The following is a 72,089-nucleotide window of genomic DNA, read 5'->3' on the forward strand; positions in this document are numbered from 1 at the left end:
GGAGCTCATGGGAAATGCAGTCTTCATTCCGGCAAAACACTACCGCTTTCGTCCAGCGGGGCCGCCAAAATCAACACTAAATGAAAAGTCTGTACAGGGGCTTTAAGAAATGTCCCATATAGCATTTCTGATCTGACGCTGCCTTTAGGTAAATGATATAGTTTGTCTGTTTCATTTTTGAAATGTATATGACCTTAAAAAAATGTTTATATGATTGATTTTCATCTCCCCCTGTGGTTAAAGTGCAATCTTGGAGCCAAACAGCTGTCATCTGACTACAGTGATTTAGCCTCCGGTGCTAACTCCCAATGTTTCAAACACAAGACCCAAAAAACAGGAATAAACTAAATGAAAAAATATGACACATCCCGCCACCCTGCCTAGAAGGCCAGCATCCTTGATTGTCGAGTGTTGATGTTGTTGAGTTTTGTAGGTTCGTTTTTTACGACGCTTTCCGGCTGCGAATGTGTGAGACTTCTGTTTCCTGAAATCAAGACTCTGATGTGCTTGTCCTCTCGCTCACTTGTGCACCGGGTTCTCACACTTCTCTTTAAATTATAGTTTGAGCTGTTCTCCGAAGGTAAGAGTACGCACCATTCTATGAGATCTTCAGGTTCTTGGCAATTTCTCAAAGCGTGAAAAGACACAAGAGCAACAGTTTTCAGCTGTGCTAACAGAATTGCAAAGAGGTTTTTGACTCAATTTGCCTTTTAAAATGACAAAAGTTGGAGTAGTAAACACAAAGTGCCACTGGACAACAGGAGCGATGGTTGCTAGATGTAGATGTTCGATTCAAAATTAGCCATTGCCAGCTAAACCACAACCACGGATCAATTTAGTGTTAGTTTAATTGAATCAAATTCTACTTTTTTTCAGAAATAATGACATTTCTAAGTGACCACGAACTTTTGAGGGATACGATAGAAAAAATAAGCTGATAAAAAGAGCTAAATCAATGTCAGACCACTGCATTCTGCCTCTTGAGAAATGTCAGGGGATCAACAGCATTGATCAACAAAGACATATTAAATGATTTGAGCCTTGACATCATATCTGGGGGATAATGTCAGTATATTTTAGTATAACACAGATTTGACTTATCCCTTACAAAGACACTGAACGAATCACAGGTTAAAAAGGGTAGGCATGTATGTGTTGTCTATGTGTCGGTGGAGAAAAAAATCACCATAAAGCGGTACTTTGACCTAAAAAAAAGGCTGGGAATCACTGGTCCCAATATCACAGTATGATTTAACACAAATGTATGTGCACAGGTTAGTAGGTATGTAATTAAATTCCAGCATGGCTCTGCCCACCTTCAACTCTGCGGTCTAATCAGTAAGAAGAGAAAACATCTGTGCAGTTATGAAGTGCTTTTTTTAAATGTGCAGCTTCCATGCTGCACGGTTATGTTGCCTTTCATTTTGCCTTGTTTACTCTTTCTGCCAATTCCAGAACGAGGACTCATCGGCGTGCGTGTTCAGTTATCAGTGAGTCAGACACTCTGTCAACAACTCAACAGAACAACAGATCAAACTGGTCAATTTGAGTGCTCAGCTCAGCCAAAAACAAATGAGCAAATGAAGAGCTCCCACTGCAGCACTTATTACACTCACTGCGCACGCTCTCACATTTATTAGCGACTTTTACTCGGTGATAGAAGGTCACACTAATACAAACTAGATTCTTATGCTGTAAAATTCACTAGCCTATGTCATAATACTTTGCAGGGATCCATTTGACATTTGAAAGAAATCTGATCCAAGCTTTGATCTAATTATTATTGGTGTGCATTTTATCAAATTTAACCCAATAATCTGCATATTTTATATCACATAATGAATAACCTGCAGTAAAACACAGTTTGATGCTGTGCAGAGGAGAGATTTAACTTGTTAAGTGTTGTGTTTGTCTGTGTTGTTGCTTTATTAAAGAACATGCTGTCTCTAATAGTATTAATATTCAGCATACTAATATCAGCTTTCTCAGCTCTATTGGCATGTGCCCGTGGGTGCTGCTGGCAGGTCTCATTCACTACTGGGTGGCCTGGTTGGTAGCTACTCAACGCTCCACTCTTGCCAAGCAGAGAAAGCTATTGGACTCTCCGAGCAAAGCAATAAGGCGGGGTCAGAGAGTGTGTGTCTGTGTGTGTGTGTGTGTGTGTGTGTGTGTGTGTGTGTGTGTGTGTGTGTGTGTGTGTGTGTATGCGTGTGCCCACGTGTATGTTTGTGACTCAAGCTCAATTATCACACCCTCATACTATTATCTGATACTGTCACACTATTGTTTTGAATTGTAAATACTACCTTTTGTTGGACACCAGACTAATTGTCGCATGAGGATAAAAGAAACGCTGAATTTAAAAGGACTGAATAGATGCAGTGGATTGGCTGCAGCGAGTTTGTTGAACCTGAGTTTGGGATCTGTTGCGCTGGGCTCTTTGTCTTGCATTTCCCCTAGCTTCTTTTCTCTTCACTTTCCCTTGCAGTCTCTTTTTGTTGTTGGTGAAAATTGTGCATCAATGCGGTCTAAAGCTTTCTCAGTGAAGTGACCCATGTTTAAATGTTCTAGGGGTGTCTTGTTGAATTGCTCAAACAAATTGCTGTTGATATGAAGATGTGGGGTGGTGTCTCCACTGATCCGCAGGTTTATACACTTGGCAAAGCGTTTGCATGGCAAGGCCTTGAATGGCAGATTTGGCCAAAGTTATGACTTTGTCTTTTGTCAGTCAATTTGGGGTCTTCCTGTGCGTGGGCATGGTTCCAACATGTCAACCACATCAAATGCAGATTTATTCCATTACTCAATGCTCAATGCAAACAGCAGATTGTGGATGTTCCTTTGCCAACCATCTTGCAGCTGTCAACAATTTAAATCTGTTCCCATTTTTGCTGCTGTCAGCTACTATTTTATTATGCGGTTGAAACAACCCACCATCACCCACCCTCATCCATTTTCAACAGGGTGATCTGTCCATTAATTCAACAGATATCAGAAATATTTCTGTGTTGTTACTGGTGTGATCACTCCCATAAAAATGAAGACATACAATAAAATATATATATATAAATGAGTCTCCAGATAAATCCATGCTCATATCAATAAAATTATGATTTTACTTTGGTTACAGTCTTTGCTTTGGTTGCATTATTTCTCACTTCAAAATGTACTTTTATTGTATGCTGATGATACACCATACTATATATATATGTGGTAATGCTGTACAATGGTCAAGTTTGGTCTGGTTTAGGCACCAGAACTACTAGGTGTAGGAAAAGATCAGATCAGATTTGGGTTAAAAAAAAAAAAAAAAAAAAGTACTTTATATTATGTATGTGATCATAGGGTATGTAAGGATATGTAATGTAACCTGGTTGACTTTGTTTAGGTTACTTTAGTTAACTTTCATGCTCAAGACAGAGCAGAGTGTGCCATGTTCAAAGCCTCCATTGTAATAGTTCATTTGTAGTGGTCTATTGTACACCAGTTGCTGAAGCAAAAATCCAGGTATGGGAGTAGTTTGGGGAGGCTGTGGAGAAGGATTTTTTGGCGGCTTCAAGGAAGTTCAGGCAAATTTTCCAGCAACTCAGTCTGAGCAGTGACTGTTGAGGGACTGTGAGAGTATGGGCTACTGGGGACGTATCTACAATGTCCGCATTCTCAGCCAGGGTTGTTTCTTGTCCCCGATCCTGTCTGTGATTTTCATGGACAGGATCTTAGGGTGCAGCCGAGTGACCTCGTGACTGCATCACTGCTTTTTTTCTCCTGCCCGTAGCCAAGGAATTTAAGTATCTCAGGGTCTTGTTCATGTGTGAGGGGAAGAAGGTGCTCAGACATTTAGAAGGAGCATGGCGTGGAGGCCGTTACTCCTTGGGTAGAAAGGAGCCAGCTGAGGTAGTTCAGGCATCTGATCAAACACTTAAATGTCTGAAGTTGTCACCTTTGAACAACAGCAACAGCCACAAATAAATGTACACTTACACCACTTACACTGTTCATACACAATTTAATTACAGCCGCTCTCAGTTCTTACACTTCAGCCAACACTGAAACTGTCTTTCAGTTTATGCACTTGAACTGGCACTAATTCCTTTCATGAGTGCCACCTCAACTGACACTTTTAGCTTAATTTAACACTTACATTTGAACTGACATTTCGAGTCCTTTCAGTGTCTTCATTTAAACGGAAACTGATGAACTGATAATTAAATCAACACTTCACTGCATCACGCTGCCAAGGTTGTTGTTACAGTTTGTTGTAAAATGAATGAGAAACAGAACTTTCCTGTGAAAGGAGCGAGTGCATAAACCTATTCGAGGCACTTTTCAGCCCTGAGTGAAAAGATATTTGCTGAAGAGAGATTTAGAGACAAATTGAGCAGAATTCACAAAACTATGGAAAAAAAACTTCCACTGTTACATAACATCATGTGAGAAGAGGGCGAGAGAGACGCCGACAAACAGCTTTATTCACTCTCCTCTCACTGGCCTTCATTTTAAATTCTGATTCTCTCCTTTCCATATTTCTGCATGTTTTCACCACTTATCGCTTTGTGTTTCTTCCACCTCTGTCTCTACCATACTACAGTTCTTTCAATCCACCTATCTACTCTCTTTGCTTATTTTCTCTTATTCACTGCATCTTGTAAAAGACTGATGACTAGTATCCTAGCAACAAGTTTTTTTTTTCCAGTGTCCTAGCTGGACAGCAAAGAGACTGTGTTCCTCCTGACTCAAACAACCAATGGAACAAGAAGTTTGTAGTCCCCCAGGAGCGAGACACCCAATCACTTTGAAGCATCTTGCTTGTTCTGGAGTCAGAAGGCCAGAAGGATAATAAGCTGAAGAGAATGACCTGCAGCCATCTTGTCAACAGACCATCCAGTGCTAAAGTGAAAGGTTTTCTGTTTCTAACTCGAGTCTTTTGGAGGTAATCTCTCTCACATTGACCTTCTTAAAGTTTGAGAGGGCAATCTGTCTCTGCATCAGACGAGGTCAAAAGTTATTTTTGTGCACTGCAGCTACAGGCAGCACTTTTTAGGGGAGTAAATCTGGTAGTTCGTACCAAGCATGCAAAGAGCAAAGCAGCATGCAATCAGGAGCTATGATGCAGCTCGATAACTGCAGAAAAAATCAAAGTTTTATCCTCATCAAGCAGTCCCCCTCTGATAATGTCATTCAGGGCAACATAAATAAAAGACTTGACTCTGCCTGAAAAGCACAGTGAATGTTTGCCAGCCGCTTTGGGTGGCCATACTTTTTATGCAGGGCACTTTCTTTAAGCTTCTAATGACGAGTGACCCTTGCGTGAAGGGATCCTTAGAGACTAGGTCAGGCTTTTAGAGTCAGGGGAGTTCCAAGTGCACTGAGTCTATCACGCCTGGAAACCAGGCAATCAACTTGTGTATGAACCAACTCGACAAACTCCTTTTTTTTTACAAAGCCCATAAGGAATAATTGTTCTTCAAGCAGCATGGGTTATTAAGACTTTATGACAGACTGATCATTCATCATTAGTGAGTGACACCAACGCAATGTTTTAAAAAGGAGGAAATCCATTCATGTTGCATGCTCGGGTGCAGAGTGACTTTAAGAGAGGACAAAGAGGTGTGAGTTGGTATGCTGTGAGCAAAGCTCCAGGAGCAACTGCTTTGACAAAGGGGACCAGACTGTTGACATTGATTCATAAACTAAACGGGGTCACTGCCTCTTTGAAGATCGAGACTTGACTTCCCGAATGTCGTCACCCGACAAACACATCAGGTGAACAATAAGAGTATTTAGCCTCTAGATTGTATCTAGAGCATTTTTAACTTCATTGCTCTGTTCATCCAAATTGACAACGTAGGGATAGTAGTCACTATGTAGTCAAACTGATAATCATATGTATTTATTCAGCACGAACAGGCATAAAAACTAAAACTTATTTAAAAACTGCAGCTTTTAAAGAATTTGGACCAAATATGTACCAACCAAAACTTTCTCAAGTTGAAAAACAAACTTGTCAGTGCTCACTGCTGGAAAAAATAAACCTCAAAGTTATTCGACTTTTGGCATTTTTGTACTGCAGTTTCTTGCAGCCCGATCACGAGAATAAAATGTTGGCATTGTACGTTTCTGCAAACCACAGACGCATAAAATTGTTATGTTTCCTGTGCCTCAAATCAGTACTTCTACAATGTATTTCATGTCACATTCAGATTGCATGTGTACATGTAGACTTTCATGTTTGAAGGAGGAGGGGATATTGGTGGTGTTACAGCTCAGTGCTGCTGAGTGAGAGATTTCTGTTAGATGCCATTTCAAGATTTGTAAGTGTGTCACGATGTTGGGACAGGAACATGCCAAAACATGATATTTTCTGAACCCCTGTTTTTTGTGACTAAACCTAATCACACCATGAGCAGAGTGTTGTTGGTGTTAAGTTGCAACTTATCCGTGGTTTATACACTGCCAGCATGCATTCTGCTTTAATTACCTTGGTTGCTTGATATGTATCAGCTGATCCATGCGTATATATCTGTGCTGATGCAGACTTTTGATATATTATGATAAAGATTACGCTGGGGACTTTTCGCTCCAATATCCTGTTGGTATTTTTTTCAATTTAATGTAAACCCACTAGGTGTACATTAATGCTGAGTTGAAGAGAAATTAAAACAGCAAAGGTTTCCCTTTACTGGTTCAGAATTTAATCTGATATATCAGCTGGCCATATTATTGGCTAATATTGGCCTGATATGTGCCAGCCTGAAAACTTTTTGGTGATGGGGAGGCATGAACACCAACCCTTTAGTCCATATATAAACAGTCTGTTCTCAGACAGAGTCCCCCACTGTCAACTCAATCATTCAAAAAAAATAATTTATGCCTCCGTCTATCAAACATTTAAACAAAGCTACTTGCGGCTGAAGGGATTGTGCAGTAGATTCATGGGGTTCTTTCTTATGGGACGTGTGCAATTCATGTTATGTGCTATGGACACAGCTGGTGCCGTTTTTGTTAATGTAGTTTACTTAACTTTGACATTGAGGCATTTATGTGAGCAGCATTTGAGTCCAAGACAATTTCCCCTATGGGCACTTTAAAGTGTATCGTATCGTATCGTATCGTATCGTATCGTATCATGTCATAAGTACTCTACTTGCCCACTAGCTAACCAAACCTGCCTATTTATCTGCAGACATGAGTTTTTTTTACATATGAGGCTGCACATCTCTGTTGATTCAGTGGACACAATAAGAATAACAGCCAGTGCTAAATGTCACTGATTTGTCAGTGATCCATCAGGTAAGTAATGTAGGCATGATATAATTTGGTCAAACGTGTCATTAAAGATTCAAGGGTTGATATATTGGAGAATAAGTATGAAAAAATATTTCCAGACATGTCACGTCATTCAGTCCTTTCTCAGAAGTGCAAACCAGATTTAAAGGGGCTCTATGTACAGCTACAGCTTGTTACAGTTGCAGGTATTAATAACTTTATCATTGGCCACATGTTGGCAGATTGTATCGTGTCCCCGCCTGTGTCGGCTGTCTATATAAGCCCGCAGAAATATTGTTTAAGTTGTTTAAGGCTATCAGACTGTGGATTTCATTGCGAAAGGACTCAGGTCGGATTTTATGTTCTCGAGCAGCTTCACAGAAGTTCCACAGAGACCCTTTAAACAAAAAAATGGCAAATAATTCTTAAATGTGATGATATGGAAATGAATCAGAAGGAAATTATAGATTTAAAATGGTGGGGGAATAATTAAAATGAGCCTCATTTGACACATAGCGTTGGTGCGTTAAGACCTGATTTAAAAAGGTTTATTTTTCATTCTCTATAATCTACAGGTGTCCTTGAAAGTGGACTGCATATGCAACTTTTCCACACATTGATTTGGAGATATATAAACCTAGTGTGCCATCTGTGTTAAGCCTGAAATAAAGCATGCCATGTATTTATTTTATTTTTTTTAAATATATAGATTAGCTCCCGATCTAAAGCTTTAACCAACACCTGCCTAACTTCCCCTTCGTGTTTTACCCGAGTCCCCCTGCTCTCCCTGCGCCGTGGTAACGCTGGTGTGAGAGCTAGATTGGTTACCACATGGCTTTTATCCAAGTCGAGGCGCTTGAGAGTGGACCGCTTGGAGAGTGGGAGCGCAGTCGCAGGTTCTCCATCGCCTGGTGCAAAGAGCCACCGTCACCGCGCATCGTCTGGGATCTTCCTTTATATAGACGAGAGACTTCACAAAACCACTTCACTCAACGCGGATCCAGATTGTTCTCCCCCTTTTTTTCTCTCCTTCTTTTGCCCCCCGCTCTCCTGGTTGTTTTCTGCTTCTTTTTTCATGCCACCCCCCTGATCAGGCTTAAACCATCCCTGTGTTTTTTTTTCTTTTTGTAAAGGCGATTGTTAGTGCGCATCATCGCGGGAGCCAAAAGGAGGTTTGCCATTGTTCATTAGGAGACTGGTGAGTCTGACTTACATGTCTGTTGCTTTTCATTTGCATGATCGTTTTGTTCTTTGCTCCTCGGTTGACTGTGTTTCCGCTGTTTTGACTTTGAGTGAGTGATTCTAACTCCCTAACAAGCTGCAAACTTCCTCTAGGTGAGTAGATAACGATGGTTTTAACACATTTGAAGTTCTTTTTAGATGCAAAATGCTGTATTACAGTGAAGGCAAGCAAGTAGTTAGAAGGGAGGTTAGTGGCTCAGTTACATGCACAACAGAAATGCACAATGTTGTTGTCCTTCATCTGAATGAACAGTTCATTAGGAAGCATCTCCATCCATGCTGCTCCTTCTTTATTCACATTTGCAGTTGCACAATAAGTTGAAATTAATTGGGCTGCCTCACTCCATCCGAACCCTCACATACATATTCGATGGGCGTGGTTTTGCATTCATGGGACAGTCCCATTCACATTCAGATGTGCCAGGAAAATACAAGTTGAGACCATTTAAAGTTTTTTGATTATGAGGTCACCTTTCTAAAAAAAACAAAATCCTTTCTTTTTGTCTTTCTTTTCTCAGCGGGCTGCTGGAGCGTCATGACAGCTGAGAAGAGCGGGCCCGTTATAAACGGTAAACCAGAGGAAGGCAGAGACCCGGAAGGGTCCAGCTCCAGCCTAGACAACGGGGAGTACAATGAGAGGGGCCACTGGAACAACAAGATCGAGTTCGTCCTGTCTGTGGCCGGAGAGATCATCGGGCTGGGCAACGTCTGGAGGTTTCCTTACCTCTGCTACAAGAATGGAGGAGGTGAGGATGTTTATGGAGAGCATTGAGTCAAGGTGGCAGGAGAGGGTTTCGTGTTAGATAGCCGCCAGATAAGAGATATAAATAAGCAAATGTTATCTTTAATTTTCCGAGCAAAGACGTGAGACAAGTCCTCTTATCTTCTGCCACACTAAAGGAGGAGGTATCATCATTTGATGTCCTTCATTATTTCATTCATTATGCACAATCATATCAATAAGAGAGGGGGGTTCCCCTCATTAGACAGCAGCGCAGTGTGAAAAGGTCATCTTGCATCATGAGTCAAGCATCATAGTGACTTCCATCTGGATACATGCTGAACTTTTATGCTGCCTTACTCTAGTATGAATCAAGTGGTAATCATGCTCTGTATGTGTTTTTCCTTTGTGGCCGTAAAGGTGCATTCTTCGTCCCATATGTCATCTTCTTCATTTGCTGCGGCATTCCCGTGTTTTTCCTGGAGACTGCCCTGGGTCAGTTCACCAGTGAGGGAGGCATCACCTGCTGGAGGAAAGTGTGCCCGCTGTTTGAGGGTGAGAAAACACTCAGGATTTTAATAATTGAGTAGAAAATGAGAAATGAGAAATGAGAAATGAGGCGAAGCGGCCAAGCTGAGGAAACTCGATTCTTGTAACAGCATTTGATTTTCTTTATCGATGACCGTTTTCAGGTATCGGCTATGCGACGCAGGTGATTGAAGCTCATCTAAACGTGTACTATGTAGTGATCCTTGCCTGGGCCATCTTCTACCTCTTCAACTGCTTCACCACGGAGCTGCCGTGGGCTGCCTGTGGGCACTACTGGAATACAGGTAGGAGGAGGGAGCACAGTGGAATAATCCTGTGCATCATTTTTTGTTTCCAGAGAAAAGAAAAGAAAAAAATATGTACACCTAAAACTGCATCAAGCACTCAAAAAATAATGTCATGTTCATCGTGTTTTCACAGAGAACTGTGTCGACTTCTACGGAGAAAATGCCACCAACATCACAAACCCCAATGCAACCTCTCCAGTGATCGAGTTCTGGGAGTGAGTACATTTTTTAGTCCTTCTCCCCCTTTTTAATGTCATGTTCTGTCATGTTCATTAGACTTAAATCGAGACTTCGCACTCCGTTTGTGTGTACAAAGTCCCATCGGAGAGCAGCGATGGCTTTCATCTCTGTGCGTATAAAGTATTAACGCTCTGATCCCACGAGGAGATGGTTTGTCAGTTCAGGCATGTGTCATTGTCTATTGTAATGGTGGAAATCGGAGCTTCTGACAGCTTCAGCCGGTTTAACTGACCCCCCTCTAACCTTTCCCCCCAATAATTAGTCAGCTCTTTTCATATTTGTGTGTCAACAGGCCCTGGTAGGCCAGCTGTCTCCCAGCTAGAGCCATGTGTGTGGCAGCAGATCAGACCTCGTCAGTGTGTAATGCTGACCACACTTCCTGTCTCGCTGCCAGTGGCTGTCTAAACACTACTGGGTCTAATCTCATTTTGTTTCAACTAAATTATTCCGGCCAAATGGTTCAATTTAAATTCCGGTGTTTGCTTTCTCCTCTACATCAAAATTAAGTGACATGGTTTGTGTGAAACATCAGATCTGAGCCGGCAGCATATAACCCCGGAGAGAGACGTGCCCAAAGGAAACGGCCAAAGAGCCAAAACACCATGCTGCTGGCAAAAAATAGCAACCAACCAGGGTTTGTTTGACTCACGCCAAGAAACACTGTCATGTTTTTTTTGTACTGTACATACAGCAAAAACAGACATCAGAGCAGTTAGTTTAGAAAGCTGCATTTCGGCCATCGGTGGATCTTTATGTCGGTGCTCCAAAACAATGTTGCATGATTTAATCGTCTTATTTTTACACTTCAATAACACAGAGCTTATATATCTTTAAACAAGAGTTCGATAAAAGACGCACAAACAAACACATCTTTTGCTATATTTGTGATTGAGTTTTTCCACATCTGCAACATTATTAACAGTATATCACTAAAGAACTGATGTGTCCGGACGAGGTCTTTCTCAGGAACTAGAAAAACTAAATATTGGATAAAAGATGACATATTTTAGGAGGGAATAGAGTCCTTATTCCAGGAGTCTCTTTTATCATGAAGACACAATAACATCTTAATTTTTAGACTTAAAAAAATCCCACATGAGTATAGGAAAGGTAGACGTGTAGAAGATATCTAACTACTGCTTGGTTAACTCTAGTTTGAACAAATGCTGCTAAATATGACTTTTTATTCCGCTTAGAAACCTGAACACCTGCACTATAAACAGCATGCACGCGAGTTATAACCAAAAAGAATATGCAGCACCCATTTTAAAACTAATTTACATACTGTTGAGAACACACCTACGTGTATTTACACACATTAGCGTTCACATCTTGCCCTCTCGGCTGACCGGGAAGGAGGCACAGGGGGGCTGTGTTGGACCTAGCGTGTGGCCGGCCACCAAGAACATGTCACCATGATCAATGGCTGCTGGTCAGGAGCTCCGGGGGTGAAACCGGTGGCAAAGATTTGGCAGCAACATGTGGCCCTCGCTTCTCATCCTCCGTCAATGCTTTTGCCTGGCCACGCTTCAACAAACAGGAAACACACTGTTGATTCACCTCCGCTGCCGGCAAGCTGTGATGTCATAATCGGTGTTAGTGCGCCGACATGTTGCACCTACACTGCTATACCTGTAGGCGTTTTAAGTTGTAGATCTGTTAGAGGACTCAACTATAACAATCCCTTGATTAGATTTTCTTGGCTTGATGATGCTCTACTGCTGGTCTTCAAAATCAAGATCAAGGTATTCTTTATTAGTCCCAGAAGGTCACAGACAAACCTCTTTTTTACAGCAGCTGTATATATGGCCGCCAACCCCCTGCCGAGCTCCACAAACTCATCAACACGAAAGGAAGGGTGGCTTCTCTAATGTGGGAATAGTGCTAGCTCACATCTGTGGACCACAGCTGGTCGACACAGACTTTAACCAAACAAGGAGGTGAGATGGAATAAAAAAGCCCCTGAAGAATGATCTGCATGTTAATTCCAGGGGAACGAGTGGTCATTGAGTGTTCTGCTCAACTATGAGCCCAGATTGGGCTCATGGTGTTGTGGTGGATTTGTCAGGTAGCAGTCCAACTGAATGACCTGCTTTGAGTGATTTATGGCCATTGGGATGAAAAAATGGAAAGCGTAGCAAACTTCTTCCTGCCTTTTGATGTCAGCCTCCACCACCAAATTTCCAAGATGGCGACCATGCCTCTATTATCGAGGTCCGTCTTCTTCCCAGCTTTAAAACGAGGGGAAGTATAGGAAGCCTCGTGGTCAGAGGAGCCCTTCTCTCCTCACTTGCAGTTATCAGAAGATAGTTGAGGGGGCAGTGGAGCCACGAGTGGGAAGATTGTTGCCATGCCATCGTCATGTCGTTCAAGAGTGCTTTGTTCTACACAGAAGTACTTCCACAGTTACTGTCTACAAATTCACAGCCTTACGTTGCAGTAGCATCCTCATATTCAAGTGTCCAGGCTACATACCCGCCAATTCTTCAGACATCAAAAGTAGTTAGGATTTTGAAACCACAGTGGCAATCTCGTGTCCTCCCCCTGAAAAGATTTCCATGAAAACTTTCCATAAGAAACTGAATTCTTCTTTCCAGGACATCCAAAATGATTTCTTAAGTATTTCCTTATAAATTCTGCCATAAATCAGTAGAAACACAGGAGAATTGTGACCCTGGGAGGAAGTCAAGTCTGTTCAAGTCTGTGTTTGAGCTTCATCACAGGGACAGATAAATTAAAAATGTGAGTCTCTCAGGGAAAATTGGGAAGGTTAGCTAGTATGCTAGTTAGCAGCAGGATGGGGATCAGACATTATGCACAGAGGGAAGTTGATGTCACAATGCTCTGTCAGTCGCTGACAGAATTGGATGTATGCTTTGGTCAGGATGGCACTGTTTGATAGGATACACATCCTGAGAGTACAAGTTTAGCACGGAAGCTGTCTGAATGTACTCTCAGTATAAGAGGTATGCCAGCTAGCATGGCAGTCTTTTAAAAATGAGGACTCAAAGTGCTGTGTGGAGCTGGAGACCACATTAATTGGTATTCCTGAGGGACTTTGGTTAGCCAGCAAAAATGACATGAATATTTATAACGAGCAACCAAGCAAATATTTATTTTTCATCATCCTCCCTCTAAGTTCTAACTTATTTAGCACAGATTGCACTTAATCACTTTGAGCAAGAGCAACAGCTAAATGCCCGAAGACTGATCTCGGGGAGACTGTAGAGGCTCTACGTCTCGTGTTCAACACTGCTCACTAAGGTTTCCACATATGTCGCACAAGAGTACAGAACTAAACCATGTTGTAAATTGGTAATCGTCTCTGTTCTCTGCCTGTGCCCAATCAGGCGCAGAGTGCTGAAGATATCAGATGGTATTGAGCACATGGGGGGAATGCGCTGGGAGCTGGCCATGTGTCTCGCCCTGGCCTGGTTCATCTGCTACTTCTGCATCTGGAAGGGACCCAAGTCCACTGGCAAGGTGAGACGGACTAACGCGCGTTCACTGTTGTGTGTGTTCATGTGTGTTTGTGTGTGTGTGTGTGTGTGTGTGTGTTATGCATAAAGCTGTTACCACACCATCCAACTAACGATGGAACAAACTGTGTCTGAACATCTGAAACTTCGGCAACTGCCAGTTTTTATTCACTGAAGCGTTTTCAATTTCCGTCTTAAACGCTGAAACATCCACAAGACAAAGCACTTTTCCCCTTCTTGTCCTCAAAACAGCTCTCCCACAGGAAGCCTCACACATTCCCCCCTGCAAATAGACGACAAAAGGGGGGTGTCTGTACAACAAAACTCCAACTTTCCTCCCATCACCCTTACCATTCCTTCCTCCTCGAGGCTCCTCCAGCGGCTTGAGGAGGACAGTAAGGGCTCTGCATCTTTCGGCGCTCGGCCGCTCTTTAAGAAACTCCCCCCCTCAGATTCAATGAGCCAGAAGTAGAGTGGAGGGATAGAGATATAGTGAGAAAAGAGGGTGAGGAGAAAAGAAGGAAAGGAGTGTGTGTGTGCGTACGTGCGTGCGTGTGTGTGTGTGTGTGTGTATGTGTGTAAAAATTAATGGGCTCACATTCTACATGACGGAGGAAAAAAAAAAAAAACAACAACTAGGAGGCAATGCCTATATCTCCCTGAAGTGTCTTTTGTCTGGCTGTGAAGTAAGAGGGGAGACGGCTTCTTCTCGGCTGAGCTTTAGCAGCCGGTCCAAGATTGATTCCTGTATTCACTGGAGGAAAGGAGAGCGTTCATGAGGAGCATGCAGAGTGTATCCTCAGCCTCCGCCTCTGCTGCCTCTCTCTCTCTCACCGCTATGAGAAATTAACCACAGCTCACTTGTTGTGAGAGAGAGAGAGAGAGAGAGAGAGGGAGAGAGGGAGAGAGGCGCTTTCTTCTCCACAGACCCTACAGCCCATTCAGTTCCGACTCTGCTAAGCTGTTTGCTTTTGTTGTCCCTGTTTGCCGGCCATTCTCACATTTAAGCCCTCCTGTTAGATTTACGACGAGGCAGGGGCAAGTTTGACCAGTAAATTTGTGGCGGCTTAGATGTTTACCCGTGGTGAGCTGGAGGGAGCATGTGGAGCATCAAAAGTTCATGGAGAGATTGGATATTGTCCCTTTCATCTCCAGAGAGATGGAGAGAAAGAGCGAGAGAAGTTTTAGGATGTGCAGCCGTTTTATTTGACAAATTGAAGGAGGGATCTGCGGGGCAGGAGACCACTTTTTCCCACACTTTTCCCTGTAGGCCACGTTAGGATTAGTAGAGCTTAGAGTGGACAGTCTCATTATGTCTCCTTGCTGCTCCAACTTTTAGTGCAGATTTGATTTATTTTTTAACTTTTGATTCAGGTTTTGCAGGTAAAGGATGATCGAGCTTTAACTAGCATTTAAAACCAGTCCCCACTTGTCCCCATATCGTAACAACCAACTTCTCTGAACTTCTTCCCCTTAAAAACAAGTTTACATTCATGAAGCAGTTGTACAGTAATGCGACCAGGGTGTAATTGAAGTGTGATAATGCCTTTATGAGTGTGTGCTTCGGCCGGCATGTGTGAATGATCCACTTTATCTGTATTTGTAGTATGTGCACACCCATTTTAATGTTGTGAATGAACTGTGTGTGTGTGTGTGTGTGTGTGTGTATACTCCTGTTTGTGCTTCAAAGAACAGCACATTTTCCCACACTGCCAGCATCACTCCTCCGGGCTTCTCCTGTTTAAGAGACGGGGCCAGAGGAGCCTTCTTTTCTTTTCAGGCTCCTGGCCCAGCTCTGTTCTGTCCTGTTCTGTCCTCAATTGGACTTTGACTGGATGCCAGCGAGCCTGGGGATGTATGTTGCCCGCCTCTGCCTTCCAAGAGGCCAGGGTCTTTGTTCAAGCGGTTTCTAAGAGTCTTGAGATGTCGAGCACAGTTCTGCAGAACCTGAATGGTTCAATGAAAGATGGAGTGTTGGTTTGATAGTTAGCAAGCGCTAGCTACTGTACTGAAGGCATGTGCGATGTTCCCTATTGTGGAGCTGACTCAAGCACTGTGCATGATGCCCTACTAGGTGTATATATACTGTGTGACATAACATGAGTCCCACTGCAGGTTCCAACTTGATACTGCTGTAAGCTACGATGCAATATTCCATATGTCTGATGTTAAATGTAGCCTAATATAGTTGACATTTGGGCCTTCATTTCACAATTAGCATGACCAAAAACAAATTCACGGTCACAACATTATTGCAGCACCTGTAGAAAATTTGAAAAGATAAATCACCACCATCTTTAACTCTGTTCACTTTGTCTTTTGTTTAGTTTTTGGCAAATAAATTACACTTAAATTACAGGAGGAGGTTGGCAGAAAGATGGTCCATAATCATGACTAAACAAAAGTGCAAAAAGAAATCTATGGATAAATGCAACCAAATAAACTGAGAAATAAAAGATACACAAAGCCCAGCATCTGTGCTGTGTTGTGAAAATGTGCACAATAATATCATATATGTATTATTAACACTATATAAACACATAATTCTTTGAGATCGCGGTTATTATCAATATTGGTTTATCACAACACACCTAACTGATGAGAACATAAAATAGTCTTTATTCTTTAGTAAATCTTTAGTTTCCATTAGCTATGTTATTCCTTCAGAATGTGTATTCTGACATTATGAATTGTATTAATTTACAGATATACTTATGTTTCATGAAAGTCCGCCCTTTTATATGTTAACTGGACTGCTGGTGGATCTTTGTATCATTTGATTTTGAAACAGTATATCATTAGATATTAAACTGTGTCATCAGCTGATTGTCAATAGGTACCTCTGCTCAAATTGTGACCATACTGTAGACTGTCAACAACTTTAAGCCCATTACAACACAGCACAATTAGGTTAGAGTTCAATTTAAATGTAATCAACTCAGTTGGTTAGAAGGGATTATATAGATATGCAATGAGACTCATGATAAAAAATCTACTAATTCTGTTAAGAAACTCTGTAATCTGCTTAGATAAATGTCAAGAGATATCTAACCTACAGCAAGTTTGTTGATTTGTGTTTGATAAACACAATACAATACGCTAAGGATAAGATAAAAAGCGTTCATCTGACCTGACATGTGCAACCCTTTTGTCTTGTGACCCTCTATTATTCTTTTGAACCCCTTGTTGCAAGATGCGGTCGTACTTTGTGCAGAACTTGTGAGCAGTTGCACCAGAGAGTGATTTTCCACTCAAAGCAGTTCAAGGAGAGATGAACAGAGGAATCTATCCATTATAATTAATGATTTTGTGTAATAGCCACACTGTTGTAAGTAAAGCCTTACCGAAATCTGTGAAGCCCTGCTGGTTCATGCAGTTTGCAGAGGTGGCAAAGATCTCCACGTCAGCCCTGCAAGGTGTTTGTCAAAAATGTATCTTGAATATTACTGTTGTGTGTGTGCAAAAGCAAGACTGTAGTTCTGTCCTCAGTCTTCATCTTCCTCACTTATCCTCCCACTCTTCTTTCTCCTCCTTTCTGGACATGTGTTATTCAGATCCCTGTCATGTCCTCACACCTGTACATCTGATCAGTGGTTTGTTAATATAGAGCAGTAAGGATGGCACTGAAACAACAAGCCTTTTCCTCCTCGGTATTCTTTCAGTCCAGTTTATCTGATGTCTGTCCCATAGTCATGACGCCTTTTTTTTTTTAAAAGAGGGGCAGATGAGGAGGTGGCCATGTTGGTTACAGTCCAACACTGCGCTGTGTTATTGGCAGTTTGGCAGTATATCAGCTTATCTAAGTAACTACCCGTGAAAGTTCTGACAGTGACTCAGTGTTTCTCCTGTTATCCGTGCAGAAATTGATACTTCAAATCTGTGTGCGTTCTTACCTGCAGGTTGTGTACGTCACAGCTACGTTCCCTTACGTCATGCTGTTGGTCCTGCTGGTCAGAGGAGTGACACTGCCAGGAGCATACGACGGCATCAAGTTCTACCTCTACCCGGACATTTCTCGTCTCTCTGACCCTCAGGTAGGCTCGGACTCGCTGTATCCCCCCTCACCTGGTTCAGGGGTATGAAAGGATGTGCCTCCTTCAAAAATACCTGAAAATTAAGAGTGACATTGTGAGCTACACGTAAGTAAAGTCACAGGTGTTGCTACTTTAATTATCATGGCACCTGCAGGGAATTTCGATAGTGAGGCCGCCTTTTATTTGAGGGCGATGCTCTGACCGCTTTGAAAGTAACCAGAGGGGCAGTCATACGGGACAGAGGGGACACATGGTGTCACTCCCTCCTCTCCTTCACCTGTAAAACCTCAAACATCCAGACGTGTCATGCAGGTACTCTCCACATGCACAGTGTTGTCTGATGTACATCCGCTTTACTCACTGCAAGTCCTTTTGCCTCTGGTGCCAACTCGTATACAAGTATACGTCTGTAGTTATCTCAGTGCTTTTTCATCCCTGACTTAGTTAAGATATTTTACTTTCACAGTTCACTTTGCAAATATCATTAATACTGTATCGTTCATTTTTGTATGTATTGTTTTTAACATTTTTGATTCTTACAAATGTAGATAGACAACCGGTAGCATCGCTGGCTAGCCATACACTAGAATTAAGCTGCTATGGCTCTTAATTTACACTCTATGCTTGGGAGAGCTATCAAAAATGAAAGTACCGTGCAATAAAGCTCTGACCTCATTGCTGGATAAGGGATTTAAATCACAAACTAGAGAGAAGGGTGACTGTTTCTAGCTGACAGGCTAACCCCTAGGTGATTATATTTATGCTCAAAAATGCTAAAAACATGTTATACAAAAAAAAATTACAAACTATTAATAAAATATACAAAGCCAACTGTAAAATGTGAAGTATTTGAATTGAGTTAGTAAGAAAAAGTCCTAAGGTAGCCTTAGAAGTTGACTTTAGAGGTGGCAGCTGAAGCAAAAGGACATGCGGCTTGTAACTGTGTAAGTGGAGAATAAAAAAGTAAAAAAAAAATGTTGTATCACACATCGGCTGCAGGTGGCACGTATCAAGGTTGCAGAAGCTCTCACTGTCCTTGCTGCCGAGGGAGGACATCACGTCTGCAAATACAGCTCTACACTGTGGCGGCTACCTTTTTTTGCTGCTGGTGCCACATGTCACATCAAGGACACCCTAACCTTATATTAGATATTTTAAATGCTCAACATAATACATAGCTCGTTGTACCCGAACTACAAAATACTGTCTCTCATTGTGTTGACTCCCTTGTTTGTTTTGTTACTTATGATTTAGGCATTTCCAAATGGCAGTATGATGCTTATTTGATCAATTGCCTGGTCGCGCTGTCTTAAAACTGTGACTGTTTTGTCAGTTTATCTGAAAGAGAAGCAAGATACTAAAGTGAAGAAGGAGGGGTAAAAGACATGAGACTCATGGGGATGAATTTATACCCCTGCTTCATGCCCATGTCTGGAGCTGAGTAGCTGCCAGGGGGACAGGTGGTGTTTTTTTATTACTGTAATGCGATGGGGGATTTTTTTTTACACCTTATTTTGGCACATTATGCACCACAAAACCTTTCACATAAAACACACAGACAAAACAACTGCTTGTTTGGCCTTTTTTTATGCAAAAAGAAGCTGTTTACCACAAGCGTATTGTGGCAAATGTCTTAAAATAGAAATTCTTTCATTCATTTTAAACATTTGGCTGCATTTATACGTCCCACTGTAGCGGTGGGGATGCTACTACAGCTTAATATGGATTCACGATCCTCATAGCAGAGCTGGCACTTCAGTGCCAGTGATGGGATGGTCAGGGGTCAGGTATAGTGAGCTTTCAATACCCAGAGGGGTTGAAAGATCAGGATTTGAGGCTAATAGAGGTGGCGCATTAATATATGACTCACATAGATGGACAGACACACACACTCACACACACAGAGCAGACTGCTTGACCTCGTCTGGAAAAGGCAGACAGCTCGGGTCGCTAGGCAACAGTGTGGTAGAAAATGTCAGTAGATGGGGTGTCATGAAAATGTGAGTAGAGATAGATGAGTTGGAGTGAGACAGACAGACAGACAGACAGACAGACAGGTAGATCAATAGATTGATAGATAGATGGACTTTTTTGTATTATGACTTGATTGTGTTTATGTTGGGCATATAAAACATTTATTACATTTTAGTAACATTTGTTTACCCAGTTAATCATTAAAACAAATATAAAAAAGGCATACGTGCATTCATCTTTCACAATTGACCGTTCATTCAACCCTCTCCCCGAACAGCCATTGTCCAATAAAATTTTGGCAAATTTAACGTGGCCCGACAGAACTGTCACAATTTGGGTTTCTCTCCATGTTGAAGTGATGTTCACGGGACTGTAGTAAGAGCTCTGCAGTTAAACTACCTTTCTTTGTTTTAGCTTTGCCGAAAGCAAAAACACAAGAGCGAAACTGTAAGAAAGAGATTACACAGTGTGTTTGTCTTCTAGCAGACCAAGCTAGCAAAGGGCAAGGAATACCCTAAAAGTCCTGTGTGTAGGATTCAGGGGGATCTATTGGCAGAAATGGAAATATGTTACTCATAATTAGGTTTTCATTGTTGTATAATCACCTGAAGATAAGAATCACTGTGTTTTTGTTACCTCAGAATGAGACTTTTGTATGTACAGAGGGACTTTAAGAGAGGCAATAATGGGGCGGGTTGATGGTGAGGTGAGGGGTATTCAGTTGGTTGCTATCTGCAACCTCACCAAAGGATGTCACCACATCCTACACACTGGTCCTTTAAGATAACATTTAAAAGATTCTTGTTTTAAAAAGAGTAAGCTGCAATTAAACAATAGAGAACCAGAAACAGTGTTATCTACTGACTCATGAAGCTAACATCATTTTTTGGTTAGTTAGCTTCAGCTGATAAAAGCTACTGACAGCTGTTGTTTGACTGGCCAAAGTGGCAGTTGTAAGGTTAAAATGAGGGACTGCTTTTGTCTAAAATCAAGGACCACGTTGTTTTAAAAGTAACCACAATAAATTTGTCATGGATGTAAACAACAGCTGCAATCACCAACTGTAGTATAAGCTTATAATATAATATGTAATATGAGCTGGTAACAGGTGAGAATCTGAGATGGTAATTTGTGAGAATAGGAGCTGGTAGCAGATAGAAATGTAACGTCCTGTCAGACACTGGTTCTCCACACTTAGTACCAGTAAATATGTATTCTGGTAGGACATGTTAACAAACGCTTGCTCGGGTTTTTGTTGTCCTGCAAAAGTGACGATTGCAAAGCAGAAATCAGAACCTGCTTTTGTCTAAAATCAAGAACACTCCTCCAATGCTTGTTTTTTTTCTGATTACAGTTTGCATTATCCATTTGAAAATCAATGAAGATGCAATCATCCGCTGACATTTAAGGTGTGCTGATTGATTCACGATGTCAACTCGTGCTTTGGATAACATGCAAAGCTTAAAGCTAGGTCATAGGAGCACTGTGGTACTTAAACAAATGGCCCTACAGCGCTGGTTTGGACACGATGTAAGAATCAAAGCTGCTAACTGGTAAAAATAGGAGCTGGTAGTCGGTGTCACCAGTGCTAGCTCGTAGCTAGCCTACCAGCTGTCAAAATCTTTTCCAGTTGGAATGTGCTGTTCAAGAGCATAAATGTAATATTAGGACCAGTGATATCAACATATCACAGCATTTAAGGAAATGAAAAGCTCCAAATTGATCACTTTCATCTGTTTGGACTCACATCCTGTCCAAACATCTTTTTACACTTGGCCCATGGGGTAATAACATTAGTTTCCTAGAGATTTAGTCAGTCTATAGCAGCACAGACAGACATGCCAGTCTGTTTCACCCAACTTGGTGGCAGAAGGAGTTCCTCCTGGTGGGAAAAGGTGAGAACATATAATATCTCGCTATAATCCGAGCTTGGATCAAAAACTGCAGTTATAAGGACTTTATGAAACCTTAAATAAATTCTTGATAAAACTGTCTGTCACCAATTACTTTTCACTTCGATGACTGTGCATTTCAATACAAAAATTACTATGGAAGAGGCCGTCCAGCTGCGGCTCAGTGAGACGATTGTTGCATCTGTGACTCCAAAGTTAAGAGAAAGAGAAATACTGATACGGACAGACGGTGAACGAGACGAAAAAAGGGAGTACAAACAAAGACACAAACAGAGGCACAGCGAGTGAAGGAGGGTGATAAAGAAACGCTGCTGTTTGGCAGTGGAAGACATTACTTCTGACACCGATGTTAAATTAGCTTCCTCGGGGACAATCAGGCCTCTGTGCTGTTCACCAAGCGGCGTTCAGTGTGTGTGTGGCTGTCAGCCGCTCTTTTTACACCCCTGAACTTCATCATGCCTCCCCTATTCTCCTCCTTCCTATACCTTTCTCCTTCTGGCTGTCTCCCCCATTCTCCCCCTCCACCCTGCGCTGTGCATTACCCCTCCTCTCCACACTTCTCACACTCTCACACTCCCTGTCCTGCCTTTTTATCTTTCCGTGCACCACAGTGTAACTGAAAATGTGTTGCTATTTGTGTCTTTTCCCCGGCCTCCTCGGTGCCAAAGCTATCGTCTCACCAGTCGCACGTATTGTCTAACTTTCACTTGCCTTCTGATTTCCAGCATCTATGTTCTTCCATTAATGTCCAAAACAGTAAGGACCAGGAGACTGTTGTCTAGAACCATCTGTTGCCCGCACAACAGATTTATTCTAAGCTTATATGTTCAATTGCCGGTTGTCCCTCCAGCGTTTCATGTTGAGTTAAAAATCGAAATAATTTATGTTTTTCCAGTCAGGAGAAGTCTGATATGAGCCCTCCTTTTAACTCTGTTTTCAGTTTCTACCAATATCTGACCCTTTAGCTGTTCACCTACTAGTTGCTTACTTTGTCTGTCTGTCGTTTTCACCAAAATCAGTTCAAAAAGTAAAGTTGTGGACTGTTAATCCACATTATGAAGCTCTTTACGGTTCAGTGTAATACAGAGTGATAATTCTCTGTGGATTTGTCAGTAGAAGCAACTCTTTTCACCTTGAGGTAGTCATGTGATGCATTGTTGAAATGAAAATATTGGTTAAAGCTGCTCTGATAAAACCTTCATCTTATTGTAGAAAGGCTGACGTTAATGTCCGAGTTTGAATCTATTATTTGCAGAAAAACTCTGGTGTGTGTCGTCCAATCATCTTAATATAACTTTTCATGCCGACATTCAGTTCATAATGGAGAAAGTTGCATTAGAGCCGGTTAAGGTAAAGGTGTAATGATTACTCATCACATAAATACATTCTGTACAGTAAAATCAATATTGTGCATACTGTCCAAAACTACATTTCCAGTGAAATGAAGAAAATTGTAGAGTTATCGAAGTGCGATTCACACCAGTGCGGGCTGCGGCTCCCCAGTGGGCTGTAATGGTACTGCAGGTGGGCAGTGAGAGGTTATTTCCAATAAACAGATAAATACTAAGCTCTTAATGCTCAATCTTATTGTTTAAAGTTAAAGTTACATTTTGTATTTTAAAAGTTGCCACCAGTTAGGCACCACCTAAGTGTGTTAACCAGGACCCAGTGCTGCAAATTAAGGTCAGTAGGGGGCAATACAGGAAACACAGTTCTAACAGGAGGGCGACATTATTTGACTGGGGAACAAACATCGACAAGACGCGTATCTCGTATCACTTCAATCACGGAATCAGAGTTGTGATTAACAGTTTTGGGTTGCCGTCCGAGGATTTTCCAATTACACATTGGGTAGTGTAATCCTAAAGTTTTGGGACTGACTGCCCTACACGATATCCTGCTATGCTGTGCCTGCTGTCATTCAGTCTTTTCTTTCCATGCTCAAGGGCTTTCCACTCTTCGTCTGTAGTCATCCATCCAACTATCTCTGTAGAACAACTCTGATTGACAATTTCCATCCATCCCAGGATACCCCTCCATCTTTAATCCAACTTTTGTGCTCATCCTTTTGTTGTTTTCTATGACAAAACAGCACAATAATCATAGCAGAGGCTGAGCTAAATGTACTGTTTTTATATACTCAGACGGTCGCTCAATCAACTGTTTCAATTGATTCTATTTTTATCATCGTCCTCGTCATGGTAGACTTAGAAAGTCCTAGTCTACTGTAAGGTAATCAGTATCTACATCAGTCAGATAAATGGAGTCCAAGTAGAAACTGACGATAAGTAAAGATTAAATCACACTAATTGTTTGGCTCCAAGGTGAGCAGGTGAAAACTAATTGATTTATTTCAGCCAAACATCTTAATGCTGCACTTCACCTGTTTGATATCTAACACCTATGGATCCCGTTTGTTAAAAGTGTGGGACATGCGGAGAAGCGAGAGTGGAACATTTACATTACAAGAACACTATCTTACAGCCAATGGCATCCAGCTTTCACACAGTAGAAACATTTCCTGGAGCCACAGTCTCAACATAACCAAACACAAGCCGGCCAAATTAGGCACAACATCAACAAGTGATTCTCTCTGAGCCTGGGCCTTTAAGGCTTCCCTGCGCTGTGCGGCCATCAGCCGAGGGTGAACTAAAGGGAACATTAATGAACATTAGGAGAGAAAGGCCTGTTCTTCCACAGGAACAGTCCTGTGTTTGTGAGGTCACAGAAGTTACCGTGGTTACTCCCAGGAGGGAGCGAAGACCGTGCGTTTGTTAATTGTTTCTCGGTGGGGAAATGAGATTAGTGACTGAATGGTGATGTGAGAGAGTTTTCAAAGAGCCATGCTGCATTAAGTTTGAATTCGCTAGCACTCCATGCTATCCTGCCGGTTCTGGGGTCCACTTCTGCCCCGCAAACGAGTTTCACGAAGCCCATAAATCAGAAACACTGTGACTCATTGTCACATTATGCCTATACAATAAAAAATATTATATGCTAGGCGAAAAAAAAGGTGAAACAGGTTTGCATTTTACTTTACCCAGAGAAGTGCAAAGACATTGTGAGGGACTGTTTCTCTAACTTAAAAAAAATCCTTAACTTGCTGCCCATATAGTGTGCTAGCCAGCCTGCTAGCTAAGATTAGTTCATGTGATACCCCTAACCCAACTTTAAAAGGCACATCCGGAGCATGAGGCCAACAAAAAGTTTTAATGTTATCGTGATCTTCTACATAGCTTCCAAAATGTGGGACCATGTTCAGATCACGTGCACCAGAGACGTCCACCAGCTGAGCTGGCTAACTAAGTTTTGCCCTTTGATAACTCGAACAGGGATGAAATTACTTAATCGGTTTCCAAATGTTATTGGAATGAATGGATGAATGATTTTTGCAGTGTAAGCTAATAGGAAAAAGTACTTCTGAGCCCCTGTGTGTCATGTGACATTGTTTAATTTCCCAGTTTAGCCACTAAGCCAACATGGCTTTAAAGTCTGGTACACTTCCTGTAGGCTTTTGAGCTGAAAATGGCAGAATCACAAAGTTTGAATCCTACAGTGTTATATGAAAGGTGGATGGAATTCTTATCCAATAGTTTTGCTAAATGAAACAGTCTGGATCTCCAGAGTTATTGCAATTTATACTGAGGAGAACATAAATGTCCGTCCCAAATTATTTGGCAATATCCAATAATTGGAGACATCTCCCTAAAACTATAAATTAGTAACTTTTCAAATGTTAAAATTTTTGACCAGACAACTAAATTCTATTGACTCCCATTCACTACTTTCTACTACCAGTTAGTGTTTAGCATTGGAAATGTAAAAAGTTTGCAACATTTGAGTTAACCTTGTGTTATACTGTAGCTGCCCTCTGTTATCTCCACCAAACAGTCGACAGGAAACAAGTTAGTGAAGCGAAATATGAATATTTAGGCAGTGGCAGACTTTGTATCTACTTTTAGGATGTTAATCCATGATTCATGCTGCTCCACTGTGTGCCTCTCAGAGGAGAAGAAAATGGTTGAGCTGAGCTGTAATTTCATTATGAAGTCACTCAGATGATGAAAATCAGGTAGATGAGGGGTAACAAAAGAGAAGTGGGGTTTCATTAGAGAAGATAAGGAGTCACCTCTTGACATGTCGTGGTAATCTCTCCTAATAGGGAAAGCCTATTCAAGTCATTGTAATTCTGTGATTTAATTACTTTAAAAAAGTCTCACAAAGAATTTATACTGTCAGTGACAATAGGCTGAGACGCATTGATGAAGTGGAAATTAAACTGTAAGCTGGATCAAGAGCGTGACAAATTATCAGATACTTCAGAACAGTCAGAGTGACGCGGCCTGATTTGAAATTGAAACAATCTGTTGGGGCACAGCCAAACTTTTAATCCCAACTCTTATCAACACATGAGACTATGATGACGTATTTCCCTAAAAATGTTTTATTAAAAAAAAGCAACAATTCTTTGTGAACGTGAGCCTGAGGCAAGGCGGTGCGAATCAATAATCCACACAAAACAATCTGTAATCATGTATTGCCATCAACACTCGCAAGTTACAGTTCCACATCACTGCCGCCAAACAAGATATGCTCCACTGTTGTGTTGAGGTCTGTTTCCCAGTCAAATAATGTTGCCCTCTATGGGGTCGCGACTCACTTTTTGGGAACAAGCCTCCAGGAAGAGTACCAGGCTTTGAAGCTAATTTTTCGTAGTGGCCAAACTGTGTAATTACAACATCACATGATGCACCCGGGCCCAAAAAGAGTTAGTAAATGAAGCAACTGTAAAACGCTGGAGAATTTTTTTGATTGATTCGGTCCAATAGGACTTGAAAAGTCTAGAAGAGCTGAAAAATTACATAATTTTATCTCTATTCAAGTTAGCCGGGTGCTAAACTGGAAGTTAGCCGGCTCAGTCAGCTGAAGTCTCTAGTGTGCACGCTCTATGGGCCGTGTTTTCTGTGTACAGACGTAGACAAAATCAAAAAAATAGTAGTGGTTAAGATGCTTACCATCTAAAATCAGTGCTCCTAGTTTGATTGTGGTCAGGGACCTTTGTTGCTTAAAACAGTCCCCAATTGATCGCACCTCCCTCTCTATCACCCATGTTTTCTGTCTTTGTCAATTGTTTGAATAATGAAATAGTGAAAATACAAAGAAAATGACCTTAAAAAGAAGAGACTAGGGGTCACTGAATTGTGTAGTTGTACTCAGGTTTCTGGACTGATTTGCCAGACAGAGACTGTCTGAGACTATCAACACAACACCAGATGAGCCAAAATCATTCTGAAGTATTATATTTGTTCCTCTTGTACAGTCAGAGACCTGTTCTGGCTGCTGGGGTGTGTTAGTTGTTTTTACTTATATTTCGCACACATATATGTGTACTGTACATTTCAGGTATGGGTGGATGCAGGAACCCAGATCTTCTTCTCTTACGCCATCTGCTTGGGCTGTCTCACTGCTCTGGGAAGTTACAACGCCTACGACAATAACTGCTACAGGTGAGAATGTAATGCAGTGCTAATGACAGCCACTTTTTAAATTCTGTATCACTGTATGAACTTCAACATGAAGAATAAAAAGAATATGTGTAAATTGGTTCGTGAGAATGACGGATTAGCATGTTCTTCATCATTTCAGTTTCGGAGAACATGTCTGTGCACGTGACTGTCTGAGGCAGAAACTCTTTGTCAGGGCAGTTACAGTAAGTGTGATCTGATTCACTGTGTGTTGCTCCGCAGGGACTGCATCATGCTCTGTTGTCTGAACAGCGGCACCAGCTTCGTAGCAGGTTTTGCTATCTTCTCCGTGCTGGGTTTCATGGCCTACGAGCAAAATGTTCCCATCGAGGCCGTGGCAGAATCTGGTGAGAGAACAACATCAGCAACAACAACATACCTTTTGATAGAAATCATGGGCCCACACTACAGAACATACTGTATCTAAATCAGATACTGTAGACTAGAGGGGGGCCTGAATCTTTGTCTGCCCATCCACCATATTGTGATAAAACAGATAAACATAACCGGTTATGTAACTCCTCACTCTTCACCTCGGCTCTTAGACCACCGCATTATGATTTATTCAAGTCTGCATGAATGATTTAGTGAATGTGACAGAGCAAGAGATTTGAGATGTTTTTCTCAGAGCCTGGTGAGGACAGAGGCTAATGTTTTAAACAATGTGTTTCTGAGGTTCTGTCACCAGTTCTTGGTGTAAAAGAAAAGCAATGACCATGTCAACTTTTATTTTGAACCAATCAGTCTTATTTCACAACAGTATCTAATCTCATTCATTCGTGTCCCTTCAGATCAAACCTTGTGTCACTTTGCTTCTCTGTACTTTGCCCAGTTTTTTTGATTAAGGAAATGCTCTTGGTTATACTATGTTCATTTAAATAACATCACAAAACAGTCAGACAAACACCAGGCCCAATGATTATGCCGGCATGAAAAAGTTAATGAAAAATCTTTTCATATGAGAGAAAAAGAAGAAAAACGAAATGAGGTCAGGGGTGTAAATGATACACAGAATCATTAAGTAACAGTAATAATGACAACAAGGCAGAACTCATAAGAGAGTAGACTGTGGTTCAGATCAGTCCAAATTATACAGGTCAACTAAGTCCGATACTGATGTGGGCCCCTGAAACAGGGTTGCAAATCTATAGGCACTGTCAAATACGTAGTCCTACAATCAGCTGATGACACAAAACATAAAAAAAACTGAAGAAAGCTTAGAAAGAAAAGTGAGAGCTTAATTCTGTCCTTCCCTATTTAGACTCTTGTGTGTGTGTGTTTTCATGATGCAGGTCCTGGTCTTGCGTTTATTGCGTACCCCAAGGCTGTAACCATGATGCCTCTGTCTCCACTGTGGGCCTGCCTCTTCTTCATGATGCTCATCTTCCTCGGGTTGGACAGTCAGGTGAGGATAACTGGCGTGAGATTACCGAGGTTTCAGAGATCGTTCACTTTATAAACCCTTAATTGACCTAGGTATGTGTGAAAATGTTAGTAAAGCAGCACAAAGTTAATTTAGTTCAGTTGTTTTAATATTGTGAACCCTAAATGCGACTTTACCGTCATGTAGGCTGTTATATGAGTCCAATGAGAGAGCAATCTTCATAACTTTTTTTTTATGCTCCAGTTTGTGTGTGTGGAGAGTTTGGTGACAGCCGTGGTGGACATGTACCCAGAGACCTTCAGGAGAGGCTACCGTAGAGAGCTGCTGATTCTGGGCATGTCTATTGTCTCGTTTTTCATAGGACTCATCATGTGTACAGAGGTAAGACTCAGCTGTAGTTACGTCTGCATGTCATGTCTGCATCTTCACAACCAGAAACGAGGAAGTCAGTTTGGTGACATTCATGTACAGCTCAGCGATTTGCACCAGGATAGCTTTGAAACAACAACTACAATCATTTGTTAAATTCATGGAAACGTGTTGATCAAACAAAGTAGCAAGGTTTCGCTAAGTCACAGGGATTGGTTGAATTTGTGTTAACGTTTGCAATCACAATGTTGCAACTTCCTGGAGGGATTGATAGTCTGTCAAAGTTACTTCAACCCTATTTCTGGGGGTTGATGGTTGTCTATTCGGCATAAGAGCTTCAGAGTTGGAGTTGGACAGTTTTTATCTTTACATCATCTTTATGTTTTTATTTGTAGACATGTCATCATCATCATCAACATCATCATCATCATCATCAGTATCATCAGCATAATCAGCATCACCATCACTGCCACCGCCACCGTTTTACAAGTCTGAGATGAGACCCAGCCAGGTATATCTTAGATCCACTATTCTCAAACTGTGGTACAAGTACCACTGGTGGTACATGAGCTCCCTTTAGTGGTACCCAGAGGAATCCAACATGTGTTTTTTCAAAAATGAAAAAAAGTTATTCTATCAAAATACTAGAGTTGTTAGAGTTAATAATAGAGTTTTTTTCTATTAAAATATTTAACATGAAATCAAATTGAAAAGTTAGGGTTAAGAGCACTGTATATTGTGTAGTCACATTCATGCACACCGCACGTATGTACTATCTATCATCAATGATTAGCTACGAAATGAACAACAAACTGCGATGGCACAAACAAGAGGAGGATATTTCTGAGCTGAAGTTGGCAACAGCATGAGTGTCAGTGGCTGCTTAAGTTGTGCTACTTAAGCGTAAACAGTACCTCGTAACGTTAGCAGCAAACATCGCAAAATAGCAGGTTGAATAATGTAGGCCCTTTGCTTAAAAAAAGTTTGTCAAACACTGTCCTAGATTACTGGCCAACTGTCCATATGCTAGAGAAAATGTGGGTTAAAATGAGTGAATCATTTGATCTAAAGTGTCTCCGGAGTTACAATGTGCTCAGAACCTTCTGCAGTTTATAAAATGACCCAGAGATCTGTTCAACTGGACTCTGTTTTCAATCCTGAAGGTCTGTGTTTGAGTTCTCCGTCTGGAGCTTTATTCATGTCACCAGCTCTGCTGTGCTTTTAGGGACTTTCATCCTTATGTAGTTATAATGGAAGAGAATCTGTTTCCTCACACTATCAGGAAGTCTTTCATCCACTAAAAGCTTTTCATGTGTCCATATGCATCCACCCCCACTGTAAAGTGTGCTGCACTGTTCTCTAGTGGCCCACAATGGCCATGAAACAGGGGGAAAGGAACTATAATGCAATATTAAAGTACACTACTTTCTCACTTTATATAGACAGCTGCATTGTCCAATGATGTGACCTCTGTTCATCATTCCCTGTCACCATAACATGAAAACTGCCAATTTCTCTCTTTGCTTTTGCTCGTCTTTCAGCATCACCTACAATCTAGACACTGTGGTCTTCTCTACTGCCAAAAAGACATCATGAATAATGTGTCGCAGGCAGCTCAGAGTAGGAGTGAATCACAGTTCAAAAGGTCCTCTGGGAGCGTAGTTGAATACATTGCTGAAGTAGCGGCATAAATGGCACTGAGACATTCGGATGATATTCTTAGCTGTTTACGGGTCGTTTAGAGCTGTGATGTAACCCCACTCTGAGATCCATGTGATTTTATTTATGACGAGCCTTTTAGTTGAGTGAGTTATCTTGAGTGGAGTTAGGATAGATAGAGTGGAATATAAAATGTGAGCACAATGGAAACTTGTAAAGGGGTAGTTTGATCTTTGGGAAAAGAAGCACTCAGATTAAAATCACAGTGAAGAAGTGAACCGTTCCAAGAGAAAAATTTGCTTTCAAAATTTAGCTTAAGTAGAAGTGCACGCATCAACATGTACTCCTTTTTCAGAATGACATTTTTCAGAATAATACCTACTGTAAAGTAGGATTAATGTTATTGATGCAGTCATGTGTAATTATATTGCAGCTGGTAAAGTTGAGTTTCATTTGAAGTATTTTATTTAGGGCTGGGTAACTTAGTCAATAATAATCATCATAATACACCACTATTTGCCAAATAGGTTTTAATCTGAATCTGCAAGTAACTAGAAACTAGAGGTTGACTGATTTATTGGTCAACTGATATTGGCCTATCACAGATGTTGGTAGTGTATATATTCTCATATATGCCCTGGATATGAAACTTAACAATGTAGATGACACTGCACTGGTGATATTACTGACAATAAGTTCATGTAAAACTGTAAAATATCCTTCCTCCAATACTTACATATCTTTGCCTCAAGTGTTTGAGAACCATGATTGAGGGATCATTGAAATACATGTCTGTTTCTCTATATATTCAGATATCAAATAAATGTTGTGGAGTCAAAAGTACAATATTTCAGTAAACGTATGTAAAAGTATTTCAATGTCGTATAAAGTATAGATAACACAAAAATACTCAAGTACAGCACTTGAGTAACTGTGTTGATTAACTGTGTTGATACCACTCCAATATCCATCTTATTCAAAGCCACAGCTAGCAGCTGGTTAGCTTAGCTTAGCACTGGAAACAGTCAGAACTAATGACAAGTCTTTGTGACGTTGAACTGCTGTCTGAAAACAGCATGTTCATTTTCAACTTAAGAAGTAGATGGATGTTTTTTCTTTAACTTCGGGCACAGCCAGGCTAGTCGATTACCCATAATTCCACTTTTTTTTCTAAGCTAAGCTAACCAGCTGCTGGCTCAAGTTCCACACTCACCAGACTGCTATTAGAGTGATGAAGTGAATAACGACTCCTTTAACGTCCAAGATTTACGTCAATTTATAATAACTATCATTAATAAATGGTAAATTCATAGTTAATTAAAATTCAGTTCACAGTTATTTGAAATATTTGATAAACTATTTTTTAAGTAATTGTTTAAATAGTTAATAAATACTATGTAGTTCATGCATAAACATTATTTGGATTTCGATCAGTGAAGCTGCAACTGATGATTATAAACCTGAACAACTGCTCAATGAATTGTTTAGTAAGCATTTCTTTGTTTACAGTCAAATAACTATTAACTAAAGTTCAATTAACTTAACTTACCATTTATTGATGATGCGTATTAGAAACTTTTACATATTATTTAGTGGCCTAAAGTGATCAAACATACAAAACATTTTGTTTCTACCACACCTCACTTTAAAATGTACCACTTTGGCACGCAGTTTAAATATCTCACTATAGAGTTATCATGCACAACAACAAAACAAACAAACACACAAAAACAAAAAGTATACTGAATATATATTTGTGTTATAACAGCAAAACTTAGTACTGGGAGCCACTTGAGACAACAAGCTGTGGTAATTCTCAGACAAAACCAAATTTTCTCTCCAGATTTAGAAATATCAGTGCAGAGTTGCTGTCTATATCAGTTTGCTACGAAATCAGTCTCTGACAGCCAAATCAAACACACCTGAATCATTGCATATTTGACATGATCTAAGCAAGTCTGATGCTCACATAGAGGCTGTGACAGAAAACTGACACCTGTCTCGTCCTATCAGGGGGGGATGTACGTCTTCCAGCTGTTCGACTCGTATGCCGCCAGCGGGATGTGTTTGCTGTTCGTGGCCATATTTGAGTCCATATGTATTGGCTGGGTGTACGGTAAGATAACTAGCTCAAGAGCTCTTAAAGAAATGTGTGTTTCTTAAACTTGTTACTTCACATAGGAGAAGTTCGTCTTTAGTCAACTGAACAGCTGCCACACATAAACAGGAAAGCAGGCCATCGTCTCGTGCTTTTACCTTCCTCACTGCAATCATATTTCGTCTCTGCCCTCTGCTGGAGAACGGCCTCAAACACATGCATCATTCTCTTACAGTATTGTTACACAAGGCACAAAAGTCATCTTACTGAGATATGAAAAACATTATTACTATATTAAAGCAGTGTGAAATGATGTCAATCAAACACGGTGCCGTTTTTTTTCTGTGCTGTCCTGCAACTGACTTTTCATTCCCGTTCCTAACTAAAGAGAAACAGTTTGTTGCTGTTGTCTAATTTGCCGGCTAATTTAGATTTAAAACATCCAATTAGACGACAGACTCAATTCCAACAATTAAATCACAAATTCTTTATGGCAGCAAAGCAGAATGATTGCGTCACAGAAAGTTCCAGACAACATTTTATGCACATCCAGTCAGCAGCTCTGCTCAGACACACGTTGTCAAAATACATCAGTCGCATCATTATTTTTTTAACGTCACATGCCAAAAAACTCTGAGTGACGCTTGTTTGTGTTCCAGGTAGCGACAGATTCTACCTAAACATCGAGGACATGATTGGCTACAAACCTGTCTTCTTCATCAAGTGGTGCTGGATGATCCTGACCCCGGGCATCTGTGCTGTGAGTCCCGCTGCACACACAAAGTCAGACGACAAATCATGTAGATGAGCGAGATGGAGGACAGACGCATTCAGACGCTGTTTTGCAAACTATCATATGGAGTTGGCGTTTCAAATCTAGAGCAGTATTCAGTATTGTGGAATTCAGCAGTTGAATTTGTCTTTTTAACTCATCTTGTAAGATAATTGTCCATTTTGTGTGAGAAATAAAGTTGTATCTTGTACCTGTTTCCGTATAGCTAGTTGTACCAGACTTTAACGTAAATAACAACATTTACAATGTCAATGTTTCGTTTCCTGCAGGGAATATTCCTGTTCTTCCTGATTAAATACAAGCCGCTGAAGTACAACAACGTGTACACCTACCCCGACTGGGGCTACGGTATCGGCTGGTTCATGGCCATGTCCTCGATGGTCTGCATCCCTCTGGGGATGATCTGGATGATCTGGAAGACTCCTGGCACCTTCTCTGAGGTGAACGCACAGCCGAGCACAAATCTTACACTCACACTGCAGGGTTTCACTTAAAGGCTAATTTCACCAATTTTACATCTTTGATCATTCTATTTTAATTATTGATAATGAGTCAAACAGTGTTACAGGGGCAACCTTACAAAACTTGGAGCCTACATTACCCACAATGCAGCTGAGCCACTACTACAGCTACTTTCTGTAACGCTGTCTCAGACATTGTTAGAATGCATTGTGGATGACAGGTTTTCGCAGCCCCGTCAGAAATCAAGGTAATTGGGAGATGTTCAGCTTTCATCCCGAGCAAGGTATTATAAAGATAAAACAAAGGCAATCTCTAATAGCAAGCAGGTCTTCACTCTTGTTCAAATACAACATTGGGCTTTGTGAAATTCTGTTGTAGTGGAACAGAACAGACTCTCATTTTCAGTGGCTGAAAAAGCAGAGCAATATTAGCTGTTTGTGCACTTCAAACATTAAACCTGTGTCTCCTGAGCCATTTTATCGCTCCCATCTGACTTTCTCTGAGGGATTGTGAGGCAGTTGGATGATCTCCCATCGTGGCTCGAGGGAGGATCAAATAAACAAATTACAGGTTTCTGATATGAGACGATCAGCAGGAGCCTCTGGCCTTTGCAGACCCGAGATGATGAAAGTAGAGGAATGATATCAGGGATGTTTTCGCACATGTCTCTTACAAAATGACTGAAAATGACAATGGATTGCTCTGATTTGGTTGAGTTTTAACAGTAATGCCAATATCTTGTTGGTTCAGATGGTTAGCGAGCTAACTGGCTAGTTAATATAAGGTTGGTGAAATGAAAGAAATACTCAAACTGGATCGAACAGAGTGACTGAATTCTGTTGAATTCATTTGGTAAGTCTCGACTGAATAACAAAGAATTAAGCTAAAATTGTCTGATATATAGTTAGTTGATTTTACGCTGCCACAAAAAGCAAATTTACTTATTATTTCCACAGAACAATTGCTGGCACAGACATTTCACCGTCGGATAGATTTTTTTCATAGATGCTTCTTTCAGTTAGTTTCATTTACTTGATGCTTGATGCTATTAGAAGCAGTATTGTGGTGGAAGAATGAGAGATGACCTCTTATTTGTGTCTGCAGAGAATGAAGAAGCTGACAACTCCCAGCAAGGACCTGAAGATGAGAGGGAAACACGCCGCCCTCAGTCCTTACGCCGCCAACGATGCCAAACTTAAGGTTGATGGGAAAATATCCACCATCTCAGAGAAGGAGACGCATTTCTAACCGACCGACCGCCTGACCACCTGACCGGCTGACGGACCGACCAAGCTGCCTGCAAATCTTCACAGGAAGTCCAACAAATACAGCAGACAAGAACAACGACAACATCATCCACCGCTACAACAAAACAGGAGATGAAAGAATGACTCGGAGTGTTATTTTTTGTTTTGTAAAAAAAAAAGGAGAAAAAAAAAGGAAAAGCTATCACATGATTATGTAGTTCTGTTTCTGTTTTGCACAAACTTTGATAACACACTTGTTGTTTTCAGTTAACGTTGTGACTAAAGCAGGTGTTTTTCTTTTCTTTTCTAACCATTAACGTTTAAAAAAATCTATTTGATGACGTATGATATGTGGTTAAAAACTTGTCCTGGTACCCTGTCAGTACTGGTCACACTAGTGTCTGGGCCTTTAGAGCAATACCAGTGTGTTGTGTCGTGAAAAGGCTTACACTGTACATTTATTGGCAAAGTGATGTGCCTCTCTATTAGGTACTAGGTACCCAAATGTGACTATCTTAAGATGTAGCAGCTTCTGGGGACCATTCTACATAGTTTTGTGTGTTGCGAGAGGATGGTGCAGTGTGTGTTATCACTGAGGCTGTAGGAGGGCAGACCCTGAAATACTCCCGCAAGTAAAAACTATGTATATAAAGAGTTTCGCCTTTGAAATCTTGGATGTCATCTGACGCAGCTACGACTGTGACGGCTGTGATGCTGTTTTTTTGTTAGGCCTTCAGTGATTCTTGTTTACTTGAATTCAATGTTGTCCCTTGGCAACAGATGCAAAAACCAAGCCTACTGGATGGAATTGAATGATATTACAAGGTTATTGATTGTCTGGTTTGGTTGTATATCGAGGGCTTTGCTGATGTCCGTGGCACGGCTTTTTTCTAAATAGGCGTCACTGCATGGCAGGTAGTGCTGAAGGGCATGTAAATCCGGAGTTTAAACATTATGTTAAGGCCCCTCCATTTTAGATATTTTTTTATTTTCCATTGCTAGGTTTAGACTACAAATGGCTACAAAAAGCAGTAAGTGACTCGCTGGCTGAGTCTAAAACACACCTTCTCACTCTCTCTCCCTCTCTCTTTCCTGCAGCTGCCCTCCTATAAGTCGTGGGTATCTGTCATTTCACAGTAATTATGCTGAGCCTAACACAGAGTGACACACAGACGTGCCTCCACCCCTGCATTTTTATTTCCTGCTCTGGCTGCAGAGGGGAAGATGGACGTCCGTCAGATGAGCATTTCAAAACCCATCCGTCGTCTTATCCCCCGTTCTTTTCACCCTTTCCCTCTCGTCCCCCTTCTCTCTTTTCTTCCGCTGTCCTCCCTCCTCATCTTCAACCTCTTGCTTGTCCGCTTCTGTCAATTTCATTTTTTTCCACTTCTGTCTTTCTCCTGGTCATGCGGAGGGCTTGAGCAATGACACAGTGGGCCTCGCATGAAACCGTGATGCTGCTGTTAGAGTCCTGCTATTGATTAGTGTTTCTGTGACCTGTTCCTCTGACATTGTAGAGCGTTAAACCTTTCTTTTTTTATTTTGCAGCCTGAGCCAGTGCGGAGGTGAGAGCACAGCCTGTGCCTGTCACCCACTTAATTGTGGCGAGAGTCAATGAGCTGGTCCTCATTGTTCAGATCAATCTCAGTCCATTACAGCCTCGAATCCAATCGGTTCTCCTACCTCCCTTCCTTGCTTTGTCCGCCTTTCTCACTCCCCCCTTCCTTTCTTCCCTCTGTCCTTGTTTCCTGACGAAAACGCAATCAGAGGAATGCATCTGAGGGGGATGAAAACTCGAGTTTCTCTCTTTATGGTGTTTCAGGAGGAGGCAAAGAAAGCGAGGGAAGAAGTAAGGAGTTGATGAGCTGAGGAAGTGTGTGATCGAGTAAGTAATGAAGGAAATCGAGGAAGTGATTAGTGACTGAAGCCCCTCCTGTCTAAGCTGTGACATCCTCTTAAACATGTGATTGGTCCCTCTGGTGTGGTTGCATTATGACATTATCACCTTCCTCACTGATGTTTGTGCAAAGCTAGTAGTCGTGTGTATCAGAAAAATTATAGCCTGCTGTTTAACACTGAACATGTCGATGTATATTTTTACATCTCTTTCTAGAATACCTGTGGTCTATTTCTTGAGAGGAATGATTGTTTTAAAAAGAATTGCTGTATTAAAAAAAGAAAACGTCCTTTGTTTTGACTTTTGATATGCCACTCAAAAGATCTTGTTATAGAAATATAATGAAAGGTGTTTTACTGTTCTGTACTGTTCTACACACATTTTGGTATCCACAGGACACGTGAACTGTCTGCTTACTCATTTTTAAGAATAAATATTATAAAGGAAAGTGGAGAGAAGGCTCCCGTCTTTTTTATTGAACTCAGTCTCACAAATTAGCGCCACAGCTAGCCTGAAAAAAAAGGAAATAACTGTCTTTGATACTGACATTTCCTTCTGCAGTCCTTTGAAATGGTTTCAGTGCCTCTATTTGTGATAAGGCTTTACAGACAGAATGATAGCATCAGATAAGATAAGATGCCATTTACTGTAAGCAAGTCCGATACAGCGACTGGATCATTCACAGACGCAAACAGTGAGATGATATGAAGCAGAAAAATACAAGAAACTAACACCAACAATTCAAAAAAAGTTTTATGAATATTGCAAGACAAAATAATACAATGTACAAATAGCTTGTTTTTATATCATACTATGTTTTTGTACAGTTTATTATGAGAGCAAGAAATAAGTAACGGACAAGAAATGTTTGTGTTTACACTGATTGGACTACAAGCACAGGATAAATCAGATGTATCCTCTGTCCTCTGTCGCAGTTCTGAAACATCTAAAACTCCCTCTCCTCACACATACTCATTATTGTCTCTAGTTTTCTCTCTCAGTGTTTTTGATGAATATAAAAATGTAAAGCACATTACTATATTATTGTAGTTTATATGGCTGGCCTGTTACTTTCCTCTCACTATAGCTCATAAAGATAGTAGTTTGATATTAGCCTACGAAATTAAAGTAGTCAAATCATGACGCTTCGAGCTGGTAGGCTATCTTACAAATTGTACTTTGAAACATTATGGAGTTACTGTATATTAAACTTTTACATAGTCTAGGGGTCTGACTGCATGGACACACCCCATGAATAACATTGTAGAAATATCAGGAAATGTCTGGACTTCCCATCTAAGATATCTAGTTTTGGTCGTCACAAAAAGGGCAGAAAATTCTTCTTTGAAACATAAAATAGTGTCACGCTTACAAATACCGAAACAAGGGTTAGGGTTACTTGTTCTGTAAATAGTCACTGTTTCTTAAAAACAATGGGCCTCATTCATGAACAGTTCTTACAAACAAATTTGTTCTTAAGTCCCACTTACGAAGATTTTACGAAGATTGTGGCATTCATGAATTTTTTCTTATCTAGGATTTTTTCTTAGGCAAGAACAAATCCTACGAACACTCAGGAGTACTCTTACGCACATTTCAGTGCCGACATGTTGGCATGGTTGTGTTTTCTTCTCTTGTGTAGTTCAATAAAATGCAATATTACAGTGATAATTCTGTCATATTTATTCATTTATTTATTTATTTCATATTTTTGGTAATTTACAAAGAATTTAAATTCTAAAATAAATTAAATGTGCCAATGATTTAAGATAAATCAAGTAAATTGGAAACATGCCATCAATTAGTAACCCCCCCACCCTATTTATATGTGGCATTTCTCCATCCAAGGCCCTCAGAACAATGGCATATATATTGCTTCTGTGGTTTTCATCAATGTAAGAACACAGCTGCGAACAATTCTGAGGCTTACGAACGAGTTGGTGAATCTGACATAGAGTTTTCTTAAGGAACCTCTTAAGAACAACTTAAGAAAAAATCTAAGAAGATTCTTAAGAAGATATTGGTGAATGAGGCCCATTGACCTGAAGCTACATTTTGTATGGATAACAGATAATTTCCTTGGTTGAACAGATACATTCACAGACAATGGGGTACTTGCACATTCCTAGTTCTGGTATACAGTAGCTGGTGGCATAGCAGCATCTATGCTAACGTTTTGAGGAGGTTTCAGATGAACAGTTGTTTCTCTCACTGGTTGTCTTGAAATCACGTGATCTATCAGGAAGCCGGCTGCCTTACGAGGCAAGTGCTTTCTGGGACTTGAATGAAACGGAGCCATTATCAATTTTTTAAATCATTGGCCATATTGGAGCCTCTCTCTGTTCCATTAATGGAGAGAAACAGTAGCTAACGTTGTTGCGACATGTAGAGACTTAGCTGATAGAAATATACATTTTGTCTGCTACATCAAATAATGGCCCTTAAAATGGATTTGCTGTACTGTGTAGTGCTGACAAAATGAAAATATTTTTGACAGTGTCTCGGTTTGGTTCCCTTTCTCAACCTTTCTCTCTCACTCATTTCTGTATCTCTACTCTCACTATCAAATAAATGCAAAATGTCTTCAAACAACATCTGTTTTTTTCTCTCGATCATCCTATTAGATGGTTTGTTTGAGGAACCTCCGCATCACTGTTGTCCAGATTTGATGAAATCCCATTCCAGTGTGTCTGTAGGCCTCTGGGTGTGTGTGTGTGTGTGTGTGTGTGTGTGTGTGTGTGTGTGTGTGTGTGTGTGTGTGTAGTCATGTGCATGCAGCCAACTGTCACACTTCAGAAATCAGCTTTACTTTCTCTGATTTGGAGGTGACATCTTGACTTGATCCGGTAGATTGTGTGAAGTAAATCTTCTTTTGTTGTTTTGTCATGTTGCTGCTGCATGAAACAAAACTTCTGGGAGCAATTCATGAGCTGCAAAAGTTTCTGGACTCCTCAGCCAAGCAAAAAAAAAAACCCTTCCAGAGAGTAATGTGAAGGTTAAATGGTTGCCAGCGGGGAAATCATTCTCTCTCAAATGCTGTAAAATGACTTGTCCTTTTTTTCTTCCCGGAGATAAGCCTTAATCTAAAACCTTTATCTAAAACACTGCTGATGGCTGACAGGCACACACTGTGTACATTATGAATACAATTTCCCTAGACGGGGTTTGTTTTATTACGGTTCTTCTGACGATTGATAGGAAAGAAGGCAGGTGGCAGATAGTCAGCGTTAAATGGAAGGTTTTCCTGGAAGCTACAGATTGACTGTTACTGTAGACCAGGCAGAAAATATACATATTATGGAAATGCTGAACCATTTCATCTAATCTGTCAAGCTGCAACAAGGAACATCTATATTGTTTTTGATTCTGGTGGCACCACTGCATCCTGTAGAAAAGGCCTTGATCTGGCCCAGGTAGTCTTTGTTTTGCAAGTGAGTGAAAGAAAGACCCAACGTTCTTTGAATAGTATTTCTCTTTTGTTCAACACAGCCTATGACTATCTAATATCGTAATAAGAGTTGTGTTAAGAAAGCTAATGGTATCAGTGTTCCCTTGTAATGTTACAACTTGACAAGGATTTCCAACCTAGTGACAGGCATTAAGAATAACTATATTAGATATATAGAAATCGTCAATCTATATGCTGATGGTCTTTTGTCAATGATATGGAGGCGTCAGTGTTTGGGACTGTTTCATAACCAGTTAAAAACTCCTTAGTAGGTTTTAAACAGCAGGTTAAAATGGCATTAATCAACTTTTGCACACTTGTGGGCAGAAATAAAAACTAGCAGGTCCATGTGTTTTGTTTATCACATGCTACATACAGACATATATCTCATATATCTCAAGTCAAGTTGTCGCTAATGTGTCAACCGTGTCTTAAGTCCAAAATTTACTCTACTTTTGAGTCTGTTGTGGTTGTCTTGTGTTTGGTTAGTGTTTGACTTTGATTTTCAGGTAGCTGCTAACTTTGTCTGCCGTTTTGCAGAGCAACGTACCAGCCCTGCCGTGTAGTTACAGGGGACGAGGCTGCCAAACAGGCGACGGCAGTTTGAGTCTATGTTTCAGCACTTGTCAGCACGACAGCACTGAATATGTTTGTGGTGAAGCATTTATTTTACGGCAAAACATAATCTTTTCCTAACCCTAACCAAGAAGGCTTTGTGTCTAAAATCATTGTTCCTAACCAAGCGTAGAGTTCAAACATGAATGAATATTATAATGTTATATGTGGTTTTGCACAAACGTAACATAACATTTATTCTTGCAATTGAGTGGAATGAACGATACATTTGATGAAAAATCCAAAATGATTAGATAAAAAGAGGCTTAAAAGAATGACAGTTCTCAATGATTTGGGTACTCATTGTCACATTCCATAGATTCATTTGTTTTCACATTAATATTAAAAACATTGATAAACGCGTTCAAGTTCAACTCGTTAAAATGTACCCAAAGACAAACAGACCGCAACCATTCAGCCAGTGACAAAAGCATGAAGAGAAACAATCCCATGCCGCAACTTGGCAGTGAGACCGACACAGGTGACAGGGAGGCAAACAAAACGAAAAGACGAGCAAACAAACACATTCCAGTGTATCACCACATCAACAATTATTCAGTGCACGGAGCGCAAACAGGCAGCCTAACGTAGACCAAAATTTGCCAAAGTGACGGAGAGACAGGCTGATGCAGATGCCGCACGACAGATGAGAAAAATACGAGACAGCAGATAGAAGAACAGTCAGTGAGAGAGGAAGGAGAGGAAAGAGAGAAGCAGTGTTCCTCCCCGCGGTTATGGAGAAGGCATAGCAGATTAGTTGACTCACGCACAGTGTTCTGGGGCAGCGCTTCAGGACAGAGCCAAGATAGAAACACAACGCACCATGGCCAAAAGTCAGCCTCGCCTAAAGATCATAGCAACCTAGATTTTTATCCTGATCTTTTGATAGGGAGCAAAGAAAACGGAATAAATATGCAGGAAAATATATATATATATTTTTTTTTTACTGTAGATGCATAGATGATACGGTCAATATTACACCAAATCGTGTTTTCCTGTCATGCATCGCAGCACAGTAGCTTTTCTTCTCTGTTGTTTGATGTTCATCTTTTGGGAAAATTGAATGATGAAAGAATTGTGAAAACAGATTTACTCAAGCTCAGGAAGTTTATACATGCTCCTGCGGCAATTGACGTCAATTAATTTTAGTTTCCTGGCAAATATTAGTGCATTAGTTCCTCACATTTGTGCCAAGTCTGACCGATAGAGCGAACTCTCTGCCTCGATACAGGTACTACTACGAGCCTATGCCGATGGCCTCATGAGTATGCGTGTGTTGTGTTTGGCTTCAATTGAATGCAAAATGTTAATCTTGCGCTGCTGATAAGCACCCAGAGGCGGGACAGAGGAGCAGCCAAATGATTTTGAGAAGGAAGGAAATACTTAACTGAAAGGCAGAGAGCAAACTGAGAAGACAGATGGGTCAGGGGGCCAAACAAAAAAGACAGAAGGGAGAGCAGAAACAGATTGGAAGGGACAGAAGAGCCTCGAACAAGAGTGGAAATAAGTTTGTGTTCGTACGTTTCCGTCGACACATCGTGGACATGAAGTTGAGGGCGTAACCGAATTAACATAGATGAGTAAGACCCCTCGGCTTTGCTTTATCCCAACCGAAAGGGAGTAATTGAAAACTCATTTTCAAGGCTTGCCAATGCAGCATAAAATTCTAATAAAGGGTCAATGAATGGCTGAGACCATTAAAAGACTACTGTGAGACATTTTTGTGTTAAAGCTGAATCAAAAAAGTGTCCCCATGTGATTAAGAATTGCCTCAAACGTGCAGTTAGACATCAGAACGGCCCGTATATACTGCATACAGCTTTTATTAAACTTTGGCTCGGAGCCTTAAATCAGCCAGAGGTCGTGTTATTGCTCCGGTGCTTTAAAAAGACTCGACTTCCACACTAAATGTAATCACTTTTTGTTCCCTTTTGATCCCCTGCTGGTGTGACACGAGGCTGAAGTGATTCCTTTAATTTCAGCAGGGGGCAGCAAATTCCAAACTACCATGACCAAACAAGCTTCAACGCCAGGTGAAAACAACCACAGTGCACCGGTATTTTTCTGTTACTCGAGCATGTGCAGAACACACTGCATGTGTTTTGGGTGTGCGAACAAGCATGCATGTATTTTTTTGGGGGGGGGAATGCATTTTCTCCTCACAGCAATATATTTGTGTATTCAAGCAGCATTTGTGCCTCTGTGTCCTTACCGCTTAATGAGCGGTCTGCACGCTCACGGTGCCTGACGTAGCATCGTGCAATGCCAGGTAAATTTCATCCTTGCACGCTTTGATGGCAACAACCTCCTTTCCCCTGAAGAGAAAATAAAATAGCTCGGTGTCATCATGAGCATGTCTTTGCACACGCACATCAGTTGGAATCATGCTTATCAGAAAATGGACGCCCAATACTGAGAAATATATTGGTGAACCAAAACGACAAAAAAAAAAGAGGAAAGAGAAGGATGGGAAAAGGAAATGGAGAGGGGAGGGGCGTGAGTGAGAGTAATCTGGTGTGTAATGAAAGGAGGCTACACAGAGAAAATGGTTTCTGTACCTGGTGTGAGAGGCTGGACAGGAAACTTGGAGGTCAAAAGGGGTAACTGTGTTCATTGTCCTTTTGTATGAAATCGTCAGGCGGTGCTCAAAATAACACCTGGTTTCGGCTGCTGTTGTTTTCAGGCAAAAAGATCAAATGAATTTATATTTTAACTTGCTCCAAGCAGATTGCAGGAAATGTCACAATAGATATCACAATAACAATATTTAAAGCTCCACCGTGAAACATGTTAAAATCAAACATTCTGTGTATGATTTTGGTTCCCACTAGATGTTTGGCGATGATGCAGCCCGACTCTGGAGACAGTGGCCCATGTGGGTCTATCTGATACCACTGTGCCGGTGTTGTTCCTGAAAGATCTAAAGGAATGTTGTTCCAGGACTATCATGTCTAATTACAAGGGAGCAACAAGGTCCACTTTCTAAACAAGCCATTGTGGCTTCATTCAGATGTGACATTCAACACGAGGAGCAACGGTTCGTCTGAAAACTACAATGGTGACTTGCCAAGAGGAGCTGCTGCTTTGCATCTGTTATATCAGAACTGTTGAGTAGTCTCCACTGAAATAAGGGCAAAGACTGTGGCTGAGGGCTTTTCTCGATGGAAAACATGTTTCACTCTTCTCCCGACAGGCTTTGGGAGGATGTCTTCATTTCAAAAGGATCTGCCATATCTCTTCATTTGTATATACGAGGCCCTTGTGAAAGACTTGAATCTCCACCATAATCTTTCCTGGTGTCCCATAATGACACGAGAGCATGTCCCATTCTATCAAATGAGTGGAAGATTTTTCCATAAGTCAAGAATTACCATATTTCTTATACTTTTATTGATTTTATTAAATTGTATATGTTGCTGTTTGGTTGCAACCTGATCGTTAAATTTGTAATCGTGTCTGTTCATTCCACAGTATCTTCAAGGGCTTCTTCCATCCTCGGATTATCTTTGATAGCACCTTGCTGTTGGTCACCGCGCCGCGACATAAAACCCATGTAATTTCCTGCTTCACTCGTTTCCAAAACTAAGTAACATTTCTTTGGATTGGAAGCAAAAGCTCTTCAAGGAAGTAGTTTTAGTTCACTCTCAACTTAAAGTAGACTTTCTGTCCGTAAAGAGAAAGACATATTTGCATAACGTTGTGGAAAGAAACAAAAAGAGAAAAGTTGAACGTTTGCTCGGCATCTACGCTCGACATTTACGTCGTTCAGCTTTAATGTCATGAAAAGGCGTTGGGTGGTCTGCTGTATGTTCAAATAGCGACAATAAATGCACATTGTTGACGTACGGCAAGCTTCGAACCATTTAAAATACCCTGACATAATGTACTGGATTCATTTATATAATTACACCTCTCTCTCTCTCTCTCTCTCTCTCTCTCTCTCTCTCATCTATCTGCTTCTCTTGTGCTGCCTATATTTGTTCCCTAAGTGACACATTAATTTCCACTGACATTATAAACAGTCAATGAAAAGCTATTACACTGCATGGTGAACCTTGACCCTCATGTCAACACTTTCTCTGTATAATGACAGTGCAGCACACATTAGAGTTATGTATGTGAGTATGTGTATGTGGGTAGGAGAGAGAATGAAAGAAACTGTAGGAGGGAGAGAGGGCGAGACTGTGGCAGGGGTAAGGATATCAAATGGGACCCGACTCGGCACCTTCTTTTGAGTTCTCAGTTCATGGGTCAAAGGAGAAGACGCCTGAGGACAACCCAGGCATCTTTCTTTCTCTCCATCGCCCTCCCTGTTCTCTTCAGTTGGCAGCAAATGAAGTGTAGCCTGTGAGACGCAGCGTTATCACCATCTATCATCATCGTTACCAGCATCTTTAATGCAACCGAGAAGTGTTTTTTAGCTAACAAACGGGCAATCCAGTGACCCGATTCAGCTCCACCTCATTCTGTATTTTTGTCTTGCTTAAATTTAAAGCGAGTTCTTCAGCACAGCTACAGCACTTCAGATCATTTGTTTGACATCGGCTTTATTGTATAATTGCCTTCAATGAGTTTTAAGGATCCTCGTTTTTTTTGTGGCTTGTAGAGCCTGTTTAGGAAGGATTTTCTATTTTTCTGTCTTCTTTTTGTGTTTTTTCAAAGGTTGAGTTGTGGTGGTGTACTGGATTTTTTCTCTGTTTATTAGAATGTTGAGAATGTAACATTTTCAACACAGATTTTGAAGGTTTTATCCTAAAATTGGGTATTCAGTATTATCCTTTTAAATGTAGACTAATTCTTTGTCAGCATTTGTTTCTTTTCATACAAAAACAATTACCCAGTTATAATTATTCTAGTGCTTTTTATTGGCTAAGTCAAGGGAAATCTGCCTATATGGGCCTTTCTAACATATTTTCTTTATTCCACCACCTTCAAGAAGATGTGTTTGCTTATGGTTTTGTTGATTACTTGGTCCTGGGAGGCTAATTGTTCACTGAGCATGAGTAAATATCTGTCGACATATTGTCATTTGTAATATGAAAATAAAGGGAGACTTAGATATGTAAGATATCTAAAATTCTGGAATTTTAGTTTGAAACATTACAAAAATTAACTACTGTCATCAACAGAGCGTAAAAAAACCCAATAGTGTTGATGTTATGTCAAAGGCGTCTATGTACAATGTTCCAGAGATGTCTAGTGAAGTTAACATCCTAATAGACGAGCCCTGGCTCATCCTGTCTCCTAATACTACTCTGTACCTCAAGGGGTGATAGTGGTATTTTCCTAACCAAAAAGCAAAACTCACAAATACATTCTTGTTTTTTTCTTTTCCCAATGTCCTCTGGTTTGGTCAAGTAAGATGTGAAAATATTCCAGCTCTTATTTCTGGCCATTCCTTACAACTTACACATTACAAATCATTTCACCGGATCACGGGATCTGGTTACTTCTGATTTAGAACTGTTGCTTTATCTATATAAGCCTTGAGTATGGTTGAACTGTAATGTTTTCATCATTCTTATCTCTTTACTTTTTAAGTGTCGGCTGCTTTGTCCCTGTCGTCACAATTTCATGGCTTGATATAGATACCTGTTACAAAAGCCAGACAGGTCTTGATTTCCTACCTGTGTGCAGCCGGCATGGATAAATGACCGTGAAATGGCTAAGTGACTGCTGTGAAAGGTCAAAGTCTGCTCCGTGTGAGGATGCATGGCTTGGGGGACTGAGCATCTATTTTAATGCCTGGAAGTGATCTGCTTCAGTAAATGTAATATGATTTACTACTATAAGGTTTTCATAGTCGATCAACATGAGTCTTAGTTGGTCGTTCCGGTCAGTGGGTGAAATCTCTTTTGTATTTCATGTTTCTGTCCTTTCAAAATAAAGCCAATTAGACAACTAAAATGAAATTCAAGTTAATAAAAATCAAAACAGAAGACACAGAATTTAAAATATTTGGTGGTAAGAGGACGTCGGGTGAAGCAGAGTAACAGAGTCCGGTGGAGGAGACTGGAGTGGATAGATGGGTATAACTTCTCCCAGGTTAACGTGACCTGGGAATGAGAACAGGTTGAAAAAGCCAAAGATGAAGTGAGTTTTATGAAGAGAGAAACAAAAAAGAGGACGCAGAGCTTCCCTGCTGATCCCCAGGCAAGGTTACACAATAAGACTGTGCAGCATGAAAAAAAATATAATTTCACAAATGATGAGGACGGACATGAAATGCATTAATGTGCCTCAGCGTTCTAGTGTGTGATTATGAATGTATTCGCTTTAGACTGTGTTGTTTTGTTTATTTGTGTGCTGAGTTTAGACACACGCTCACACACTGAATCATGATGTGTGTTTGCTTAGTACACTCAATGAGTGGTCTATGCCCATTGGGTAGGCCCTGTGTTGCACGGTTCTGCGGTAATAGGTTTTGGCAGCTGTGTAATTTCTGTTGATTTATCCCTGACCTTGGAAAACTCTTCTTCTGCAGTGCAGGTGTCGTCTGTAAGGCACACACACACACACACACGCAGAAATACAAATACAAGTATATACTGTATATACATTTACACACAAGAGTCAAACAAGAAAAACAGAAATGACAATTGAATTATGCACCCACCACACATATATACACGCACCAGCTCACATTCATACATTCACCCCCAACACCCTTCATCAACACAAATTCATGCACACATTTGGTGTTAGTCGGTCTCCATTCGACCACCAGCCAATGACATTTTTTATTCCAATTTTGCTCAAGTCATGTTGACTGGTTGACTGGTTGAATGGGTCACTGGTCAGATGGGACACCAGCTCTGTAAGGCTCGGGAGGGACAATGTGTATCACTCTGGGCCTGGTCTCTCTATCTGTGGGTAAAGGAGCCTCATTTACGCAGAAGTTCACTGTGACTGTAGCCTATATGATCACATTTGAAAAAGAAACTTGATTTATTGACATGGAGCTTTTTAATGGTCAGGATGAAAACAGTACTACAATGTTTTCTGATTTAAGGTCTCTTGATGACTAAATATAAAGCGCATTGGAGCAATCAGCAGCAGTTTAATCAGCGGTCTCCACTCTGCTCGCTGCCAGCTTATTTCATTATTTGTCGCCATTCATCAAACCCTGCTTTTCTTCAACTTCTCCAGTGATCAATCTACTACTGGTCCTACAAAAATACTACCACTAATATAAAGATGTATACCTTCATTTGATTGTCTGATCTGAAGCTGTATGTATACACAGTATGTATTATCAGTAGAAAGTAAATCAGTAAGTAAGTTAAGTTTTTAATGAGGAAAAGTACAATATCCATCAGATGTTTGTGGCTGTATAGCGTTGACATTTTACCACCAGAAAAAATAATGTCACAAACGTTGGAAGATAGCTTTAAATGCTTTAATAGTCTAATTGTGTTAAATGTTCTACTGAGCTGATGGTGCTGCTTTCCTGGCTTTTCTCTCACTCTGTAACTGCTAAATCATTGATCACCAAAACAGACAATACCCTCTTACTCGTGCTACCACAATCATCCCACCTTTCACTGCTCAAATGGCATCTTTGTGTGTCTCAGGGAGAACTGATCAGTGGGAATGGTTGAAACCACATCACATCTTGATACACAGGAGTTGTTGTTATAGTAGAGGGAGAAAGAAATTGTAGGGCCTCAAAAATAACATGTAAACCCTCTCTTTTTATTTGGATATTTTGTTTTTTGTTTGTCTGTACCACGGATTGTTTCATTGAAAGTTTACATGAGAACCACCTTTTGCACCGACCTATTTTCAGTGAAGCACTCACCGAAATAAAGTAAGAATGAACAACTCAGTAAAGGAGGAATCTGCACAAAATAAAAAAATCTTCTGTGTGAGAGCTGATATAGCTCAGAAATCCATTAAGGTAAGCAGTTCAAGAAACAGATTTATTAACAGAAACCTTTGGAATTCAATCTAGTCATGTTCTTTTGTCACCATGGATGTGGTGTTCTTAAAAACCACAAAACTGTTCAAATTATGTTCTGCACTATTTTTAAATCTAGATGGTCGAAGTAAAGACTGTGTAAATTAGAATAACAACCAATGTGCCCTTCTGTTCGGACACTGCACAGTTCATTATGTCATTGTGAATGAAGTTTACACTTGGTACATGCAGTGTATCACACACAGGAACAGTTCCCTAACAAATCGCTCACTGTGATTAAATTGTAACACATTTCAAGAAAACGCTCCAGGCTCAAATTTTTTGTCATCGCCTTGCTGTCCCAAACTTGTGTGACTTGTTCTATAAATGTGTATACATTATTTTATATGCTGCATGTGCAGGTGCGAATGTTATCACGTTCTTTTTACAACCCTGACATTTATCAATAACTCCGTAAAATGTGACAGAATCCCCTCTTGCCAACGTTTACTGCTCTTTTTATGATGCTGTTCCATGTTCTATCAGCCAACCCCACAAGAGCATAAAGGAGCTTTAACTGCCCATATGATAGAAGTCTTAAGCCCAGAGTGTCGATAATGCTTCCCAGCAACATTGGACATATCTTAGTGCAGTCCTTAATTTCAGATTTTCAATTACATTTTTATCATCCTGACAGTACGCACCAGTATACCGACAGGATATACCAGTATGCCTGAGGTGTCAAATCTAATCCGGCTCCATGTTGCAATTCAACAAACCATAACACTTCTTTGATAAAATGGTTGAACATAGTATCCATGGTGTTTCAAAACGGAGAAATAATTCACACATATATAGTCTTTAGGTAAGCAATCAGGTGGGGCCTTACCAACGGCTGTGTACATTACAACTTTTGTAACATCTTCAGTTTTCTGTTTTGTCCATTTAGGGTTAGAACAGGTTAGAACATAATGTCCTCATTCTCTTCCGTTTTTATCTTAGCTTCTCATGGCTTGGATTAGCTTGTCTTTTCTCAAGTGGCAGTGAGATGATGCCTGGCCACAACAAAAATCAAAGATTGTAATAAGGGAAGAACCAAGTCACTCAGTTATGTTGGACCTTATATTGTTGAGATCAATAATATCTATTTATGACAGGTATTTGTCATCCAGCTTTATACATTGGTGACATCGGGTTTTCAGAGCCTTGGAGACATTTGTGGTGGTTATCAGTTTCAGTGAAAGAGCTTGGACCAGATGCTAAATACAATTGTCTATCATCTGCATAACAGTTGTTTCAACAAGAGTAGCATATTGAATAAAACTGGATGAAGACAGTATCCTTTATCCGCTCTACCCAGTGAGCTAAACGGCGCCCCTGTCTGTGCCATGTTGGCATAATGGCTCAACCTGACCTCTAAACTTGCAAAGAACTCATTAATTCTACAGTCACAAGTTAGTAGTTGAGTCAATAAGCTTTAGGATAGTGGACATTTTTCATTTAAGTTTTAGAGGATGTATGTTTTCTTCAATTTGCACCACCTAGAGCATGTTAGCTCCTGTGTGCATCCATTCATATCTTTGCATTGACTTCATCTGCAATCACACCAACTCTTAAATTCCCTTTCAACACCTGTTGATAACTAGAAGTTTAAATCAGGTAGTGAACCGTGAATTGGTGTCAGTGCACCAACTGATGATTAGGTAATTTTACAGCGATAATACAAGTAAATATTGTTACACTGGGAAAAGTTTATAAAATGCTTTGCTACAGTTATATTTTAGGATCATCTGTGACCCCTGCTAACCTCCTACCTTTCAAGCTTTGCATACATTTGGCCTTTTTTTCCATTTATTTTTTAGTTATCCTTTATGAGATGACCAAGCGAGACAAATGGCAACATAACAAAGCTTATTTTGGTGACTGGAAGTGAGAAGGCACATTGCAGTTTGTCATCTGTTGTTTCTGAGAAGCATCTTAGCTCCGGGCCCTTTGTAAACACAAAACACACATCAACTGAACGATTGATTGTATTGTTGTTCAATCAGTCAGGTGATGATGTGGAAGAGACATAATTAGACATAGAGAGAGAGAGAGAGAGAGAGAGAGAGAGAGATGCTATCTGACCAAAAACACCTCTGGCTATTCTAAAATGAAACGCCTCATCTTGCCTGTGACCTCTAGCCCCTGTTGTAAAGCACAGGGTAATTGGGGTTAACAGTGTAATTTGACCTTTGAAGCTTCTGTGTGGCTTCTGTTGGAACGCTTCCTGCTAAACTGTGGAAATGTAAGAAACAGCCACCTTTTGAATATTCTTATCTACAGCTCCAGAAGGATTGTAATGTGAAGCAGCGTATTAAATCCGTGCCACAGAGAGCAAACATCACACGGGGGGCAGATAACATTTTTTAGAAAAATAAAATGGACTCAATACTGAGAGTTATTAACAGAGAGTGTTATGATTATGCCCTCTTTCTCTCTCTCTCGCCCTCACACAAAATGACGCTCAGTGTTTAGTGTTGAAATTAGTTTCTCACTGTAAATATCCATATCATCCAATGCGTCACATTTTTCTGAGCCTGCTAACATTCACGTCCGCCCTTGCTCCCTCTCTCTTTCTCCCTCCCGAGAGGACAGAATAAACTACTCTGTGCACATCCACCTTTCAGTTTCTCCGGAGAGCTGGTGCAGTGGCCGGGAGTGCTATAAAGCTAACACACCACAAGTGCCGCAACACTACCCAGAGACACCAGTACACACACTGTTGACACCTAAATAGCCACACAAAAAAACAAAAAAAAACACAGAAACACCTAGCCACGAATGCATGGCACAAAGCACACATGTGCACACACACACAGGCACCTTTTGGAGTCCAGGGACTTGAAAACATGCATGTCGATGAGTTTAGCTGCAGGCAGAAACACCTCCCCGTGAGTCACTGTTCCTGCCCCTTGGTCCCTCTGCTCCACACCTACCGCTTAGAAAGGTCACCATGGAAAGCCAGCCACGGAAAAAATAAATGAAGTTGTTCCTTGGGGTGACATCTGTCTTGAGGTTTGGGTATGTGCTGTGGACTGGGGATTGTGTGTGTGCGCGCGAGTGTGTGTGTCGATATACTGGTAATTGGGTCGTGATAGCCAACAGTTAAGTTGATTAATTATGTTGTAATAGAGAAAATTCTTTATAGTATCTACATTGCTGGAGGAAAACATTTGCTTCAGGGAATTGCAGAATAACTGAAGCGGTCATGTAACATACTGTACAGATTATTTAGATATGCATGGAGAGGTGGGCTACTGAGGTTCTTTCAAATCTCTGTACGAGGAGTGAGATGTTATTGTTAAAAGAGCACCAGTCAAACCTTTTAAAGGTGGAAGACCACAAAGAAAACATAATGCAAATATGTCACTTTTTGTTTGTTTCATATATTAATTTGAGGAAGGTTACAGCGTCACCCCACACAGATCTGATGTTATCATCTGCCACAGGTCACAAGCTTATTGTACATCATGATTTATTTGAATTTTTTTTGAGCTTGTTTCCCTTGCTCGTTGTTGCATTTTGCACAAATTGAAAATGCGCCAAAGACAGGCTGATGGAAGCACCCTTGTTGTCGCGTACACAGGAATATGAGCCTATCAATCAGCAGTGCAGGTTTTGATAACAGATGGTGGCATCACACAATTTCCAATTCTGCTCACTGTATACAAGTCACTGTGATTACATTACATGCAAGTGTGTGCAGGCGAACTTTGATATTTACATGTAGATAATGAAGTGTGATATTGAAGAGAGACAGAGACATGATTATGATGATCATTATGATGATGCTTATGTTCTCATTTGAACTCTGTTTAATTATTTTTCTGTGTGAGAGCTGATGTAGCTCAGAAATCCCATTTGTGTAAAAAGTATATACATTTCCCTCAAAACACTACATCTTATATCTTTTAAAACATATTTGTGTTACAGCCCCTTGGGCCTCTCATCCATGTTCTGCAGTAATGTGCTTATTTCTGTTCTCGCGTAGGCCTGGTCCCGTGTGTTCCTGAATGGGGATGTGCTAGCGCGCAGGGCGTCTCCCAGCCGAGGACATAAAGTGGGCCTGGCCTTTGAAATTAAACTTTGCTTTGTCTTTTTTGTTCTGTTTGATGTTGAGATTGTTTTTTAGAATCGAAATGTTTGTATCACAGAATTAAAACAATAGACGTGAAACTGTTGCGAAGTCTCTCCTGCCGTTTCTTTGTTACTCTGAGCCGGTAACACCATGATCAGCAGATGATTGGGCAGCTGTGGCTCAGGGGTAGAGCCAGCAACTTGTTATTGGAAGGTCGCTGGCTTGATTCCCCTGGTCTGCATGTAAAAGTGTCTTTGGGCATGATACTGAAGCCCAAACTGCTCCTGATATGTTGGTCGGCACCTTGCATGGCAGCCACCACCATCAGTGTATGAATGTATGTATGAATTACTGTAAGTCGCTTTGGACGAATGTGTCTGCTAAATGTAATGAAAAATATGATTTAATGATCCTTTGACTGTTCACGTAGGGGTATCAAGAGGGTGAAGTTGGACTTTTGCTTTTGAGTATAATTATTCTACAATGGATAGATTGCTTGAATATAATTTATACAAATCTTTTGGTCCCTTACATGAAAATAAAGGTGAGTTTGGTAATCCCCTGACTTTTTTGGCAGGCCAAATTCTTCACTGATCTAGTAAAAATTCTTGATTGATTCTTGGCGTCCACGTGATGATATATTGTCATATTGTCTTGATCCTCTGACTTCTCATCTAATGCCACCATGAGATTGATCTGTTTGGATTTTAAGTGAAATGTCTCAACCATTGGATGGATTACCATCCAATTATGGTGTTCCCTTTACTTTTTGTCTTTCACCATCCTTTTTTTTTGTTTTTTTTACTACACAATACTGTCCTACCAGCTTAACTGTACTTTGCTTTTCATGCTAATAAGCAGCTCAACCTTACAGTAAACATTGTCTGCTAACCATCAACATGTTTTTTAGTGGGGACCAAAATATGAATAATAAGATGTTAATAACGAAGAAGCATGGAAGAAAACATTGGAATACAGTTTAGAGTCCCTTTCTGTTTGATGTGACAAAATGTCACATGCATTTTTATGAAACACTGCCAAAGCTGACAAGATTTAGTCCTTTAGTGAGGATTTAAGAGATCTCAGTGTGAGTGAACTTTTTCACGCTGGCCTGCACTTCAACCTTTCACACCCAGAGTCTCTCTGCAACCGTCATTGTCTCTGTTTTCCTCTCCCCTTTCTTCCCCCGTGTTTATCTCTCTATCCCTCCGTCTTGCTCTCTGTCATCCTATTTTTATCTGTTTTTCTTCCTCTTTGTTTCCCTCTATTTATATCTCTCTCTCCCTCTCTCTGAATGAAGTGTGAAATCAAATTAATATCAAGGAGAATAGGTCCCTGAAGCATTTTGGTTATCTGATAAGAAACTGCTCTAATTTTAGGATCTTGGGAAAATATTTCAAGTCAGCTATGTGGTAATATGTTTGGTTTTTGGGGGGGCGGGGTGCTCTTTTACAGAGAAACAAAACAAATATGCGCAAAAATGTTCCTTCCACATGATCGAAAAAATTTTTTTAAGCAGTTGTTAAAAGGATGAGCCTCAGCGCCTGCCATTTATGGATTTGCGTGCCAACACATGTCTGGCAAATTAACTTACATGCTAATTATGTCAAACAAATTAAAAACTCCTGCTTGTGTGAGAAACTTTTAAGACGATTTTAAGGGGTAATAATCCTGTCTTTTAAGAGATGAAACACTAAAAAGGAACACAGCCAGCTGGAGATGGAAGCTTTCTGTCCACCCACAGTGTCTGTGCATAATCCAACTATTATCTGAAAAAAAGAAGATGGTGCAATTCTGTTTGCATGAGAGCGGAAGAGAGAATTGATAGCCTGAAGATGGAGTGCCTCCCACAGTTGTGCTCAGCCGCCACACAATCATTATGCATACAGTATGACTACAGTAGAGCATACGCATCATCGTATTTAAATGTTAAACACTCTGAGGATCACTCATACTGTGTAGTAATGTTTAGAGTTTTTCGGGGACAAATCTATCTAACGTTCCTGATTTTATTGCAGCAGAGATCGTCGAGCGGGGGGATTTAGTAATTTCACGTTAGAAGACAAAGCTAATTCTGGTGACTGACTGCTTCAAACAGACAGGGTATGAGTCAAAAGAAAGTCACGCCAAAGTGAAATATCACTTAAAACCACCTTACTCTCCTCATCAAAGGGACTAAACTTTAACTGGATTTAGATTCTAGTACAGAATTATTTTCACTTCAGTTATGTAACATGAGAAGAAGCGGGCCAAAGGTGCCTCCGGTCTCAGCGCGGTGAACTGGAGTGTGTGTCTGTCTGCCAGGTCAGAGGAAGCAGACCTCAATGGCAGCATCAAAGCAAGAAGAACATCTCCTCCTCTAGAGGTTCATTTTACACTTAATCCATTTCTCTTTCTTGCTCTGCCTTTCCCCCGACTTGGTCTCTTTTTTTTCCTACCCTCATTGGATCCTTCCTTTTCCCCCTCTCTCTTTTCCGTCTCTTTGTTTCTCTGGCACTTGCCCTCTTTTCACATGGTGAATCACATGGCTCCATTAGTGGCAGTCCTGTCATATCCCAAATCACCTTTCGCCATCAAATCAGAGTAACGAAGGTTATTAGTCATTTCCGACAAAGCCTCAACAACAAGCCTCCATTAAAAAAAAATGGCATTTCGTGCATAGTTCTGTTACTCGTTCCTCATTTTCTCACTGCCTTTTCGCATACGTCCCCTGAGAAAAACAGGAAACTGCAAACGTTGGTATAGCACATTACCCAAATTCCCTATGCCTAATGGTGTGTCAACATGAATAGACTATTAACGTATAATGATGTGCTTTGTGATAACGAGTGGATTATTTGGTTTACTATGCCATGAGCGGCTGCACGGAAATAACACGGGGGGGAGAGAAGAGGAGGCTAATTCGATCCTAATTCGCTGCCCGAGGCGATCTTATCCGTTTTGTTCTTATACGTATAAAGTGCCTCTCCTCTCCTGTGAGTGCAATATGGTGAAAGGCTATTTTAGACCCTGTGGATGCAGCGCAAGCATCACATCCTTTCAAATTTCCTCAACACATATCAGATAGTGGACTACATATAATTTCTGCTTAATTTTGCCGCACACTATCAGTGGGTGACTTCTTCTGTTCTCTTGTGCTGTTATGTGAAGTAATATGCTGCATGTTCATCCATGTGTAGAACATGAAATCGAGAATAAACCTTCAGCTTAGACTGTAACTCTGTTAAATCTTCTTTCTTCGGTATACAAACCTTTAATGTGATTCTTCATCTAGTCAGGTTATATTGAAGTGGAATGTTTATCATCTTGAGAGTCACAGCCTCGTTTTAAATGTTAGTCTTTTTAGGGTTCCAGAGATGTTTAATGTCAGTAATAAAAAGCAAAACTAAGGATACTATGTTGAACGTTATAGTTATTCAATAACATAATGAAGGAATATAATTTGTCAAAGAAATGTATCTGACTATTAAATTATCACTTTAAGAGGTGTTCCTTAAACTTTTATCCATTTGTCGTTGCCAGGTTAGAAACTCACTTCTTTATATCAACAATGTTTCTTTATCTAAATGTGATTCACATTTCTGAAGGTCTTAAATTGATTCTTGATTCGAGAATATGGCACCATTTCATGCTATTTTTACATTGTACAGTGTGCCAAGACATTCATCAATAACCTTTATGAAGATTACTGTCTGACTGTGTGTATATTTTTTGTCAATGCCAATGATTTGGAAACGCATACGTCTCTAGGTGATATCGGATTATTTGAAGAACTAATGAACTGATTCAGATTTGTGGATCGATCCCCCCTCCCAGTCTTAGCCCACGTGGCGACTGTGTGATTTTGTGTAAGTGGACATTATGTGTGAGACAGTGAACTAAAGCCAAAGTTTGTTGCCCACAGTATTGTAAACCTTGTAACCTGTCCTGGCAGAGGATGGCAGTAGGTCTCTCTTCAATCTCTAAAAAGATTTCATTCATATTTACAGTAATATGGTAAAATGACTTCATGCATTGCGTCAGAGGTGGGGAAAGCTATTGTAGTAATCGCACTCCTTGAGGCTATTCCGTGTTCATCGTATCAGAGGTGCAATGGTGCACAAGGATGAAAAGATGCAAATCCTGCTGACCACATCCTTCTGCTACAGTTTGTCCAGGCAACTTGAAATTTAATTTCCGTATGAACAAATGGGACATCAACTGTGTGTCACTAGTTTTCCTTTTTGTTAAAGCAACATTATGTAACTTTTTTTAAACCCTAAAATAACAGCTTCAAAATCATTTTGATGCTACAGAGTCTTGTGATAGGGTGAACGGTGTCTTTGTCTCAGCCACTCAGCCCCCCATCACTTATTTCTGCACTATGTAACTTCAATGAGAGGGTAGGACATGGTTCATGGTCCCCAGAGGATAAAGCCTACTGACGTTTCATTTAGCACCAACCTGCAGGTTAAGGTCTCCATCTGTCCAGGGAAATAGCCTTGGATTAGCATTCAGGGTTTCCAGACAATGAATCCTAATGACTGTAATGATCTCCTGGCTTTTTCTCAAGCTGCACCTCTAGCTTGATATCTGTGGTTTTGAGTGAAATGTCTCCACAACTATCGGATGAATTGCTGTTTAATCTGGTGCAGATATTCAATTCTTATCAAGATTAATTGTATTGAACTCAAGTCAACCAAACACCTGCACGCAAACACTCGAACACTATTAAAAATGTATGTTTAATGAAGCCAAAAATGTCTCCATTGTTGTTATATTCTTTAATTTAAACCTGCTGTGTTCAACAAGCAGTACCCTTTGTTTATTAGAAAAAAATCCATTTGAGAGTGTGGATGTCAAACCGTCAATATTAATTTTCAATATACATCACATGACTAAGGCACAAAAATTGATCTTTGATCATTTTATAATTACTTTAAAATTAATTTGTGGTGAAAGGGTGAAGAAACGATTCCCAATCTTAAATTCCAGCTGCAGCAATTCACTGTCAATCACTTAGTCGGAATTAGCACTGAGAAATTGATCCACTGTCAAATGGAGGAACATATGGATTGATTATGGGCTTTCATAGCATCATTTGTGCTTTACACTGGAGGCTAAGCCAACTAAACAAGAAACTAGAAATATGACCAGGCTTCAGTTGAGCTTTATATTCATATAGGGGGAAGACATTAATTACATTTACAACAGCATCTTCTGAAAATAAATCCACTGTTGACTGAAAATAGCACAGCTTTTGCATATGGGTCTATATTTTTTCTTTTAAATGTTTCAGTCAAAACTGTCCCTCTAAAATAATTCAAATCACTTTACCATTGTGCCACTTGTCTTTAAGTCTGTCTAGTAATGTTATGTGTTGGTAGCAGCAATAACATTTAATTATACCAAAACTGAGGCGTTTCCACCATCTGTACTGAAGGGAAGGACATTCAAGACCAAGAGCAAGAGCAGTCTCGGTGCTGTAATGTGGTCTGAATCTTGACCTTGAAAACATGAAAACAAATTGTGGCTTAATAACTGCCGCTCTCATGGCCTGTTGAAGAGCAGAGAACTAAATGCCGAAAAGTCTGCATTTAGAATATAAAGGCAGCAGCAGGAGGACTTCAGATGTTTGCACAATTTTCTCCGAGGTTTCATAGCTGATAGGATCATATTGTGTCACGTTAACTTAATTGCTTTTAAGCTTTTACAGGGACAGTTCAGACCCCGTACTTGATATGGAGGAACTGACTGCTTGTCTAATTTTTGGGAGTTTTGTCCGCGGAGAATGAGGCAAAATTCATTGCATGATTTGTTGTATAAAAAGTTCTGGGGGCTACTGACAGAAGAAGTTTTGTCTGCCTGTCAAAAGTAGACAATACGGCACATTCATTATGAATGCTTTTGGCCATTGTGACGGAGAAGAGCTTCCTAGCTGTTTAGGTAATGCTAATAGTTTGAATGTATCCTGTAGTTATGAATGCTGAAGGGGGACATTCAACGCACATTTAAAGTCAACCCCCCCCCCCCCTTTATGAAAACAAAACTTGTACAGTAACAATCTTGTGCAGTTATCAGCTGGGGCCGATGTCCTCTCCCTATCCTGGCCACTGTGACGAGAGCTGTTACTCCAGGACTAATGATTCAGCATCACGCCATCATCTGTGTTCATTTGAGGTCTCCGTGTTCGCCTCCCGCCAACCCCTCTGACTTTCCATCTCTGTCGTCTCCATATTTCCTCCCCAATCCTTATCCCTTTCACTCCCCCCTATCTTTTCCCCTTCCTCCCTTATGCTACCTTTCTATTTTCTTGACTCCTCTGTCTGTTTCCCTTGTTGTCATCTCCCCTACGTATTCTTTATTTCCTCTTCCTCTCTCCTCCTCCACCCTATGCTATGAGTAAATCATGCCAGTCAGAGCCTAGTGGGCAGAACTGTCAGTACTGCTCATGGTAACCTTTCGATGATGAAGACATGCAATAGTTAAGCCGGCAGCAGCGCCTGGATGTTATTCTCAACTGGCTGTTCCCCACTCCAACCCTTCCTCCTATTCTATTTCCCTATGTTTATCTCTGTTCCTATATCCTGTCATCAACCATTTCAGTTTTACTCTGTCTTTCATGCCCCATGGTTTCTCCACCTCAATTTTAATTTTGTAATACTACCTCTTTTTCATCTCTTCATATTATCCTGCTTTTCCACTTATTTCTCCACCATCATTTGCATCTCTGTCATGAGCGCCGTGGGGGTCGAATGGGCATAGGCAGCTCCAGCATGGGAAAGACATCTCTTTCAGTGGCTGAAAAATCCAACACTTTCATAAATACAGCAGAATGAATGGGAAGAAATCAGGCATCCTATTGAAAATGAACTGCTGAGCGCCAAAGTCCTCAAATCCCCTTTTACTGTAGAGGGTCAGGGCAGAAACTGAGCAGCGTCATGTGCACGAGGTGCTGGTAATGAAGCAGTTAACAGGAACCTGACCCATAATAATTGTTCTCCTAAATCACACCTCTTGCAGTTGGACCGGAGGAAGACATGTGGGTGACAGCTGGGTTCGAACAGGAGATGTATAATACAAGCAACTGGCATGACCAAAACCAATGAGCCTTCACAAAAATACTTGATTATTTATAGTTTAATGATAAAGAAACAGTTTCTACCTCATTACAAATTTAATACTGAATTGATTTCCGAACAATAACACGACACCCATGCATTCAAGTCGAATATAAATGTATCATTACATTACAGGTTAGTTTATGATCTACTGCAGCAAATGCCAGTTAGCTGTTTGTTTGCCAGATCCAGCCTGCAAGAGTCAAACGTCTGGCCCACGCACACCCAGTGACAATATGCACCTGTCATAACGTGAAATAAAGTGTTTGCGGCTCTGCTTTATTTTGACCTCATACCACACCAACGCTCGACCCCTTGCCCTTTCGCTGGGGAACGCGTACATGCCGCACGCTCTCTACGACCTCGACTCTGCCTCGAAGCGCCGGTCACTATCTAGACAGCAGCCTGTGGCCAAATACATTGCCAACATTCATTCTGGTGATTGTGTTGATTTTACATTGAGAATTATGACACATTTAAAATGGCAGATATTGAAAATAATGCATAATGCAGGAAAGGCCGAAGAGGACTCAGCTGTGGACAGAACTATGTCCCTGTTTGTTCGTTTCAGAGGGCTTTGAAAAGTTAACTTGCGTAGTTTCAGATTTATTTAAGGGGCTCAGTGTTGTAATATGTCAGAATATATTAAACTTAATTTGGCTGCACCCCTTCATGAGCCTGTAGGTTCTTGGGCAAGGTTGTGTGTTCTGCTTCAGCAGGTGGCTCAGCAACAAAACACCCGCTGGAACCTTTTCACTTGTCATTGTCAGTCTACATCACCAGTTAGCCGAACAGACCACCATCCTGAGAGCCATGTCACAACACATCTGCTCCTCATGCTAAATGTCTATTTAGGAGCCCCGATATGGAGAAATGCCTGTCTTTTTGCCAAGACAGCCAAAAGATACCAAGGGAGCAGATTTCACCGGTGTTGACAAAGGTCCTGTGATTGTCTTTTGGATCTGATGGTAAGTGTGGCACAATGCATCATCTGTTTACAAAGGGGCATGACGCGCATTAATGCAACCTGTCATCTCTCAGGGACGATTACTGCAACTTCATTTGGTGATGACGATGGCGAGGATGATGATGATGATGATGATGATGATGATGATGACGAGGATGATGATGATGAGGATGGTGATGATGATGATGATGAAGTTGTCACGACTGGTAATTGTAAGCCTTAGCATTAGTTAAAAAGATTAGGATGCCAGATGGGTTTCCTCTGTCTTAGTTGGATGTGAAAAAAGATTAGCTGTTTCCATGCAAGTGTGTGTGTGCGTGTGTGTGCGTGTGTGTGTGTGTGTGTGGGAGAGAGAGAGTGTGAGTATGTGTGCGTGTGTCTTCTAAATAGAAATCCAAGTGGGACTGTTTGGGAAGCATCAGTGTGATATATAATGAAAACCATCTCACCATAACTTAATTGACTAGACATTTGATGAACAGATGCTAAAACTTAATTTCCAAATTTTTCCTTAAGAGCAGTTGAATTAAATTTTTTCTTTCATCATTCAATTTCAATTTCCTCTGTTAAATCAACTGAGCCCAGAGTGGTTCTCTGAGAATGTGTCTCGTGACTGGCACGTCTTCTGAAGGCATGAATGTATTTTAAAATATCTACATCCTAAATACTGTATATGGGGCAGAAAGATGATGTTCAAAGAAACAGCTGTCACACCAATTATCCTTTATCTGTGCGTGAACTCTCTTTGCCATGAGGCTTTAATACATACTCATCTTTGATCACAGACTGAGAGTAGATCGCTGATAAAATTAAAAAACCTACCTAAAATCCAACTGCCTGCTTCAGTTTGATCATCTTCTTTTCAACTATGTGTCACTTCCTCACTCTTTACATGGACAACACAGGATTAAGTCAGTTTACACTATTTTTCTCACAAATATACGATAGAATGTTATTGTGAAAGGAAAGTGCAAAACAATGCCCGGACAATGTGTTTCATATTTGTCGTTTATTTCCAAGCTTGAAAACATTCCTACGTGTTCCTGCAGTTCAATGTGGCTTTTGTAAAACTACCATCAGTGTACCAAATCAGACTAAAGACTAAAACCTGTTTGATATGTCATGTCAATGACCACAGAGTTTCAAATGTATAGTTTCTATTGTAAATAATAACACTCTGGTTGAGCAAGTACTCAGCTGAAATGAGTACCCGGAACAGTTAATGTTCTTGTGTTTTACGACTATCATCCAATTAAAATGTGTCAATATATCAATATTGTGATGAAGGAATGAAGATAGCTAACTGAAGTTTCAAATATTCAAGTTTATTAAAAACTTCTTCTGTAGTTATAGATCTCATACTCTTGTGATCAATACAGATACAGATAACCGTGTTATCACTCATCCTGTCTTTGTCTGTTTTGCGACTTGTGTTAAAGATTTGAATTTAAATGTCAAAGATAAAAGACAAGATACTGAGTGGTGTACTGACATTATCCAAAATGTTTTCAACAATGTTCAAACCTGAAGAAATCCAAAGGTTTACTCAATTGTTTCTCAAGGATGTGATCACCGTGAGGGAAGGCGTTACTCATGCAAACATGAGTGCTGGATCATTTGTGTTTATTCACATTTGATATATGAGTGATTATTTGCCCCAAACAGCCTGGTTACTTCACTGTACATTAGCTGCAAGTTAGTGAGAACGCTGAAAGTTTGTCTGTTTGAACTCACTCAGCAGAGACTGTAGTTCACTCTTCTTGTTCCCTCACATTGATGAAGGACATACATTTCCTCTACAGCTCAAGTTAGCAGTAAACATAAAAACCCAATAATGGAAGTCAGCTCTGTGGATTCTGAATTTCTGAGCTCTCCTCCCATTGATAAACAGTAGGCTACTAGATGAAACCAAAATCTGATGCGATTATTCCTCCAAAAGTCTCTCTCCTCTAGAGATGGCTAACTCCAAGTGGCAGCTAGCTAACAATTCAAAACTAGCATTTATGGTGAACTTCGTTTCCGTCCTTCCTTCGTTTAGAAAAACTGAAAAGGGTTTATGAGAATCCATTTGTCTCCTGGTGACCACTCGTACATTAGGGATTGACTAAAGGCTGCCTTAATCCATAACTATAACTCTTTGTGGCTATTGACCTCTGCATTCATACAATGAACACTTAGTACCTTGGAAAAGATCGATATATTGTTTAACACCCTCGTATAGCTCTCTAATTGGCAGGATTGATTTCCATTGAGAGTGGGACTGCTCGCATAGATGTGTTTTTGCAAAATGCATCACGCACATCACCTTGACAGTGTGGATATACTGCAAATATTTAGTAAAGTCAGGGAAACGGGCCAGATTACCTTGTGTATTTTCCAAATACAAAGTGCCAACCAGCCGTGACCTAAGAGTCATGGTATGAAAGGCATCTCGTTTCGACACAATTAAAGTTTTTTTTATTTACCTCTTTTTCTTACCTCTTAAGAATTTTCTTTCTTGTGATTCCAAAAAGTTTGGGGTGGATTGACGAGATGACAGATGGTGGAGATTGTATGTTTTCTGTCTTAACAGTGGTCATCAGTCATGCATCTGTCTCGGATTTACACAGTCTAATTGTTACATACTGCCTGAGACAAGCTGTCACAGTAAGGACAGTGATTTTCTCCTGCAAAGCTGTGTAGACCACTACAATCCACAGTCCTATGTACCAATGTGGTAATCTGTGCACTTTGTCCTTGCATGCTCCTCCTCAGCTGTCTTTTAAAAGACAAAACAATATTATCTCTTTAACGAGCTACTTAAGAGCCCTCACTTCACAAATTCAAATTCAAAATTAATGCATAAACACCCCAGTAACAGTGACTGTTTTCCTGCCCTTTTTCTTTTCTACACCTGTGTCTCATTAGTTAATAACTGCCTGTGTGTTGAAGCCGATGTTCACTCTTTGTTAGTTCCTCTGTTTGCACCTGTGTTTCTCATCTGTCCCCTGGTTCACTGTTAAGCAGAGAGCTATCAATGTATATCATGACACATACTCCAGCAGCTGTAGCTGATATAACACTTGGAGGTAACTGCAAACCTGAGCTTTGTTAGTGAGTTTGTTTTTACAAGTATGTGGGAAATGACCATCATCTAAAGTCTGTAGTTCCCCAGCAAATATGACAGGTACTATACAGATGTCTGGTGCAAAAAATCGTGCAAATATCGGTATAATATGCGATATATATGAGCAGATGTTCCCTTATCTTAATGTATCTGTCAGTTGAATTCAATGGTAAAGTCGCAACAGCAGCAGAGAAACATCAACAGAGACTATGTGAGTCATTTCCAACGAATGGTGGTATTTTTCTCTGAAGAATTCTAGTAAAGCGAAGCCCTTTCTGTCCACAGCCTTGAGCCTGCCACCTCCATCAGACCTTATTAAGCAAGTTGTACGCTGAAACTCTACACTGCCCACAAACACTTTTATCGATCGGCAAGGCACTCATCATAGAGTGTCGACAAGAAACTGTTCATCGGCGCAGAAGAGAGTTTACGGTGAAGGACTCAGCAGAAGCACTCCAAACAAGAATCTGGAAATGCGGTAATGAATCCTGGCAGAGAAAAAAGAATTAACACTGGGTTGAAACATAAAAAGCAGTTGAAAAGAAAACAGGTAGGTGCCTTCCTCTTGGTACATTTTCATTCTGGTAATACATTTACAAACTCAGTTATTTGAGTTGACTTTGGAAGTGAATAGGTTTATTGGAAGCATTTGTGATCTGTGCAGTTTAACTCACAATAACTCAACTTTAACACTAACTCTGCAGTTGTCTGTTTTCTGCCCCATGTCAGTGCAAGAATCTTAAAATGGCATTGCCGGGTGTCACTACCCAGTGTGAGTGGCACATGCATGAGTACGTACACCATCTTGGCCGGCTAGGTACGGCAACATCACATGAAGAACTGCAGTAGAACCAGCATTTCTTAAGTTTGTTTATGGTTTTGATAACGTTTGCTTATACTTACATCAGACAGCGGTGGGTGGTTGCCTGTCATAACAATAGTTGTGTACTGTCCAGATATTTGGACAAATTGTTGCCTACTTTTATACTTGGCAGTTGTTCCTATAACCTTCAGGTCAATAAAGCCCAGTGTTTTGTTTGTCCAAGTGGTGTAGCCATACTCAGATCAGATAGCTACTCACATTGGTTATTCATTTAATAAATCATTTATTTATTAATTCAGTTTTTCTTTTTACTGATCCTAAATTGCTGTTTTGTTGTTCTACATATGTAATCTAGTCTTCCTACAGTCCTCTATTGCTATTTGTTACGCATTTTCTTATCTTTTATTTGTATTGCATTAATATGACTTTGCCTCTTGTATTTATTAATATTGACATTTTGTGTTTTACCTTCTTCATAATCTGAGCTTACTTGTGTTTGGCTTGACTGTTGAGCGCTTGTTCTGTTATATTGTGTTCCTGAGTGGCCATCTTCTGCTTTGCCTGCCAAAGAGTTTTTTTAGCTCTGTTTTTAAATCTGCTATATAAATAAAGTTGTTATTATTCTTATTCTTATCGTTATAATTATTATTATAGTGACACTAGTAAATGTCTCAATATTTTTGTGCTGGTTTGCTAATCATTTTCTCACAGCTCTGTTAGTGCAAACATAATTTTCAGCCTGCAACACAGCCTTGATGATGTGTAAAGACCACTTTGAGATGTGGACCCTCGACAAGACTGCCTCGGATAAACTAAACATAAATTAACATAATATTAGATATCGAATTAGGCATGTTTTTGAACATGTGAAAGGAGGTCCAACTTTAATACTGGATTTGTGTTATCCTGAATTATTATAATTTTTTATTCACCTGAGACCTGAAACATTCAGTCTGGTGTCATAGTCAACCCTGGTTATACTGAGATGGAGCTGTCCACTTCACTGTGGTGCTGAAATCCATTCACAAGCATAGGTTTGAATTCGGGACTGTCAACAGAGTCGGGTATTGTCTATTCTGATGTGTGTAAATGCCTTATTGGTTCAAAGAACTGGATTATGTGTGAAACTGTGAAGATGATAGCACTTTGTTTAGGCATGTTAACATGTATGCATGTGGATTGTCATGTGCAATTTACAAAAGGTTTTTGCAAGGTTACGGGACTGGTAGTATGTATGCAAAAAAAAATTAAGCATTTACAGCATGAATATGTAATATGTTAATGACTGGAGGTAACCACGATCATTCACCATTTTATGCTATGAAAATTAATTTAAGTTTATAAAGTGGTGACTACTGGAGACTGAGAAGTTTCAAATCCCTCAGTGATGTATTTCATATATACAAGGCTTTGCTCCGTCTTAATTTACTATTATTTCCTTGAGTGGGTGTCCATTATGAGGCCAATGACTGGAGGATTGGCACCAATCATCCATGTCGCAATCCATTCATTCGTTACCATAGAAACGGCCTGTGTGAATAGTGGATAAGTAGGGGAGCATGGAGAGATTGCTGACACCTGCTCTCCTTCATTTCCTATAACACACACACAGTTCTGTAAATTCCTTACAAACATATATACATTACCTTACTGCGCAAACACACACAATCTGAAAATATATTCACCTTGCCTTGTCAATAGGACACGTAACTTGAAACATCAGCAGATTTTTATTGGATTCTGCCTGTGTTAAGGAGGGTCCCCCCCCCCACACACACATACACACACACACACACACACACACACACACACACACACACACACACACACACTCTTATTCTTTACACATCAAAACCCAAAAGTGTAGAAAAGCTCCCACTTTCACTGAGGAAGCAGTTATTTAATTTTCTATTCATCCTTTCAAACAAGCTGATTTGAAAAAAAAAAAATCCCACATCATCAAAACGCAGGAACAAGAGGTCACAGGAAATTGGAGGCCTGGTTTGTTATGTTGTTATCAGACAAAGAAGTTTTCTGTGCGATTTTGTGAGTTACTTTTCATATTTGGTCTAGATTGTCAGGAAACACAGTCTGAGATAAAGATACAAAAATATAAACAATACATCTTATTCCCATATCAATCACTGTCCAGTCCAATACTGTAACTGTTTTCTGCCCTTCGTAAAAGGCACCGAATGTACACACTGGATGTACATGGCGCCCCTGCAGAACCTACATGATTCTCATTCCAAAAGAGTGATGAAATCAAAGTGTCAAATCCAGGCAAGTCTGTTTAGCTTCTGACATTCAACACAGTCTTTTCTTCAACATTTATGTCTAACAAAAGACAAAGACTGATGTATGTGCACATAAAAAACTACAGCTTCCATTTACCGCTGTAACTCAGTTTTTTCTATATGCGTTAAACATCCTCTTCAAAAGTTATTCATTGTAGCTGTAATGTCTGCTGTTCTCTTGCTTCTACATCGTTGAGTCCTGCTGTTGTTACAGACATGTCTGAACTCACCAAAGGACTCACCTCTTTACATCCATGACGTATCTGGGCCGATGAACAACGTCCTCACCGGTGGCTCACAGCTGAGGCTGAGCCCTGACCATCGTTGCATCATGATTTAAAAGGCGCCCCCACCGCAGAGAACAAGAAAGCAGTTAGTCACCTTAGATTCACCGTAAGGCTGCAGTTGTTGTTGTTTGTGACACATGGAAGAGAAAGTGAGGGAAAGTTTGTTGATGCAGACGTGTGACATGTTTCTTCTGTTTCTGTTGACTGTGCAGGTGCCATTCACCGAATTCTTAGCTTAGCTTCCTCAGTATAGCTAGCTGGCTATCTGTCAAGCTTCTGAGGCTGAACACAGCTTAGGTTATGGATATGTGGTGCTGAGACAAAGACACTATTAAACCCAGCAATGGGATGTATGTTGGTCATAACAGGAGACAGTGTTCTCTGCTGGGTGAGACTATAGGCGATTGCCTTCAGTGACAGTGGAAAACTGCAGTGACTACTATGGTGAGTTCATGTGCATCTGCTGCCTTATAGCAACACAAAGGGGACACACTCAGAAACACATATTACTGACCTAATGTTGATAGTGCAGTCTCCAGGGACACAGTCATGGTACCAAACACGTGGTACAGTTGGTCAACTTCCATGGATCATAGCTTCCATGGATTGTAGCTTCCATGGATATTAGCTTTTATGGATCTTAGCTTATTCTCCTGCAAATGCGTCAAGGTGAAAGCAAGGTGAAAGACAGCAGAAGCAAACACCATCTCTCAAACACCAGGCGGATCAGGTTGTGACGTGATCCAAAAGGGCTGACACACACACACTCACACTTCTGATTGCATTCAGCATCCAGTGGAATTTGCATTATAACATGTCACAGAAAAATGCTTAAACTCAATGTGACCTTAGCATACATGTTCCCCTTTAAATGGTCTAATGGAGCAATCCTGCAGGAGAGGAAGTCCTCCCAGGAGGAGTTACTGGGGTGTAGGCGGTGTGTGATTGGATCATTACACGGCCAATTATGCTGAACTAACCTACATCCAACTGAACAGCTCCTGGACCAGCTACACTTGCACGATGGAAGATACGAGAGGAGTGGGGCACTGCACAGGAATATGTTTAAAAAATCTAAAAAACACTTTTGTTATTTTTGGTTTTTGGACTCACATGTTCCGGTGACACCATTTTGAAAAGAGCAAAAGTGACAGGATGCAAAATCCAATAAGAGGGAAGGCTTTTTTAGGACCAACTCTTATCCACTGACATGCAAAAGTTCCTGCAGCAGAATGTGGTACATCTAAATGCCAAAACGGTCCACATGCAATTAGGTGGATGTCTTAATTTAAGTGTCTTCTAGCGCCATGCATATATGAATCTTAAGCAGGCACCAATGGGAGTTAAATGCCAAACCCCAGAAACAGTGACACAAGCCTGAGATGCCAACATGCATCACTTTGAATTGTACAATTTCCAGTTACTGTAAAAGACCTCGCTACTCAGGATTAGATTCGAAGTGGAGTCAAATATGAGACATGTTCCAACTCTGCATGAAAAAAGACTTGCTAGCGTCTCCTTCAAGTGCTGCCCCCTTCCTTCCCTTGGAAATGTTTTAAAAGCTTGTCCTTGAAATGTCAAATATAAACGGCAGCAGGGGAAAACTCGGGTAATTAATGGTTACAAAATACAAAATTAAAGCTGTTTTATTGTAAATATTCTGCAGCAGTAATGCATCTTTTCAGTCGGATGTTCTCTGTTCAGTTATGGTTGCATGAAAATAAATATGAAAACAGTTAAAACACTGAAACGTGTATACGTACATTCATATATGATGGTACTCTACACATAGTATATGACATGTAGTGTTGTTGTCCCCACCAAAGTTGATATTAGATTTTCACCCCTGCCTTCATATAACAAAGAACTAAACTAAACTAGTTGTACAACATACATCTTAATATAGAGCACTGCAGTCAGCGCACAATTAATGAATAAAATGACCAAGATAAGCACTGTTTTCAATCTCTTTATTACTTTATTACAAAGGCCACGATGTGACAATTACCCATTTGGTTCAATTGCCTTAATTCATCCTGCTTATAGTCTTCTGTACACTTTGGCTCACTTACGCATTAAACACAACCAAGAGGATCTGTATAACTTACTTTTAATTATTATTCAGATGTATGGACATTAAAGAATAAGCTCAGCCAAAAATGAAAATTCAGTCACCATGTTTTCCATGCACCATTCTGATGGAAAGTCGGACGAGGTTCACAAAGCATTTCTGGAGCTTACCAGCCAAAAGGCTGAACATCATTTTCGTAAACAACTGAAAAAGATAGTGTCTTCTCTTAAAAGATAAAACACATACACATACACACACACACACACACACAAACACACAAAAACACAAAATGCTTCCATACACCTCATCTGGCTAAATCCAAGTGCCTGCAAGACCAAGATACCCAAATTCATTTGGAAGTTATTTAGAGCTTGACATGTGGTCAAGCTTGTGCACCCAATTCAGGCAGGGGCTTCTCACGCTTTAAGAAGCTCCAATGAAGATTTTAGCTTAAAAAAGGGTGTAAATAATCATTTCAAATCAATTTCGGGTCTCAGGGTTTCAAGAAGTTTTTTTCTGTAATGTTTTATTATATCAAGTCCACATCTACTTCAGTTGCTTAGGAAATGCTTTAAAACTGTTTCAGAAATGTTTCACTGCACCCGACTTTCCATGAGCATGGGGGTTAGTAGATATAACCTAATTTTCATTTTTTGGGTGAAATCACCAAACTAATATTGTCTTGAAACCCTGTAGTTAAAAAGGGCCATTTAACATACGAAGAGAATTTGCTTGATTGACCATCAGATTGTTTTGATTACATGCAGTGCTACTGGTTTTAGCAATCAAAAAACCACTAAAGCAGGCTTCAAACTGCAAAACAACAAAGCATTTGATGGAGCGAACCAAATTCAAATTAACCCCCAGAAACCTCATTTAAGGACCCATAATAGGGTTTCTATGAAACTTATTGAGGCCTGTTTCAGCAGCTGCGGCAGGAGCCCACAGGAGCTGGAGGAGCAGGCACACAGCCGCCTCTGTCTGTTTCAGTCTCCTTCTCCGTAACAGACATAGCCTCCTGCGCTCTCCGTGTCCTGTCTCCCGCCTGTCTGCTGCTCTCCCCTGCCCCAGAATTCGGAATTCGCCCCTCAATCCAAACATCGGCTTTAACTGTCTCCTTCAATCTCGAAGCCTATCTTTAACTTTGATGTCGGCCTTTTCACTCGGTCTTCATGCTCCTGGCTGCAGCCTTAATTGATACTTCACCTCAGAGAGCCTCAGCCCGTCTGTATACATGTGGCCCATCCTCTCGAGTGGCAGTCATTCCTCTTCAGTACAAGACCCCGGTCTGACTGCATTTTATGCAGCGGTGTGAATTCAACTGACGTAGTTCGCTCCTCAGTTTGATTTTCAAAAAAAGCGGACTCTCATGTTTTGGCGTGCGATGAGCCCAAAACACATTTTTACCTCTGACCCCTTTTGATTATATAATTCAGTGAATGTCTATGACGAGTATCCCACATTAAATCCACTGAAATAACCAGCCCAGGAGTGAAAAAAGAGCAGAGGGTTTCAGAGCAATCACAACCTCCTCTTTTTTATCTCTCCATCGCTCCCTCTGTGCTGTGTGGCATCCATGTGTTGAGGGTGCAGGTGGCAGCGGATGCAGATTCTCTGAAAGCCATGAAGCCTAAATATCAGTCCTGACTCGTAAAGCACAATCTGTCTGCTTCATTTACTCTGACTAGGGGAAAAAAAAAACAAATGGTTTTTGGGACAGAGTTAAAACCCATAGAAAAGGACACAGCTTCCTGTTCCATGGCAATTTAAGCTAATGGAACAGTGATGCCATAAGACCACAGCCATTGTTTAACTATGTGATAGAGGCGAGTAGGTCATTACGTTTATTTATGTACCATGTTGACATTTTATATCACATTAAATATTTATGACCTGACAGCCATTTCAAGAGTTGGAGGAGATGGTGATGAAGAAGCCAGGTTTCAACATTTGTAAGTGTCACACCGCTGGAAATATTTAAGGAGACCTCTGGACAATTTCCAGCCGTGTTCATGGTAACACAACATACTTTCTAGCCGTACACAAGTTTAGGGTTTTCAGTGCCTAAACTTAACCAGAACCATAATGCCTTGTTTTTTCGTACGGAGGTGAGTCAACTGGGAGTCCATTTATTTCTATGGGAAACTGCTTGATATCCTGTGACTGCAAAACTCCTCCCCTCTGTAACATTTGCCTCAAGTAAGCTAAACAGGCAG

The 72,089-nt window shown here is 40.5% G+C and overlaps 1 protein-coding gene across 2 annotated transcripts; it reads left to right on the top strand.

Annotated features, from left to right (window-relative positions):
• The first annotated feature begins 8,119 nt into the window (after positions 1-8,119).
• On the top strand, positions 8,120-37,592 carry slc6a11b (solute carrier family 6 member 11b). Of its 2 annotated transcripts, none has more exons than XM_030420909.1 (15): positions 8,120-8,464; positions 9,027-9,254; positions 9,650-9,784; positions 9,922-10,062; positions 10,199-10,280; positions 13,656-13,788; positions 17,684-17,818; positions 27,109-27,212; positions 27,453-27,577; positions 28,523-28,635; positions 28,858-28,995; positions 32,656-32,758; positions 33,400-33,500; positions 33,803-33,973; positions 35,100-37,592. In XM_030420909.1, the coding sequence occupies exons 2-15, from the start codon at positions 9,044-9,046 to the stop codon at positions 35,241-35,243; spliced, it is 1,836 nt and encodes a 611-aa protein (XP_030276769.1). In that variant the 5' UTR covers positions 8,120-8,464; positions 9,027-9,043; the 3' UTR covers positions 35,244-37,592. The 2 variants fall into 2 exon arrangements, with proteins under 2 accessions (XP_030276769.1, XP_030276770.1); XM_030420910.1 differs by lacking the exon at positions 8,120-8,464 and adding an exon at positions 8,471-8,601.
• The last annotated feature ends 34,497 nt before the right edge of the window (positions 37,593-72,089 follow it).

Source organism: Sparus aurata, chromosome 6 (genome assembly GCF_900880675.1).
Source record: "Sparus aurata chromosome 6, fSpaAur1.1, whole genome shotgun sequence".
Taxonomy (NCBI): domain Eukaryota; kingdom Metazoa; phylum Chordata; class Actinopteri; order Spariformes; family Sparidae; genus Sparus; species Sparus aurata.

Bases quoted from the DNA above. Each gene is read 5' to 3' on its own strand.
- slc6a11b (XM_030420909.1), top strand. From the start codon at position 9,044: ATGACAGCTGAGAAGAGCGGGCCCGTTATAAACGGTAAACCAGAGGAA. The intron at 9,785-9,921 runs GTGAGAAAACAC...GACCGTTTTCAG, and splicing joins AGTGTGCCCGCTGTTTGAGG to GTATCGGCTATGCGACGCAG. The intron at 17,819-27,108 runs GTAGGCTCGGAC...TGTACATTTCAG, and splicing joins CTCGTCTCTCTGACCCTCAG to GTATGGGTGGATGCAGGAAC.